This window comes from Nerophis lumbriciformis, linkage group LG21, assembly GCF_033978685.3.
Source record: "Nerophis lumbriciformis linkage group LG21, RoL_Nlum_v2.1, whole genome shotgun sequence".
In the NCBI taxonomy this organism is placed as follows: Eukaryota; Metazoa; Chordata; class Actinopteri; order Syngnathiformes; family Syngnathidae; genus Nerophis; species Nerophis lumbriciformis.
The window spans coordinates 25,369,635-25,441,723 of record NC_084568.2 but is presented as its reverse complement, the minus strand read 5'-3'; the positions used below and the strand labels follow the sequence as shown (position 1 = coordinate 25,441,723).

Here is a 72,089-nt window from a genome sequence, read left to right as displayed (position 1 = left end):
GCATTCACTAGTTAGCATTCACATGCCTGATAACCTGTGGGTAGAAACCGTTTGTCAGTCTCGTAGTCCTGGATTTCAGGCTCCTGTATCGTCTGCCTGATGGTAGGAGGCTGAAGAGACTGTGCTGGGGGTGTGTACTGTCCTTTATGATGTTGTGTGCTCTCCTGGTGGCCCTGGGGAGTACATGTCCTGTAGTGAGGGGAAGGCTGCTCCTGATATGTACTGAGCAGTTTTAATCACTTGCTGGAGTGCCTTCCTGTCCTTAGCAGTGCAGTTTCCATACCAGACCGTGATAGAGCTGGTAAGGACATTCTCAACCGTACTTCTATAGAAGTTGCTGAGAATTTTGGGTGGCATGCCAAATTTTCTCAGCCTTCTTAGGAAGTACAGTCGCTGCTGGGCTTTCTTTATTGTTTGTTGGGAGTTGTGATCCCAGGTGAGGTCCTCGCTGATGTGGGTCCCGAGGAATTTAAAGGTTTTCACCCTGTCCACCTTTGTCCCCCCTATGTACAGAGGTGTGTAGTGGGTACTCCTTCTCCGTGGGTCAATAATCATCTCCTTGGTCTTGTCTGTGTTCAAGGAGAGATTATTATCCTGACACCAGGCCACCAGTTCCGCTACCTCCCTTCTGTATGCTGCCTCAGCTCCCCCGGTGATCAGTCCGACGACCGTAGTATCATCTGCAAACTTGATGATACTGGTGTTGTTCTGGGAGGCCACACAGTCATGTGTGAAGAGGGTGTACAATAGGGGGCTCAGCACGCAGCCTTGGGGGGTCCCTATGCTTAGAACCTTTGTGCCTGATGTCTGGTTGCCGATCAGACTTCTCCATTGAATGCGGTGGCCGAACGGATATACTCATTCATGAACGGATTATTTATATTTATTTATATATATATATATATATATATATATATATAAGAAATACTTGAAAATATATCCCCCCTCCCCCATCTCCCGAATTCGGAGGTCTCCAGGATGGCAATTGATTGATTGATTGATTGATTGATTGATTGATTGATTGATTGATTGATTGAAACTTTTATTAGTAGATTACACAGTACAGTACATATTCCGCACAATTGACCACTAAATAGTAACACCCGAATACGTTTTTCAACTTGTTTAAGTCGGGGTCCACGTAAATCAATTCATGGTAAAAGGGGATAATTGTATTATTTTTCTGGTAGTGTTAATTTTCAAATTGTTCACAAATAATATTGTTTCAAACCTTTGTCTTGTGTTTTTTTTTAAATTATAACCATGACATTAACATAACATTAAAGTTGAAATCTCAAAATATTTCAATGATCTGAGTATGGGTATAGATAGGGTTTCATATTTGTGAGTTTTGTGTGTCAGTGTCGGCAAGTGGTACCAATTCTCAGCAAGATATTACTGTTTATTGCTACTCTTTGCCGCACGAAAATGGGATTTAAAAAAATAATAAATAAAAATCACTGCCACGGGTGACTTTAGTGCTCGCATAATCCGCCGTGCGGCGTTGATGTGGATTTTTAGTGTCAACTTTCTCAAATGAATTTCTGCTGCCAGCGCGCGAGTCGGTCGTGTAAAAAAAACAAAATAAAAATGTTGGAAGCTTGAAATTTCATTTAAGCAACCTTGGGGGACGGCGTGAATGTGAAATTAATCGGCAAAGCCTCCGAGGCTGAGAAGCGCACCGGAGTTGAGCGCTCTCAAGGTTGTAATATCATGTGAAGCGCTGGTGTTTGCCTATAAGCAAGTAAATAGGAAAGTTTTAGAAGCTTTTCATTGTTTCTCAAAAAAGAGATGCACTGATACTTGGTATGGAAGTCGACTGTTTTTTTTTCTGCTGTTGTATTTTTAATATTCCTGGAAAAGCTAGTTGCAGTTTCCCATTGTGGCCGGCTTGCTGCAACGTGGACGTCACACTGTTGTTCTCAGGACTAAATTATTTTCTACCACCTCTTTGTGAATAAATTGCTTAGGGCAGTGTTTTTCAACCACTGTGCCGCGATACAGTCTGGTGTGCCGTGGGAGATGATCTAATTTCACCTATTTGAATTAAAAATATTTTTTGCAAACCAGTAATTATAGTCTGAAAATGATGTGTTGCTGTTGAGTGTCGGTGCTGTCTAGAGCTCGGCAGAGACACCGTGTAATACTCTTCCATATCAGAAGGTGGCAGCCGGTAGCTAATTGCTTTGTAAATGTCGGAAACAGCGGGAGGCAGCGTGCAGGTAAAAAAGGTTAATGCTTAAACCAAAAATAAACAAAAGGTGAGTGCCCCTAACAAAAGGCATTGAAGCTTAGGGAAGGCTATGCAGAACGAAACTAAAACTGAACTGACTACACAGTAAACATAAACAGAATGCTGGACGACAGTAAAGACTTACTGTGGAGCAAAAACGGCGTCCACAATGTACAAACCCCGTTTCCATGAGTTGGGAAATTGTGTTAGATGTAAATATAAACGGAATACAATGATTTGCAAATCATTTACAACCCATATTCAGTTGAATATGCTACAAAGACAACATATTTGATGTTCAAACTGATAAACATTTTTTTTTGGAAAATAATCTTTAACTTTAGAATTTGATGCCAGCAACACGTGACAAACAAGTTGGGAAAGGTGGCAATAAATACTGATAAAGTTGAAGAATGCTCATCAAACACTTATTTGGAACATTCCACAGGTGAACAAACAAATTGGGAACAGGTGGGTGCCATGATTGGGTATAAAAGTAGATTCAATGAAACGCTCAGTCATTCACAAACAAGGATGGGGCGAGGGTCACCACTTTGTCAACAAATGCATGAGCAAATTGTTGAACAGTTTAAGAAAAACCTTTCTCAACCAGCTATTGCAAGGAATTTAGGGATTTCACCATTTACGGTCCGTAATATCATCAAAGGGTTCAGAGAATCTGGAGAAATCACTGCACGTAAGCAGCTAAGCCCGTGACCTTCGATCCCTCAGGCTGTACTGCATCAACAAGCGACATCAGTGTGTAAAGGATATCACCACATGGGCTCAGGAACACTTCAAAAACCCACTGTCAGTAACTACAATTGGTCGCTACATCTGTAAGTGCAAGTTAAAACTCTCCTATGCAAGGCGAAAACCGTTTATCAACAACACCCAGAAACGCTGCCGGCTTCGCTGGGCCTGAGCTCATCTAAGATGGACTGATAGAAAGTGGAAAATTGTTCTGTGGTCTGACGAGTCCACATTTCAAATTGTTTTTGGAAACTGTGGATGTCCAAAGAGGAAAAGAACCATCCGGATTGTTATAGGCGCAAAGTTGAAAAGCCAGCATCTGTGATGGTATGGAGGTGTATTAGTGCCCAAGACATGGGTAACTTACACATCTGTGAAGGTGCCATTAATGCTGAAAGGTACATACAGGTTTTGGAGCAACATATGTTGCCATCCAAGCAACGTTACCATAGACGCCCCTGCTTATTTCAGCAAGACAATGCCAAGCCACGTGGCTTCATAGTAAAAGAGTGTGGGTACTAGACTGGCCTGCCTGTAGTCCAGACCTGTCTCCCATTGAAAATGTGTGGCGCATTATGAAGCCTAACATACCACAACGGAGACCCCCGGACTTAAGCTGTACATCAAGGAAGAATGGGAAAGAATTCCACCTGAGAAGCTTAAAAAATGTGTCTCCTCAGTTCCCAAACGTTTACTGAGTGTTGTTAAAAGGAAAGGCCATGTAACACAGTGGTGAACATGCCCTTTCCCAACTACTTTGGCACGTGTTGCAGCCATGAAATTCTACGTTAATTATTATTTACAAAAAACAAATAAAGTTTATGAGTTTGAACATCAAATATCTTGTCTTTGTAGTGCATCCAATTGAATATGGGTTGAAAAGGATTTGCAAATCATTGTATTCCGTTTAAATTGACATCTAACACAATTTCCCAACTCATATGGAAATGGGGTTTGTACATCCGAACATGACATGACAAGCAACAATGTCCCCACAAAGAAGGATAAAAACAACTGAAATATTATTGATTGCGAAAACCAAGTAGATGCGGGAAATATTGCTCAAAGGAAGACATGAAACGGCTCCAGGAAAATACCAAAAAAAAGAGAAAAAGCCACCAAAATAGGAGCGCAAGACAAGAACTAAAACACGACACACAGGAAAACAGCACAAAACTCAGAATAAGTCACGGCGTGATGTGACAGGTGGTGACAGTACACCTACTTTGAGACAAAAGCTATAGTGATGCATGATTGGTTATGCTTTAAAGTCATATCCAACAACTGCGACAACAACTTTTTACTGTCAACTAAGTTTTGTTTTTTAATGATTTCTGCTGGTGGTGTGCCTTCGGATTTTTTCAACGCAAAAAATTAGGTGACTCCCACTATACTGAAGCTTCCTCCGGAGAAGCGGGGAAGAGAAATGACCAAAGAGGACCAATGGGTCAGCGCTGACATTTCTAATTACAGCGCAGAAAGAAGCTTGGTAATGCACCGTGGTTCAGACTGGCTGCTATAATTACAACCAGCCTGGCATGGACGGGTCCCGTCTATAGGTGTTAAACCTCTTGAGGCTCTCGTTAGAGGGCACGGGCTAATGAGTGCACCACACACACACTCGCAGTGTCCAGACAGCGCCGGGCTTTTACTGTGCTCTGGCAGCCTTAATTTCCCACTTGTGCCTCAAGTGACACGGAGAGATGCAAACATTCCGAGCGAGGTGTGACGTTAAACATTATGAATGGGACCTGGGAAAGGGCCAATTAGGAGTGTGTGATTCTAATTAGGCCATACATTTTACTGCGTCCTCCGGGGGACCGGAAACTCCAGGAAATTTCCTTAAAAAAAAAAGAAAAGAAAGACATAAAACGGTGGGAATAGGTATGAGGAGGAATGTTTACGGGGATGTTTTCCAAGAAGGCGCCGCTGTAGTGGCTGCTGGTGGCAGGAGCTCTGTGCTCTTGTGTCATCCTTTTGTGTTCCTGATGTGGGGTTTTTTTGCCTTTTGGTTCGGGACCCTTTGGGACTGTGTGATTTCTGCGGTGCTTTTTTGTGAAATTCTGAATCTGCCTTCCGGGAGCTTTTTGGCCACCGAGACCAGCTGATGGGTCTCTGCCACACCAGAGTCCGTATGGAGCGACTGGAAGAGATGCGGATTAAAGAGACAGGGCTGCGGAGCTGGCGCTTCACAGTGTCTTGGCTGAATGAGCAGGTATCAGACACCTTGGTCTCTTTAGATGCATCCTCGCTCATCCACTCATCCATGCGGACTGGACACTGGCCGAGAGTTGGTGGGCGGCCGAGGGTGGAGTTGCTTTGTTGGGTCTGCTCCTGTCCTCTGGCCATGCCCCCCCCCCCCCCCACCCCAGCAGACGATGGTGTGGAACACCGCAGAGGCCACCACAGTTGTTTTACGTTTGTGGGTGTGTGTAGAAGTGGCTGGTTGCATCAGCTCTGCTCTTTTAATGTCTTTAATGTCCTTTGTGTTCTTTGATGTTTCTCTCTTACACACATGATTATGTGTGCTATGGCTATGAGATTTTTTCCCTTTGGCCTCAGTCTGGACCCCCTCTCCAGGGGCCCAGGCTTAGACTGATTTTTTTTTTTTTCTCACCCCCACCCCTCCCCAGCGTTTACCTGTTTATCACCTTTTTTGTAAGGGGCGCCGGAAGTTGGCAGATCCGTCAGCGATCCTGTTCTGTCTCCCTGTAATGTTTGTCTGCTCTTGAATGGGATTGTGCTGAAAATCTTCATTTCCCCTCGGGGATTATTAAAGTATTTGGGATTCTGATTCTGATGCAGGGCGGGAAACACAAACCTTGTGGATAGAGTGTCCGCCCTGGGATCGGTAGGTCATGAGTTCAAATCCCAGCCGAGTCATACCAAATACCAAAAAATGGGACCCAGTATGTCTCTGCTTGGCACTCAGCCTCAAGGGTTGGAATTGGGAGTTAAATCACCAAAATGATTCCCCGAGCACGGCCACTCTTGCTGCTCACTGCTCTCCTCACCTCCAAGGGGGTAAACAAGGGGATGGGTCAAATGCAGAGGTTAATTTCACCACACCTAGTGTGTGTGTGACAATTATTGGTACTTTAACTTTAACTTTAAGTATACCGTATTTCCTCGAATTGCCGCCGGGTATATAGTATGCGCCTGCCTAGAATTACCGCCGGGTCAAACTCATTTTGCAAAATAATTAGCGCATGCTTAGCATTACCGCCGGGTCAGAATTACCGCCTGGTCAAATTCGTTTCGCAAAATATTATTTTTATTAGCGCATGTCTAGAATTACCGCCGGGTCAAACTCGTTTCGCAAAATAATTAGCATATGCCTAGAATTTCCGCCGGGTCAAACTCGTCACGTCACGAGTGACACTTCACTTGTCATCATTTTCAAAATGGAGGAGGCTGATTTCAATTATTTAAAATCGCATAAAGGGAAGAAGATAAAGAGCTATTCAGTAGGATTTAAGGTCCAAGCTATTCAATATGCTAAAAAGAACAGTAAGCAGCTATGTTTTATTAATATACCATAGTTGCGTGTGTCAAATATGAGTCATTAAATGACTCCCGCCTCCTGGTGGTAGAGGGCGTAGTGATCCTTCTTGCGACTACTCGGCTGCAGAAGAAGTGACAACAAGCAGCAAGAGTGAGCAGCGATCGTTTATTTTGTCCTCTCGCTTGCACTTTTAACATGGAGGATTACATATCTAAAATAAAACAGTTTTCTAAACTGGACTTTCAATCAAAGCAGGAGGTAATAATTAAAGGAAGATCTCCATCGAGACAGAGAGACTTTTAAAACTGAAGAAAGATAAGGAAGACTCCTATAAACAAGTTATCGATGCTTTTGGTCAGAAGGAGCTGTGCATGGACTTCATTTATAAGTAAAGGTAAGACCATATTAACGTTTTTTTTAATTAAATGTGCTTTTCATGATGGTATCCTTACATCACACTCAAATTTATAAGCGCGGGCCTAAATTTACCGCATGCCTTTGGTAAGCGCCGGAGTGAGAAAAGGTTTTAAATTAATTACCGCCCCGGCGCTAATTCAAGGAAATACGGTCTGTTGTTGTTGTTTTACGTTTGTGGCTGTGTGTCGAAGTGGCTGGTTGCATCATCTCTGCTCTTTTAAAGTCTTTAATGTCCTTTGTGTTCTTTGATGTTTCCCTCTTACACACATGATTATGTGTGCTATGGCTATGAGTTTTTTTCCCCTTCGCCTCAGTCAGAAACCCCTCTCCAGGGGCCCAGGCTTAGATTTATTTATTGTTTTCTCACCTCCCCTTTATTTACCTGTTTGTCACCATTTTTGTAAGGGGTGCCGGAAGTTGGCAGACCCGTCCGCGATCCTGTTCTGTCTCCCTGTAATGTTTGTCTGCTCTTGAATGGGATTGTGCTGAAAATCTTAATTTCCCCTCGGGGATTATTAAAGTATTTCTGATTCTGATTCTGATTCTGATGCGGGGCGGGAAACACAGAGGGGAAAAGACAACGTTGAGAGGAGGGGGGCGTTGAGACGAGGGTGAGGGTAACCTGATCTCTGTCATGATGATAAGCTAAATTTATTTTGGAGGGTCCCAGAAACGTCTCGGTGTTACCAAGCAGATTATCAGCGAGTTGGAAATAAAATGACACACGGTGTTGTGTTCATGAATGAATGACTCCATTAGTTAGCAGTGGGAGGGCGAGGGGTTCAGAAATCCTGCTTTCATGTCAAATTGGGTTGATTTGACATAATACACACACACACACACACTGGTTTGGAAGTAGTTGGCCTCTGAAGGTTGGGAGGCGTGCGTGTTTGGGTGGGGCACATGAGTAAACACTTAAGGGTTGAGCCACAAGCCCTGTCTGACTTGTGCTTATTTAGGCCTATTGGAACAGATAGCGACACACTAAAAAGTGCACATGCAGCCCTTTTAGGACACCCGTCTGACCCGCTATCAGACCAGCTAAATACCAAATTTTTCGGACTACAAAGCGCACATAAAATCCTTTCATTTTCTCTAAAATTGACCAGTGCACCTACTACGTATTAATTCTGTTTGTGCTTACTTACCTCAAACCTTTTTTTTTTGGTGCATGCATGGGGTAAAGATGTGTGTGACCAGTCGATGGCAGTCACACACACGTGATACGAGATAGATACGAGTTTTCGGTGGAAATACCGGCGGTACCGTATTTACCCAGGTAAATGGGAAAGTTCCAAGAAGGGTCCTGCGGTAGAACAGGGCCAAGTGTATTTATTGATCAAGCAGAAGTAAAAAATTAAGTGCATCAAAAATGTGTTCTGCCAAAAATTGGTCAACCTGATTGTCGCAACGAAGATACAGTAGGGCCAAAATTAGCCGCTGTTGTTGACAGCGGTGTGCACCTTGAACACGGAAACAGAAGTGCTGAACGGAAGTTAAATAAAAAATTAGAGATAATAATATCGGCAGGTCGATGTTATTGGCCGATAAATGCTTTAAAATGTAATATCGGAAAGTATCGGTTTCAAAAAGTAAAATTAATGACTTTTTAAAGTGTACATATCCGGTAAAACACGGATATAAACCCAGTCAGCAGCCCCTCCCCTCTCCTCTCTCCCACACACAACACAGGAGTTGACGACTGCAGCGTGAGAGGTTTACTGGCGACGCTTGATGACCTCATCAAACCGCCGCGAGCGGAGCATAACAACAACAGGAGTGTGTTGTTGCCGGTGCTGTAGCCGTGGCTAACAAGCAAACTCGCTCGGTGACTGACTAATAGGGACGATACTCGAAACCGGTTTTCCCGGTTGTTCGATAAGCAAAGAACCGAGTCCTCGGACTCAAATCCCTTTTTGAGAACCGGTACCCGTTATCTGCACCACTATAGCAAAGAAAAAGAGTTGGTTCTTTATTTGAATCCCTGGGAACGAATCCCGTCCCGACCAGAAATGCCCTTTGAGACATCACAAGAAATGACGTCACGTAGCTCAGTCATTAGGCGCAGATAGGGAAAGCAGGAAAAAAATGGACCGGAAAAAGCGCTCCAAGGTGTAATAAAGTTCAAAACAAAAGGTATAATCCAATGAATAACTTTACTGAGAGATTTGAGCAGGGTACAAACACATGACGAACACTTTTACGACCAACCGGAAACATAGCAACCAGGCTAGCAACGCACCTCCTTTACGGCAGCTGTCGCAATGTTCTTAAAGCAACCGCAGCACAAACATATATACACAACATATATGACATGATCTCCCTTTTTTAACTTTTGTTTTTCTTTCCTTGTAAACAAAACAAAATCACACTGTATATGTCTTGTCTGTCTAATTATAAATAATGCAGACGAGGCGTGTTGGCTGAGTTCTTGACGTTTACTTTCACAGCGTGCTCATAACCTCATTCTTAGCTGCCGGGTGGCGACATACAACAACACTTTTCGGGGCTACCGCGCAGGCTCGTCACTCCCGTTGCATGCTGGGTAGTGTAGTTGTTAAATTCCCTAGCTCATAACATCACATCTTTCCCCCTATAAAGAAATAATGTTAACTCAAAGTGTATTTCTTTTTTTCGCTTTAACTTTTCATTTTTTAGCATTGTAACCACATTTGCAGACAACTTTTCTCTTCATAGAATTTTCTTTCAATAAAGAAATAAAGTGCAAAAATGTCAAAGCATGATAAAAAAAACAGTTATGTGAAATAGCAGCAGAAGTGCACTTTTTGGAGAGCTGTATTATTTTAAGTTGTGTGCCCAAGGGACTGATTTTATTTAACACTATATTATTATTTATACACCTATAGTGATCACAGAGACAGGTTGTTTTTGTGTTACTGTATATATTTGTTTTTCTGAAAAATCCCACTTAATATACTTGGGGTAACAACAGTCAATATTTATTTATTTTATTTTATTTTTTTAGGGGGGTAACAGTCAATATTTATTTATTTATTAGATTAATTTTTTTTTCTTATATAATAAAAGTGAGCTTTTGTTAAACCAAATATTGTGTGTTTTTTTCCATATACAACAACTTATCTGGACTCGATAAGAGAATCGATAAGGAATCGGTTCAATAAGAGGATTCGATAAGAGGATTCGATAAGAGGATTCGATAATAGGATTCGATAATAGGCTCGAACTCGATAATTTCTTATCAAACATCATCCCTACTGACTAACGACACTATGTCTATGGTTTGGGATTATTTTCAAGTGTGTCTGACGGATAAAAAACTGGCAATTTGCAATGACTGCAAAAAGTTGGTTATGCGAGGAGGATTGATTGATTGATTGAAACTTGTATTAGTAGATTGTACAGTACAGTGCATCCATCCATCCATTTTCTACTGCTTCTCCCTGTCGGGGTCGCGGGGGGTGCTGGAGCCTATATTCCGTACAATTGACCACTAAATGGTAACACCCGAATACGTTTTTCAACTTGTTTAAGTCGGGGTCCACGTTAATCAATTCATGGTACCAAGGAACCAAGACGTCTTCCTTTAATACAAGCAATTTGATCTCCCACCTCTTCAAGAATCATAAGGAGATACGCGATGAATACAAGCAGAAGATGGATGAAAAGCAAAACACCGAAAAAAAGTACCGTTTTTTTCATAGTTTGGCTCAAGTGCGACTTATATATGTTTTTTTCCTTTTTTATCATGCATTTTCGGCAGGTGCGACTTATACTCCAGTGCGATTTATAATCCGAAAAATACGGTAGTACCACACAGTTGTCGCTTAAAGACTCCGCCGAGAAAAAACAAAAATACAACAAAAAACACCCCAGGGCGAAAGCTCACGTTGTGGTCAGGGACAACGCACGTAGTATGGCAAAAGCTTACGGTGGAGTTTGGTGTTTGCAGTGAACGAAGGTGCCCTGTTTCAATGCAGCATTTCAGAAGCTCTGGCTGACTGGTAGGCCACTTCAAGCACTCACCACTAGCTTGCAGCACATTTGTGTTACTCATACAAATACGTTAGAGCAGGGCAGATTGAGCCCAGTTTATAATTTCCTGTTATGCAGTATACCAGGCAGTCTTGCACTAAAGGAGGACTGTTATTGTTTACTTTATTACTCTAGTATACTCTGAACTGAAGCTGTGTGCCTTCATTGTTTTTGTAGCTGTTGTTTTGAGGCATGTTTAAAAAAAAAAAAGGATAATGCACTTTCTTAGACTTAGACTTAGACTTAGACTTAGACTTTGTGAAAGTCAAAGTATAGTATTTTCCATAGTTGTAGTGGGTATCAGGATTATCTCAGGGAGATCATATCCCAAATTCCAAGCTGCTGTTTTGAGGCATGTTAAAAAAAAAAAAATACACTTTGTGACTTCAATAATAAATATGGCAGTGCCATGTTGGCACTTTTTTTCCATCATTTGAGTTGAAGTTGTTCTCTTATTTTGGAAAACCTTGTTACATTGTTTAATGCATCCAGCAGGGCATAACAAAAAAATCAAGCATAATAATGTTCATTTTCATAATAATGTCCACGACCGTATATATCGGTATCGGTTGATATCGGAATCAGTAATTAAGAGTTGGACAATATCGGAATATCGGATATCGGCAAAAAAGCCATTATCGGACATCTCTAGAAAAATACATTTAAATGAGCATGTATATTAGCACAACATGATGTACTGTAACATTAAGAGCAGGGAAGTCTTTTATCAACGGCAGATTTTTTAAAGTCTTAAACAAGTCAACTATGTGTGCAGTGCAAGGTGAAATGCACTTATGTCATCTTCTTGTAAAGACCACACAGATCCATCACTCTGTTTTTATCTATTACAATTACACTCTGCCGGAAATATTATTTATACATGGAATTAATGTGTAGACCGCACACCTTTTATATGATATATCATATCATATATATTATATAAATCAGTACAATCAATTAGCGATGTTATGTTAGTGTGCATTTTGTAACAATAGGAATCATTGCGTTTATGTTGCACACATATTTGAGTGACGGACCAAAAGCCATGTTGAGTGTTGTACTACCGATGTGTGTGTGTGTGTAATGTGTATTATTTAAATAAAAAGATTCAGTGAGCAAGTGCATTGCTTAATCGTCCAGTTTGTAATCAAGAGACAGAACGACTGGAACACATAGACAGTTGTGATAGCCAATCAGATCACAAGTTGTTGTCAGTAAGGCCTTCTAGCTGGCCTAAAGTTGAATGTGACTGTGGAGAGGCGGGGCCGGCAGTCCGACATCGAGGCAGGGCACACCGGGGCCCGCTCCAAGATGGCGGCGAGGAGGCGTGGCCGGCGGACCCCCGTCGAAATGGACTGCAGGTGCGTGGATCGCACAGCTCGGCAAAATTCGGTAATCTCCTCTAGCTGTATAAAAGGGCAGCAGCAGAAAAGGGCACGGAGGAAAAAGTGGGAGAAGCAGCAGCACATGCAGCGCGAAAGAGGAAGAGAGCCAGAGGCAGACGACGACGCGGCAAACTGAAAAGCGAGCCGAAGAGCGAGCACAGAAGAGGAGCTGAAAAGCGACCTACACTGAGGTTCATTTGAAAAATAAACAAAGTCACAAACCTGCTCGACAATATCCTTCCTTGGTGGTCCTGAGAACCCGCACGACAACCAGATACTGTTACAGTGACATTTACGCGTCCTGTGATTGGATACTCATCGGAACCATTAGCAGATGAATTTAGTAATAATGATAATAATAATAATATATTTTATTTGTAAAAAGCACTTTACATTGAGTAAACAAACTCAAAGTGCTACAGTGTATTAAAAAAAATTAAATAAAAAAGATAATAAAAATAAAAACTAGAACAGCCTAATAGCTAGAACTAGTATGCATATATCTAAAAAAAGGCTTTTTTAAAAAGTTTTTTTTAGCCTTTTTTAAAAGCATCCACAGTCTGTGGTGCCCTCAGGTGGTCAGGGAGAGCGTTCCACAGACTGGGAGCGGCGGAGCAGAAAGCCCGGTCTCCCATTGTTCGTAGTTTTGTCCTCGGAGGTTGGAGGAGGTTAGCCTGTCCGGAGCGGAGGTGCCGTGTGGAGGATTTGGGGGTGAGTAGTTATTTGAGGTAGAGGGGGGCGTTTCCATGGAGGCACTGGTGGGTTAGTAGGGAGATGTTGTATTCAATCCTGAGTGGAACAGGAAGCCAGTGAAGGGATTTGAGAATTGGTGTGATATGGTCATATTTCCGCACTCTCATCAGGATCCTAGCAGCACTATTTGAGAACACATACAGTTGATAGACAGTTGCGATAGTTGCGATACAGTTTGATGTTTCCCTCTTACACACGTTTATGTGTGCTATGGCTATGAGTTTTTTTTTCTTCTTTTGGCCTCAGTCTTGACCCCCTCTCCAGGGGCCCAGGCCCCCCGCACCACAACCTTCCCAGCGTTTACCTGTTCCTCACCTTTTTTAATAAGGGGCGCCGGAAGTTGGCAGACCCATCAGCGATCCTGTTCTGTCTCCCTGTGATGTTTGTCTGCTCTTCAATGGGATTGTGCTGAACATTTTTATTTCCCCGTGGGGATTATTAATGAGATTTCTGATTCTGATTCTGATTCTGACAGCCAATCAGATCACAAGTTGTTGACAGTAGCCTATCTAAGGAGCCTGATGTTAAGGAGACTGTGATTGGAAACTCACTTGTCATTCCAAAGTGAGTATCCAATCACAAGTTCCAATTTAGCAGGAAGCAGGAAGTGTGGAGAACAAAACATTGGGTGGCAGATATATATTTGCAAGGCCTTTTTCAAGAAGGATATTTAAAGAGAAGCTACATCTTGTGAGACGGTATCGGCCAATACCCGAAGCTAGCTCAGCTGTTCTGGAGATGAAATGGGTAACGGCATCGAATAGGTCCTACTAATTGTGAGTTCAAATACTGTATTTTTTCACTTTTAATAGGTTTTTTGCAATTTTAATTTTGATAGTACCACATATGATATGTTTTAATAGCTGATGCATTTTAATAGATTTTTTAAATGCGCCAGAAAATAACCCGTTTTGTACACTGTTGGTGGTGATTCAATGCAAAGTAGGGCGTAAACGTCTTCCTGTATAGTATTTCTCCAACAATGGTCATGTGGTGACATCGATTATGGTATTTTGAGAGGTAGTCTTTGAAGTCGGACATCACTGAAGGCCTAGGTGGGAAACGCACGGCCCGCCACTGATAACAGTATCATTAGTCCAGAATTGTCACGGTCCTCATGGACCGACCTAATTAGGAACCAGTACACTGCAAAAAGTCAGTGTTCAAAAACAAGAAAACAAAATACAAAAATTGGGGTATTTTATTTGAATTAAGCAAAATTATCTGCCAATAGAACAAGAAAATTTGGCTTGTGAAGACTTTCCAAAACAAGTAAAATGAGCTAACATCAATGAACCCAAAAATACCTTAAAATAAGTATATTCTCACTAATAACAAGTGCAATTTTCTTGGAAGAAAAACAAATGAGACCTTTTTACTCAATATGTTGAAAACTATTCTTAAATTAAGTAAATGCTCATGCTATGCGCTCGGCATCATGATTTTTTTTTTCATGCTTGAAGTAAGAAATTATTACTCTAAAAAAGTAGTTTTATACTTGTGAGTGTTTATGACAAAGCTTTGCAACAGTTGATATTCAAGTTTCAAGCATGTTTTACTCAATATAGGTCATAAAATCTCAGCAACAAGCTGTAATATCTTACTGAGATAATTTAGGACCAAAACCCTTAAAACAAGTAAAACACTCTAACATAAAATCTGCTTGGTGAGAAGAATTATCTTATCAGACAGAAAATAAGCAAATATCACCCTTATTTGAGATATTTAATCTTACTTAGTTTCAGTTTTTGCAGTGAACCTAAAAATACGGTTACTCGGTATACATCCCTAACTGTAATACATATAAGACATAAATACAACTTAATTTAACACATACTTTAGGGCAAAAACATGTAGAGTATGCTTTAAAATGTTTTTAAATTAATAAAAAAGTGTATATAGAAATACAAATGTAAGAATTAAAGCTGCAAGCAGCGATGGACGGCACGTAAAATCCAAACCGGAGCAGTAATTAAAACTCTTTGGTCAACTTTTAATCAGAAGGGTTCAATCTCTCTCCTGTGCTAGTTTGAAGCCGACACGACAAACGTGCTCAGGGGAGATAATGTTTGAAAAAAGGTGACCGGTTTTTACCAAACTTTTGTTTTGAAGGGGGAATTGCAAACTTCCTGTTGATTTTTGCTGGGGGTTGTCAATATATGAAATGTAGGTCTAAGTGATACCTACATAGATGTTTTTGTTTCATGTCTCTAAGACATTCCTACTGGAAGTTACAGGCAGTTTTGTCTGAGTTTCTTTCTAGGAGCAGTTGTGTCTGTGTTTTCTTCCTCGGGGGCGCTAGAGCGCAATTTTGAGTTTTGGGGTTGGTTTTTTTATTAGATCGCAATTTTTGCCAGTCCTGATATGTGTGTCCAGTTTGGTGAGTTTTGAAGCATGTTAAGGGGGTCACATTACAGCTCAAATAGGCAAAAGTGAATGTTTTTACTAAACTTTTGTTTTGAAGGGGGAATTGCCAACTTTATGTTGATTTTTGCTGAAGGATGTCAATGTATGAAATCTAGGTCTAAGTCAGACCTACATGTTTCATGTCTCTACGACATTCCTACCGGAAGTTACAAGCAGTTTTGTCTGTGTTTTTTCCTAGGGGGCGCTAGAGCGCAATTTTGAATTTTGGGGTTTGGTTTTTTTATTAGATGGCAATTTTCGCCAGTCCTGATGTGTGTGTCAAAATATGGTGAGTTTTGAAGCATGTTAAGGGGGTCAAATTACAGCTCAAAGAGGCGGCGGAATAATACAAATAAAACCTTACAATTACAATAGGGTTCTCTGTCCCAAAGGGACATTGCAGTCCCTAATTAGTGAAGCTGCAATATTTAAAGTGCGATGTAGCGAGGGACGACTGCAGTTCCTAAAGAACAGGGAGCAAAAATACATGTTCTTGCTTCTGTCAAGCCTGAGTAGAAATGGGAAGAGAGAACATCGAGTTACCATGGCGACAAAAGACGCAGCCACTTTACCGCTACCACAAGAAGCACAACTTGTGTTGTTTTTTTCTTCCCGCAGAGGTTGAATACATAACAAATGTGTGAATGCATTACTGGAGGGCCTAGATGGTATTGAGTGCAACAGCAATCACATGTGTGAAATTTACTACAGTTCCACGTGTCAGTGTACGTGCATTCAGGCATGGAGACATTCGGAGGCGATGAGGTGTTGTGTGCGTGTGCGTGTTTGCACAATTACAGGAACACACAAGTTAGTGGGAACCAAAACAATATAAAAAAAAGAGAGGGAGTGTCTGTGTCATTGTACTTGTTATCATAACTCAATAAAACATGCATTATCTGACAAGTGTCGGGGCAAAGTTCAATTTACTTACTCGAGTGCGGACTTTGGAGGTTATATTGTACTGCTCTTACAAACACAAGCATCCCAAAGTCTTTCTTTTTCTCTTTATCTGGACGATACTGCGGGTATAGGTTCCAAATACAGACCCTATCTAGCACTAGTCAGAGCACATGAATGCATTCGTGCATGGCTACATATCACCTGCAATATAATAATATTAGTATCTGGATGGTATGTGGCGGACGGTACATTTTTTTGTAGTCCCCTTTATTTTGAAAAATATCAAAACATATCCAAACACATTTGGGTACCTGAACCCGATACCAAAATATTTGGTATCAACAACACTACTACAAACTAATGTCAATAAAATACAAAACCCAAAACCAGTGAAGTTGGCACATTGTGTAATTCGTAAATAAAAACAGAATACAATGAATTGCAAATCCTTTCCCACTTATATTCAATTGAATAGACTGCAAAGACAATATATTTAATGTTCGAACTGAGAAACTTATTTTTTTTTTTTGCAAATAATTATTAACTTGGAATTTAATGGCAGCACCACATTGCAAACAAGTTGTCCCAGGGGCATTTTTACCACTGTGATACATAGCCTTTCCTTTTAACAACACTCAGTAAATGTTTGGGAACTGAGGAGACCATTTTTTGAAGCTTTTCAGGTGGAATTCTTTCCCATTCTTACTTGATGTACAGCTTAAGTTGTTCAACAGTCCGGGGGTCTCCGTTGTGGTATTTTACGCTTCATGATGCGCCACACATTTTCAATAAGAGACAGGTCTGGACTACAGGCAGGCCAAGCTAGTACCAGCACTCTTTTACTATGATGCCACGCTGTTGTAACACGTGGCTTGGCATTGTCTTGCTGAAATAAGCAGGGGCGTCCATGAAAAAGACCTTGCTTGGATGGCAACATATGTTGCTCCAAAACCTGTGTGTACCTTTCAGCATTAATGGTGCCTTCACAAATGTGTAAGTTACCCATGCCTTGGTCACTAATACACCCCCATACCATCACAGATGCTGGCTTTTCAACTTTGCGCCTATGACAGTCCTGATGCTTCTTTTCCTCTTTGGTCCGGACGACACGACGTCCACAGTTTCCAAAAACAATTTAAAATGTGGACTCGTCAGACGACAGAACACTTTTCCACTTTGCATCAGTCCATCTTAGATGAGCTTGGGCCTAACGAAGCCGGCTGCGTTTCTGGGTGTTGTTGATGAATGGCTTTCGCTTTGCATAGTAGAGTTTTAACTTTCACTTACAGATGTAGCAACAAACTGTTGTTACTGACAGTGGTTTTCCGAAGTGTTCCTGAGCCTATGTGGTGATATCCTTTACACACTGATGTCGCTTTTTAATGCAGTAGCACCTGAGGGATCGATGGTCACAGCCTTGTCGCTTAAGTGTAGTGATTTATCCAGATTCTCTGAACCTTTTGATGATATTACGGATCGTAGATGGTGAAATTCTTAAATTCCTCATTGCTTGTTGAGAAATGTTGTTCTTAAACTGTTCGACAATTTGCTCACGCATTTGTTGACAAAGTGGTGACCCTCGCCCCATCCTTGTTTGTGAATGACTGAGCATTTCATGGAAGCAGCTTATATACCTAATCGTGGCACCTACCTGTTCCCAATTAGCCTGTTCACCTGTGGGATGTTCCAAACAAGTGTTTGATGAGCATTCCTCAACGTTCTCAGTCTTGTTTGCCACTTGTGCCACCTTTTTTAAAACATGCTGCAGGCATCAAATTCCAAATGAGCTAATATTTGCAAAAAATAACAACGTTTACCAGTTTGAACGTTAAGTATCTTGTCTTTGCCATCTATTCAATTGAATATAGGTTGAAAAGGATTTGCAAATCATTTTATTCTGTTTTTATTTACGATTTACACAAAGTGCCAACTTCACTGGTTTCGGGGGTTTGTGCGTACAAGAAAATTGTTGGTGTATTTCAGGAATTTATTCCAAAAATGTGTCGCACCACTACATTAAAAAACAGTTCCTCACAAAAACAATTAAATCTACAGATTCAAGAAAGAATCGTTTTTGCCGCCCAACTAAATTATACTGTACAGGTAATATAAAAAACACATGAAAATCTTTATTGGGCAGCATGACCTGGTGGACTTTGATATATTACATAAAGTAAGAGGTAGGTCAGAATATTTATTAAAGGGGCACTGTTATGCAAAGACAACTTTTCTAACCTGATGATACCTCTAAGGTGTATTTGGGATCTGCATGAATCTCTAAAATTTAAAATCAGACCGTGGAGTCTTTGCAGAGATATTTATAAAATAATCTTGCTTTCTTTCATTCTTCCGCCAAACGAACCATTTGGAATTTGCTTTGTTCTGTGACAATTTCTCTTATCAGTGGATATCTCCATATATAGTAAAGTTTTACCCAGAGAGCTTAGCGCGAGTCTGCCATTGTAGTCTGCGCTGTAGTCCATAAGCTACTTCTTTTTCACTACCTTGCTGTGGGGCACACTTGCTCGTACATGCACATATATGCACATATAACCGTAGAGGCATTGCAGAGATATTTATAAAATAATCTTTCTTTCTTTCATTCTTCCGCCAAACGAACCATTTGGAATTTGCTCTGTTCTGTGACAATTTCTGCTATATCTTATCAGTGGATATCTCCATATATGGTAAAGTTTTACCCAGAGAGCTTAGCGCGAGTCTGCCATTGTAGTCTGCGCTGTAGTCAATAAGCTACTTCTTTTTCACTATCTTGTTGTGGGGCACACTTGCTCGTACATGCACATGCATCCTCGCACTGTTGCCATTTCTAATCAAAATTAGCATATAGTTGTAACTTATATGTGTCAGTAGACTCGCGATGAAAGCGCTAGAAACTACAAAGAAGATGGCGTGAGAGAACGCAGTCGAAGTGGAGCCACGTAAATAAGATTGCAAACAAAACTGCGCATCCTGAAGCAGTTTGAAAATGGTCTGTAAAACATACGCCAAGAACCACCAATACATATTATAAAGGAAGTGTTTATTGTATGTAGCAAAACATTTTTTTTAAATCCTAAATTGGCCCCTTTAAAATACATTGCAATTCAACACACTAGAATCATAATGACAACATCTCAAAAAGACCTGATCTATGTTCTGCAGATGCAGCCTTTGGGTGCACCGTGCAGTGGCACTGGGGTTAGGGTTAGTTAGTTAGTTAGTTAGTTGGTTAGTTGTGTATTTATTTATTTAGTTAGTTAGTTAGTTAGTTAGGAGCACTGATGCCAAGCAGGGACTCGGCTGAAGCAGTCTTTATCATATATGATATTTCACTGGTATCACAATTATGTACTGTAGCGAATAATCACAGATTTCACATGCACTACATAAACTAATAATGCACAAATTGGCTTGAAACCACTGTTTTTTTTAGAAAACGCATGTAAACCATAATTAGATTGTGTTCAACTCTTTAAACCTAGATTATATGATTGGAAAACATTTTTTCTTGTGCCTAACTAGTCGTTAATCGAGCTGTCATCCGAGCAAACATATCACGCTCTTAACAACATTAGATTCACAAGTGAATAGAAGAAAGCTTGGGGAAGGGAGACTGTTTATACCTACAAGCAGACAAATGAAAGATATACTCATATCTATCTATCCATCCATCCATCCATTTTCTACCGCTTGTCTCTTTCGGGGTCGTCATAATAGATTAATATTTGTAGAACATATGATTAACAGAAAATATTTATGTTCTCATAATGTTCTTTAAGAACATTCTGACAACCTAATACATAATAACAATAACAATGGGTGACGGCGTGGCGTGGTTGGGAGAGTGGCCATGCCAGCAACCTGAGGGATCCTGGTTCGATCCCCACCGAGTCATGTCCGTTGTGTCCTTGAGCAAGACACTTCACCCTTGCTCCTGATGGGTGGTGGTTAGGGCCTTGCATGGCAGCTCCCGCCATCAGTGTGTGAATGTGTGTGTGAATGGGTGAATGTGGAAATAGTGTCAAAGCGCTTTGAGTACCTTGAAGGTAGAAAAGCGCTATACAAGTATAACTAGGGATGATACTCGAAACCGATTTTCCCGGTTGTTCGATAAGAAAAGAACCGAGTCCTCGGACTCGAATCCCTTTTTGAGAACCGATACCCGTTATCGAGACCACTATAGTAAAGAAAAAGAGTTGGTTCATTATTCGAATCCCTGGGAACGAATCCCGTCCCGACCAGAAATGCTCCATGGGACATAACAAGAAATTACGTCACGTAGCTCAGATAGCGAAAGCAGGAAAAACAATGGACCGGAAAAAGCGCTCCAAGGTGTAATAAAGTTCAAAACAAAAGGTATAATCCAATGAATAACTTTACTGAAAGATTTGAGCAGGGTACAAACAAACAAATGACGAACACTTTTACGACCAACCGGAAACATAGCAACCAGGCTAGCAACGCACCTCCTTTACGGCAGCTGTCGCAACGTTCTTAAGGCAACCGCATCTCCCTTTTTTAACCTTTGTTTTTCTTTCCTTGTAAACAAAACAAAATCACACTGTATATGTGTTGTCTGTCTAATTATAAATAATGCAGACAAGGCGTGTTGGCTGAGTTCTTGACGTTTACTTTCACAGCGTGCTCATAACCTCATTCTTAGCTGCCGGGTGGCTACATGCAACAACACTTCGGGGCTACCGCGCATGCTCGTCACTACCGTTGCATGCTGGGTAGTGTAGTTGTTAAATTCTCTAGCTCATAACATCACATATTTCCCCCTATAAAGAAATAATGTTAACTCAATAAAGTGTTTTTCTTTTTTTAGCTTTAACTTTTCATTTTTTAGCATTGTAACCACATTTCAAACAACTTTTCTCTTCATAGAATTTTCTTTCAATAAAGAAATAAAGTGCAAAAATGTCAAAGCATCATAACAAACAGTTATGTCAAATAGCAGCAGAAGTGCACTTTTTGGAGAGCTGTATTTATTTAACACTATATTATTATTTATACACCTATAGTGATCACAGAGACAGGTTGTTTTTGTGTTACTGTACATATTTGTTATTCTGAAAAATCCCACTTAATATACTTTGGGTAACAACAGTCAATATTTATTTATTTTATTTTATTTTTTTAGGGGGGTAACAGTCAATATATATTTATTTATTAGATACAAAATGTTTCTTATATAATAAAAGTGAGATTTTGTTAAACCAAATATTGTGTGTTTTTTCCATATACAACAACCTATCTGGACTCGATAAGAGAATCGATAAGGAATCGATTCGATAAGAGGATTCGATAATAGGCTCGAACTCAATAATTTCTTATCAAACATCATCCCTAAGTACAACCCATTTACCATTTAACAACATAATACATCACATGACAACTGAGCACATCTTTTGAGTACAAACGTATTAAACTACTTTGTTTTAACATCTGAAACCTTTTTTTGTACTCACAATGAACTTAAAAATGGAGGGAAAATACCGTATTTTACGGACTATAAAGCACACCGATCTAAAAGCCAAACCCACAAAATTTTAGAAGAAAACATTTTTTTTCCATATATTAGCTGCACCTGACTACGCACCACAAATTCAGCGAAATTAGTTTATTTACAGTGAAAGATTTTGTAAATGTTTATTTACATAATTTACTTAATTGTTTCCAGACTGTGCCTGTCAGACGGCAGTATAACGGCTGATTAAACAAAACCGAGGTCATCATCATAGACCCACTAGCTGCAGACGCTATAGCTCCCCAATCAGCTAAACAGACTCAATAACTCCACGGTGACATCTTGGTGAATTCACTGAGGAATTTGTGAAACTGAAACAATACAAAAGGAATGCCTTTGTAAGTTAATAACTCTAACACAGGCACTCATAAACATGTTAGCATATTAGCTAATGCTAACGACGTTTGCTTGATTACTTAACGGTACGTAAAAATATGCATGCAATACTCCTATAAACACTACATATGAGACAGTTCAGTAAGTATAAATATTTTCAAGTTTCTTGTAAAACTTACAAACATTGCTTGGAGTGATGAATGAAGAATCTGTACAAGTATAAACGCTATGGACGACTAGAAGATGGAACGGCAATTGTACTACCGGTTAAAAGCGCTAAAGAGCATTGCAGCACTTCCAGTGAGCGAACTTCTCCAAAATAGGGGCCATAGTACACACAATAACACAGCATTTCAGTGTCTTTTGTTGTTGTTGTTGTTTTTTAACTATTTGCCTTATGTCCGTCAGCGAAGAAAAATGAGCTGCATCTTTTATAAGCCGCAAGGTTTAAAGCGTAGGAAAAAAAGTAGTGGCTTATAGTCCGAAATTTACCTTATTAGTTGTGAGTTTTGCTAGTCAGTGAACAATAACGGCGGTATATAACATAAATGTTGTTTGCCTCTCAATTAAATAATTTCAGTTAGTGAGAAAAACGTACCGCCTGTAAACCTCAAATGCGATTCCAATTCTACAGTAGACGGATTTCGACAAAAATTGGAATGAACTACAGTGTTATATCATAACAACATTTATTGTCACTGCCCCGAGGTCACAGTATATTTACCTACTGCCTATCTGGCTATAAAACATGTTTGTGGTTTAAAGACAAGTTTATTTTAATGCATAGTACAATGGGGAAACATGTGGTTTAAAACTAAAACCATCAGACGATGATTAAATCCCAAATATGATGTTACATGTTTCGTCTTTGAAGTCTGTGAGCTTAAACAATAATTATCCCTTGGTGTTGCTTTAAGCTGCTCAACAGACACTTTATTAGGTATACCTGCACATACCAATGAGATCCAATACAGGGAATGTTTCAATCTAACAATACCCAATTTTGAATAACATTGTTATAAAAGGTATTAATTAAGGGCACGTCCAAACTTGGTACTTGGGTCCAGACCATATATGTAAAAAAAAGTGTCTAGGTGTCAACTTTAATGTGGTTCGGTTAGCTTTCCCATTTGTGTTATTTTTAAATGGAACAAATTATGCTTATTTAAAGGGCACCAATGAGTAGTCCAATCTAGTTTTAACACACATTTGTGGTCTAGATAAAATGTATTGGATATGCTATGATGTAAATTTTGCGCCACAGTCACATTGTTTACCCCCTTTTCTGAATATGGCTGCAAAATGGTTTGTTTGGGGGGACTGTCCCTTTACGGTTAGATGATAATAATACTTTATTCACGTCTTATTTATGTGGTAAGCCAAACACAGCTTGATTTAACACCTAACACGAACTTCCTGTATGTGCATTAACGTTCCACAGACAACCTCTTTTACACAAAATAAACAGGACTAGGCTCGCCTTGCATATTTTATAGACCACATTGGTCTGACTACGGTCCGTTTTAAAAAACACAAACCCTACCCCTAACCCTAACCCTAACCTAACCCTAACCCCAAAAACTGCCATTTTGTCGAGGTGAATTTCTTGTTTTATCCACAATTTCTTCACTCTCTGCATCACTCATTATTTACTTTATCTTCTCATTCCATGCAAAGAATCAACCGGAGACAACAAGACGGCGCAACCAAAAGTGATAGTTGCTACTGTCACCTGATTGGCTGTTAGTGTGTCACCCCCACTAATCAGTGATCACTTCCTGTGTTGCTCAGGTATTACAGAGCAAGTACTTTTGTTCATGCAACCAACCTTGCTTTGCAACTTTCTTTCGGTAAAAAAAAAAAAAAAAAGATTGAAAATTTTATCGAACACATTTTTTATTGATAAATTGCGCATTTATCACAATATACATTGCTATTGTTTTATCACCCAGATAAATGTATGTCTATCTGTGTTGGCCCTGTGATGAGGTCGAGACTTGTTGAGGGTGTACCCCGCCTTCCGACCGAGTGCAGCTGGGATAGGGCCCAGCCCCAACGCGACCCCGAGAGGGACAAGCGGGAGAAAATGGAGGGATGGATGTGACTTACAGCTTTCTCTTGTTGACAACACAATCTAGTGATACTGTTGAAATGGCGGTGTCTTTCAGCAGCAGTTTTACGGTTAATTCAACTTTGTGCTGGCATATGTTGACAAAACAGCCCAGTGTAAAATGTCAAAGACAAGAGCATGAGGTGGGAGAGCATGAGACGGGAGAGCATGAAATTGGTGGTTCCAGGCTACAGCCAATAGTCTCAGCACAAGAAAGGAGGGACATGTTGTTTTTTGCAATGAACAAAAAAAGTATTGAGGAAAAAAGTAGTTGTTTGATGAATAACTCCTCATGTGTGGGAGCAAAGGCATGCATGATCAAAAGTTGGAATAGGAGTACAATACTGACACTTTACGCGGAAATTATCCTTGATGTAAAACCAAAACGCTAACGAAGCCCAACATCAATTTACATTGTTAAAAGTTCAACTGTTGTCAGTTAACCTCATGAGAATCAGCATTCTCCAAACTAATACAAAAATGTACATTGCAAAGGACACTGGTTCTCTGGAAGTTAAACGTTGAAAGACACTAATCCAGACCTGGGCAAATTAAGTCCCGGGGCCACACGCGGCCCGTTGAGCTTTTCAATCTGGCCCGCCGGACATTCCTAAATAAATGTTTTAGATCTTTAAGATGGAAAGTGTAGCTGCCATTATGATGTGCAGTGATGCTTTCTAATGACCGTAAGTCTTCAACTTTACTAAGTTTTTCAATGCTTGGAATCTGCATGATATATTAGTTACTATGGTCATCTAATTAGTTATTATGGTCATTGTCGAGTTACTGAATTACATACGTGAGTCCAGCTGTACTTTATAACGTGGATGCTTTTATTAGCTCAATCACAACAGGTGTCTCCCTCTCTAACTCACTCCCACACTGTCCCCCGCTCCGTCGCACCTCGTGACGTCATAGCCTGTCGACTCTGTAGTTCTCCCATAATACAATCACACCACATCTCCCCTTTCTAGAATCAATGGGTAGACTGCCATTGATTCAACAGACCTTGAGGATTATTCTGCCTCGTGGTTGGAAGGTCTGCTCCTATATATACAATCAAACACACACACATATTTTACCCTTAGAACAATCCACTTCAACATCAATACTCAAACATCCATCCTATACTAATCCTGTACTGTCCTCAACCTAAGCCCTGCAACTGACTTGAACATTAACAGTACAATAAAACATATCCAAAACGCTCCAATTACACCTTTCTGTCTTTTCCCACATACAGTAACATTCTTTTTTTTTCCATTAGAGTCTCTGTAATGTCTCTAGGAAACAAAATTATAGGTCCAACCTAGTTGGTCTCACCACAGCCCTCCCAGACCTGGTTCTAGGAGTAGGAGTAGATGGAGGTTCTGGAACACTCTGCTGCGATGGTTCTGCTGAAGGTTGCTCCGGAACGCCCCCCCAGGAACGGCTCTGCTGCACCATGGCCACTGTGCTCCGGCGAGGATCCCATAGGGATGAGATGACGACGGTTCCGTCTGATGGTCCCATGGGGTCCTTCCACCAGATACGATCGTGGAGTGGTGTGACGTCCGATGATAGCTCCGGCTTTCTTTTGGTCCTTGATCCACACGTCCTGTCCCGGATTCAGTCTGTCAAGGTTCATTGCACGATGCCGCAGGTTGTAGCGTTGTGCATCTTTTGTCCTCTTCTCCCCTTCTTTCCGCATAACAGCTTCACTATCAGGAAGAGCAGGATTTAGCAAAGTAGGAAGGATAGGCACTGTTGTGCGGAGCCTCCTCCCCATGAGAAGCTGCGCTGGACTATACCCATTGTCCAGAGGGGTAGCCCTGTAAGCGAGCAAAGCAAGATAGGGGTCATCTGCTTTCTTTAGGAGACCTTTCACCGTCTGTACTGCACATTCGGCTTCGGCGTTACCTTGAGGATATCTTGGGCTACTGGTAACGTTCCGCAATCCGTAAGAATGTGCGAACTCGGCGAAGCCTGCTCCAGAGAACGAAACGAGAAGATCCGGGATTCCGTGACGTGCATATATCGATTTTAGGTGGTGGATTACATCATTTGACCTTGTGGAGGTCAGCAAAGCAATCTCCACGTACCCTGACATGTAGTCCACTACCAGCAGGTAGGTCTTGGTACCGAGCATGAATAAATCCGCTCCTAACTTCTCCCATGGTCGGCCTGGGTATGGTGACGGCATCAGCGGCTCCCTGTGGTTCTGTCTCTCCTTACAGCATGTTCGGCAGTTGAGAACCAATTCATTCAGCTGCTGGCTCAGCCCGGGCCACCATACTGACTGTCGTGCCCGCTGTCTACACTTCACCACGCCTTGGTGTCCTTCATGCAATTTGGCGAGAACATCATTTCTCATTGTAGAAGGGATGACGAGCCTGTGTCCCTTCAGCAAGACACCATCTTGAACTGTAAGGAACGCCTGCTCTGCCCTGTACAGCCTGAGTGCTGGTTCTTTGGAACCGTGTGCTGGCCAGCCTTCAGCACACAGCTGCATCACCTGTGCACACACACTGTCTCTCTGCAGCTGCTCTCTCAGCTCCTCCAGGTAGTCAGCGCTTGCAGTTAGGTTCTCCAGTACCATGTCCACATAGATGTTGGTTTCTTCAAACAGCTCTTTGTCCGCTGCTGTCTCCTCTCTCTTAACAGGAGCTCGTGACAGCGTATCAGCTGTCCACAGGAACTTCCCTGGCACATGAGAGATAGAATAAGAATAGCGCATCAGACGCATTCTGAAGCGTTGGATCCGTGGAGGTAGAGCATCCAGTGCTTGAGACCCCAGAAGACTCAGGAGAGGCTTGTGGTCCGTCTCCATCTGGAAATATTTCCCGATGAGGAAGTTGCGGAACCTCTCACAGGCCCAGGTCAGCCCCAAAGCTTCCTTCTCTACTTGCGCGTATCTCTGCTTGGTTGGCGTGAGAGACCGCGACATGTAGGCCACTGGCCTCCACTCTTCGTCCCACTTTTGTAGCAGTACGCCTCCCAACCCGTACGATGACGCGTCTGCTGAGACTTTGCACTCTCTGTTGGGATCATACATGGCTAGCACTGGTGTAGATGTCAGTGCATCCTTTAGATCCTGGAAGGCCCTTGCCTGGTCGACGCCCCACACCCAGCAGTTCTTTTTCGACAGGAGATCTCGCAGAGGCTTGTCTCTCTCGGCCAGCTGCGGCACAAACTTCCCAAGTTGATTTATCATTCCAAGAAAACTTCTCAACTCAGTCACAGTTGTTGGCTCCTGCATCTTCCTCACAGCTTCTGTTTTGCTTGGGTCTGGGCTGATGCCACTGGTGGAGAGCACGTGGCCTAGAAAGGTCACCTCTGACTTTGACAGATCGCACTTATCGACATTCAGAGTGATGCCTGCCTTTTGGATCTTTTCTAGCGTGGCATGCAGGCGAGCATCATGCTCCTTTTGTGTTCGGCCCCACACCAGCACGTCGTCCATGTGGCAAACAACGCCCTCAAGCCCTTCTGTGACCTCCGTCACCATCCGGTTCTGAAAATGTTCGGGGGCGGATGCTATGCCAAACGGTAGCCGTCTGAAGTAATAGCGCCCGAAGGGTGTAATGAAAGTTGTCAGTTTCGATGAATCAGCAGTTAGAGGAATTTGCCAAAACCCCATGTTTGCATCCAGCTTACTAAAAATTTTGGCTCCAGCTAGCATTCCCAGTGTTTCCTCCACTGATGGCAGGATGAACTTTTCCCTACACACTGACTCGTTGAGTTTGGTGAGATCGACACATATACGTACAGCACCTGTCTTTTTGGGCACCACCACTATGCCAGCGCACCAGTCTGTTGGCTCCTCAATTCTACTTATCACCCCGAGTTGTTCCATGCCGGACAGTTCCTGCTTGACTTTGTCCATTAAAGGCAATGGAATCCTCCTTGGTGTCTTAAGTGAGAATGGTTCCGCCCCTGGACTCAGCTTGATGGCATATGGCTGCCGCACTTCTCCGAGCCCGGTGCATAATTTTGGGTAGTGCTCCTTTAATGTCTCCATAGTAACGCTGTCTAGGCGTGCTACAAGCCCCAGCCTACAGCTCACAGATCTTCCCAGCAGGGCAGATGCACATGACGAGCGATGTACACATCCTCCCTCTCTGTCTTTTCCCCTCTCCTCAGCAGCAAACTGGCGACGCCCACCACGTCGAGGGGATTTCTTCCTGGTCCCAGGAGTGGCTTTGTTGCCATTCTGAGACTAGGTGGATCATTTCTGCATGTGTTTAGGAACACTGAGTGAGGCAAGACTGTCACATCGGCACCTGTGTCTATTTTGAATATCACACTGCTCTCATGGATGCCAATTTTGACCATCCAAGGATCCCCATCCTCCGTGACACTGCCGAGGAAGATTTCCTCCTCATCCTCTTCAACTTCATGCACTGATTTGGACTTGCACACACGCTTGTAATGTCCCCTCCTCCCACATGCATGGCATCTCACTTCATTAGCAGGACAGTCACTTTTTGGATGGGATGGAGAGCTGCCACAATTTTGACACGATGACTGTGCGCCCTTGTCCTTGCTGTACTGAGTACTGTGTGGCTTGTACTTTGGGCTATCAGCATATTGAGGTTTGTTTATAGCAGACTTGAAGTTGCTCTTGAACACTCTATCAACAGACTTTGCATCACTTGCCTCTGATCTGGTGGTGTCCCCTCGGAGAGTAGACTGCTGCCTTTTCACCTCCTCGCTCTGTCGTGCCATTCTTATGGCTTTATCCAAGGTTAGATCCGCGTCCAACTGCATGCGTTCAGACAGCCCCTTGTCTTGCAATCCGACGACAAGTCTGTCTCTGATCAGTTCATTGTGTAGCATCCCGTAGCTACAATGCTCCGCCAGCGCATATAGTGCAGTGACAAACGAATCCACACTCTCCCCTTCTTTCTGCTTGCGCATGTTCAACTTAGCACGCTCGTAGATAACATTTTTCTTCACCACAAAGAAGCCTTGTAATCCCTCGCGCACTCCCTGGTATGTACGTCTTTGAGCGGCCGTCAGATTTAACCCACGGAGAATATCATCCGCCTCGTCCCCCATGCAATAAATCAATGTGTTCACTTGATTGTCCTCGGAGCTTGCATTTAGGTTACTTGCCAGGCGAAATCTTTCGAATATCCGGATCCATTTGTCCCACTCTTGTGGATTTGAAAAGTCAAAGGACTCCGGTGGCTGGATGTTGAACGTAGCGCACGGTCCCACGGCAACCACCGGCGCGTTGGGTGGCCGTGCAGGCGCTGCAGCGGCTCCGTCCCCCTCGCTCATGTTGTCCTTACTTCTTTATCCACTGACGCGTACAAACTATATTTCCACTTGGCTCACACTCCACATTAACTACAGGACTTCTGACACCATGTCGAGTTACTGAATTACATACGTGAGTCCAGCTGTACTTTATAACGTGGATGCTTTTATTAGCTCAATCACAACAGGTGTCTCCCTCTCTAACTCACTCCCACACTGTCCCCCGCTCCGTCGCACCTCGTGACGTCATAGCCTGTCGACTCTGTAGTTCTCCCATAATACAATCACACCACAGTCATCTAATTAGTTACTTTGGTCACTATGAGATATCTCAGATTGTAGGTGGGTTGTTTTTTTTACCCTTTGCGTTCATATTTCACTATGTTTGTTGCATTTTGGTTGTGTTTCGGTTGATTGTAAAATATGTTGTCAATATTCAGTGTTTTATCCTTCATAGTTAATATTGTAAATCCCACATTCTTTATTTTCATGTACATTCTGGGTGTCTCATTCAGTAAGAAAAATGTTAAATTCCATTCCGTTTTTTAAGGCGGTCTGTCATAACGTTTTTAGCTTTCAATCATTATTTTGAGGTTTGTATTAGTGTTCCTAAAAAAGATATACCGGCCCCCAGACACACTTTTTTATCTAAATCTGGCCCGCCTAGTCAAATAATTGCTCAGGTCTGCACTAATCTGAACATTATTGTTTTACACCTGTTACTCTGAATGTTTGAAAGACACTCAACTGAACGTTTTTTTTTTTTTTTTTTTTGCGTGTTCCTTGAAACACTTCAGTTCCTTACCTACTCAGTGGCCTAGTGGTTAGAGTGTCCGCCCTGAGATTGGTAGATTGTGAGTTCAAACCCCGGCTGAGTCATACCAAAGACTATAAAAATGGGACCCATTACCTCCCTGCTTGACACTCAGCATCAAGGGTTGGAATTGGGGGTTAAATCACCAAAAATGATTCCCGGGAGCGGCACCGCTGCTGCCCACTGCTCCCCTCACCTCCCAGGGGTTGAACAAGGGGATGGGTCAAATGCAGAGGACAAATTTCGCCACACCTAGTGTGTGTGTGACAAATCATTGGTACTTTAACTTCAGTTCAGCTTTAGGTTTATTTCAAACATGCACACGATACAATGTAACGCATCACATATTTCCAGTTGTTTCATTACAGCACGCCTGAAAAGTAGGGATGTCCGATAATATCGGCCTGCCGATATTATCGGCCGATAAATGCGTTAAAATGTAATATGGGAAATTATCGGTATCGTTTTTTTTAATTATCGGTATCGTTTTGTTTTTTTTATTTATTTATTTATTTATTTTTATTAAATCAACATAAAAAACACAAGATACACTTACAATTAGTGCACCAACCCCCAACCTCCTCCACTTACACTCATTCACACAAAAGGGTTGTTTCTTTCTGTTATTAATATTCTGGTTCCTACATTATATGTCAATATATATCAATACAGTCTGCAAGGGACACAGTCCGTAAGCACACATGATTGTGCGTGCTGCTGGTCCACTAATAGTACTAACCTTTAACAGTTAATTTGACTAATTTTCATTAATTACTAGTTTCTATGTAACTGTTTTTATGTTGTTTTACTTTTTTTTTTATTCAAGAAAATGTTTTTAATGTATTTATCTTATTTTATTATTATTTTTAAAAAGTACCTTATCTTCACCATACCTGGTAGTCCAAATTAGGCATAATAATGTGTTAATTCCATGACTGCATATATCGGTTGATATCGGTATTGGTTGATATCGGTATCGGTAATTAAAGAGTTGGACAATATCGGAATATCGGATATCGGCAAAAAGCCATTATCGGACATCCCTACTGAAAAGGAGTAGGAAGAAGCGGAGCTTATTTAATCCTACCCCTTTTCATATCCATCCATCCATCCATTTTCTACCGCTTGTCCCTTATGGGGTCGCGGGGGGTGCTGGAGCCTATCCCAGCTGCACATGGGCGGAAGGCGGGCTACACCCTGGAAGCAATTGTATCCCATTTCTTTGTTCTCTGTTCGTAACCGAACAGTGAATAAATAAATAATAAATATACTATAGTAAGTAAACAAATATTAAATACATAAATAATCATTATCTCAAAAAATAAAAGATTCGCACTGCAAAAACTGAAATCTAAGTAAGATTAAGTATCTCAAATAAGGGTGATATTTGCTTATTTTCTGTCTGATAAGATAATTCTTCTCACTACGCAGATTTTATGTTAGAGTCTTCTACTTGTTTTAAGGGTTTTGGTCCTAAATGATCTCAGTAAGATATTCCAGCTTGTTGCTGAGATTTTATGACCCATATTGAGTAAAACATACTTGAAACTAGAATATCAACTGTTGCAAAGTGTCACGATCGGGGGGTGCAGCTCGCAATGCAATGCTGACGGCTCCGGACGACAGCGTGAAGGTAGGATATGATTTAATCTTTGCAAATCATCCAAACTACCAACATACAGGCAAAACAACAAAAAGGGAAGCATGCCTAACACACGCGAAGCTAAGATAATCACTTAGCGCAGGAATCAAAACTAGGAGCCAAGAAATACCAACGTAACCTGTTGCGTACGCAAACAATGAAGCCACCACGAGTGACCGGAAAAGGCAGGCTTAAATAGAGTCTCTGATGAGCAACAGGTGAGCGAAGAAGGCAGGTGAAAATCATATGTAACCATGGTGACTAAACAAACTCAGGAGGTGCACAAACAGGAACTAAAGGAGTCCAAAAACAAACAGAACATAACTAAACCAAACATGATCCGGACCACGGATCATGACACAAAGCTGTGTCATTAACACTCACAAGTATAAAACTACTTTTTCAAAGTAATTATTTCTTACTTCAAGCATGAAAAAAAAAATCATGATGCTGAGCGCATATCATTACGTCAAGATAATGGCACTAGCATTTACTTAATTTAAGAATATTTTTCAACCAAGAAAAGTGCACTTGTTATTAGTGAGAATATACTTATTTTAAGGTATTTTTGGGTTCATTGAGGTTAGCTAATTTTACTTGTTTTGGAAAGTCTTGACAAGCCGAATTTTCTTGTTCTATTGGCAGATATTTTTGCTTAGTTCAAATAAAATACCCCTAATTTTTGTATTTTTTTTTTTCTTGTTTTTGGAACACTGACTTTTTGCAGTGCAAGATGTTCGTCATGATTGTTCTCTTTGTACTTTGTGAACACTTGTAGTTTTAACAGTTTCTTAAACTGGACCAAATTGAGTGCTTTGTTTGATTTATTTGGTTAATCCATTCCATAATTTAATTCCACATACAGATATGCTAAAGGTTTTAAGTGTTGTACGCGCATTCAAATGTTTTAAGGTTATAATTCTCCTCTTTTGTTGAGAAGAATTGTTGTACATTCTTGGATAGCAGGTTATAGTTTGCTTTGTACATCATTTTAGCTGTTTGCAAATGCACCAAACCCTTGAATTTCAATATATTTGATTCAATAAATAAAGGTTTTGTATGTTCTCTGTATCCAACATTATGTATTATTCTAATTGATCTTTTTTGTAACATCGTTAGGGAATGAAGCGCACATTTGTAGTTGTTTCCCCATATTCGTGCACGTAAAAAGACCTGTGTTTATCCCTAACATTCCTGCCACTTAATTTTACACAATATGTCATTTTTTTGGGATAATACCACGATAATACCAAACCATGGTCGTAATAGAAAACAACCATATGATTTTTATTTCAATCCTGGAATCTTTACCAGCTGACGATTTAGCAAGAACCATACTAGCAAAGCAAACAGACTTAAGCTTTGTTTTAACCCAATAAAAAGGCACCACCGTTGAAACATTGCAAATATATATTTTTAATCAGCAGTGGGTGTTCTGTTTTGTGTACATAAAACACACATGCATTGTCACTGTATTCAGCCCCTTCTGCCTTACTGCACTTCAAATAAAGTGACATCATGCATGCGGGTAATCCAGTTGCGGTCACTGATACTACACTTTACTGTGCAGAAACACTACACTTGTTTACCTGCACTTTGTACTATTGTCTGGCTCATGACTAAGCATCCTGGCCCGTATGTGACGGCACGCTGCGGTCAGCGTTATTCCGGGCACTGAAATGTGAAACCTTTGTGCCGCGGCTCGTGACACGGGTGTGGTATCACTGCCTGAATTGATGCCTCGATGCCTGCTAATTGCAGCCTGCATGTTTTTGTTGGCTTTTAATAGAGGTTTCAGGAGACTTTATGTAAGCCAGTCTAGTCGGAGATTGAGGAAGCAACACTCTTCTCTCCTGAACTAGACATGTTTTGTGATAATGATAAGCTTTCTTTCAAAATGTGGTAATTCCAGGGAGAGACCAACGTCACTAGGTCTCTGGGAGATACAGCATACTGCATAATTGCACTGAAAGAAACCAGTGTGGCCTATCTCTCACATCTCAGGTCAGAGGCGAGAGCTTGTGTTTCCTCGTCATCCACCACCATCATCTTGTGCGCCATCAATCACCCGATCTCTGTTTGACCTGTTGCTGTGTATTCGTAAAACAGCGGCTCTGTGTCTGTCATGACAGCAAGTCTTGCTTTTGCTTGTTTTTGGTGCCAAACACAATTTGTTTGTTTCCAAAGGGAAACAGTGGGCCCCACTCAGCAATAAGTTCCTAACTTTTCCTCTTATCTTTCTTCCTAAGTGATTTCCTAAGAGGAGTCCATTCAAATTCATGACGTGTTCTTAAACGCCCAAATTGCTCCCACCTGCTGTTCTTAAGTTGCTGAATGCCAAATGGTTAGCACGTGTGTTTCTATCATAAATTTGCATATAAACACACCCTTATTTCCCCAATATGCATATGTGAACACCCTTAATTGTAAATTGCATAGGTAAATGCTCTTAATTCCCTATCTAAGGGCACAATTCCAGTGGAAAACCCGAACATTAGACACATGGAGAAAACAAACAGATTACAGAAGAGAAATTCGCATTATCCCGCGGGGGAAATACAAACCCCGTTTCCATATGAGTTGGGAAATTGTGTTAGATGTAAATATAAACGAAATACAATGATTTGCAAATCATTTTCAAGGCATATTCAGTTGAATATGCTACAAAGACAACATATTTGATGTTCAAACTGATAAACGTTTTTTTTTTGCAAATAATCATTAATTTTAGAATTTGATGCCAGCAACACGTGACAAAGAAGTTGGGAAAGGTGGCAATAAATACTGATAAAGTTGAGAAATGTGCATCAAACACTTATTTGGAATATCCCACAGGTGAACAGGCAAATTGGGAACAGGTGGGTGCCATGATTGGGTATAAAAGTAGATTCCATGAAATGCTCAGTCATTCACAAACAAGGATGGGGCGAGGGTCACCACTTTGTCAACAAATGCGTGAGCAAATTGTTGAACAGTTTAAGAAAAACCTTTCTCAACCAGCTATTGCAAGGAATTTAGGGATTTCACCATCTATGGTCCGTAATATCATCAAAGGGTTCAGAGAATCTGGAGAAATCACTGCACGTAAGCAGCTAAGCCCTTGACCTTCGATCCCTCAGGCTGTACTGCATCAACAAGCGACATCAGTGTGTAAAGGATATCACCACATGGGCTCAGGAACACTTCAGAAATCCGCTGTCAGTAACTACAGTTGGTCGCTACATCTGTAAGTGCAAGTTAAAACTCTCCTCTGCAAGGTTTATCAACAACACCCAGAAACACCGTCGGCTTCGCTGGGCCTGAGCTCATCTAAGATGGACTGATACAAAGTGGAAAAGTGTTCTGTGGTCTGACAAGTCCACATTTCAAATTTTTTTTGGAAACTGTGGACGTCGTGTCCTCCGGACCAAAGAGGAAAAGAACCATCCGGATTGTTATAGGCGCAAAGTTGAAAAGCCAGCATCTGTGATGGTATGGGGGGTGTATTAGTGCCCAAGACATGGGTAACTTACACATCTGTGAAGGCGCCATTAATAAATGATAAATGGGTTGTACTTGTATAGCGCTTTTTCTACCTTCAAGGTACTCAAAGCGCTTTGACACTACTTCCACATTTACCCATTCACACACACATTCACACACTGATGGAGGGAGCTGCCATGCAAGGCGCTAACCAGCACCCATCAGGAGCAAGGGTGAAGTGTCTTGCTCAGGACACAACGGACATGACGAGGTTGGTACTAGGTGGGGATTGAACCAGGGACCCTCGGGTTGCGCACGGCCACTCTTCCACTGCGCCACGCCATCCCATAATGCTGAAAGGTACATACAGGTTTTGGAGCAACATATGTTGCCATCCAAGCGACGCCCCTGCTTATTTCAGCAGAACAATGCCAAGCCACGTGTTACATCAACATGGCTTCATAGTAAAAGAGTGCGGGTACTAGACTGGCCTGCCTGTAGTCCAGACCTGTCTCCCATTGAAAATGTGTGGCGCATTTTGAAGCCTAAAATACCACAACGGAGACCCCCAGACTGTTGAACAACTTAAGCTGTACATCAAGCAAGAATGGGAAAGAATTCCACCTGAGAAGCTTAAAAAATGTGTCTCCTCACTTCCCAAACGTTTGCTGAGTGCTGTTAAAAGGAAAGGCCATGTAACACAATGGTGAACATGCCCTTTCCCAACTACTTTGGCACGTGTTGCAGCCATGAAATTCTAAGTTAATTATTATTTGCAAAAAAAAAAAAATCAAGTTTATGAGTTTGAACATCAAATATCTTGTCTTTGTAGTGCATTCAATTGAATATGGGTTGAAAAGGATTTGCAAATCATTGTATTCCCTTTATATTTACATCTAACACAATTTCCCAACTCATATGGAAACGGGGTTTGTACATAATGTCAAAGCGGAAGTTTAAGAAAGTGGTCATGAAATACTCATTTTGCTATATATCTGTCTGTCTGTCTTGTCTATATCTATCTGTCCATCTATCTATGATATTCATTTAACATTAGACAATAGAAGTAAGGGAACTTGTCACACTTAAGAACAAATAGGCCACCCTAAGAGTGCTCTGGAGCAGTCATAGATTTTGTTCTTACCTACGAACAAATCCCAGCTAAGAAAACATTGGTGAATACAAAAATCTCCTTAAAAACTTCGTAAGTGGGCCTAAGAACAAAATGTGTTCTTAAGAACGGTTGCTGAATGGGGCCCAATGAGACCAGTGTGTGTTTGTCAGCGTGGGTTAGGGGTGTGCGTGTACCAGCGTGAAAAAGGCAGGCAGCAGGCTTTCAGGCTGTAGCTGAACAAAGTCTATAACCGACCATTTGTTCTGATTGAGGCTGGCCGAAGTAAGATTTCACAAGCAAATAAAAGATTTCGAAGAAAACAGGGTGTTTTTCAAAGAAGCTTTGTGATCAACAACTATACTTCCTTTGTAAACTACTTTTACATACGCCTTAATGATGAAACACACACATGCCACCCATTGTCACTCCTGATTCAGTTACTTTGCACCCACCAGTGAACTTCCAAAACCACATGCATCTGCACAAATAACCCTGTTGCATGACTACAATATGTATTTTCAACAACACAACTCAGCACGTACACACAAGTTCGACAACAACTGCCAAGAACTTCTCCCCTTGTTTAAAGGTTTGCAACCTCAAGTTACAAATCAGGTTTTGTTGTTGGTTGAGCCTGTTTTATGAGCTCGGCAACAACCAAGATTACAAGCGTGACAAAGTAACAGGTGTGTAGAGCACATTAGGCCATGTCTACACTAAGTTTAACCCCTTTAAGGCCTACTGAAACCCACTACTACCGACCACGCAGTCTGATAGTTTATATATCAATGATGACATCTTAACATTGCAACACATGCCAATACGGCCGGGTTAGCTTACTAAAGTGCAATTTTAAATTTTGCACGAAATATCCTGCTGAAAACGTATCGGTATGATGATGTCAGCGCGTGACGTCACGGATTGTAGAGGACATTTTGGGACAGCATGGTGGCCAGCTATTAAGTCGTCTGTTTTCATCGCAAAATTCCACAGTATTCTGGACATCTGTGTTGGTGAATCTTTTGCAATTTGTTCAATGAACAATGGAGACAGCAAAGAAGAAAGCTGTAGGTGGGAAGCGGTGTATTGCGGCAGGTGTTGTGCTGGATAACGCACCCCCGCCGTAGAATGCACCCCTTGACTGTTCTGCCGGATAACACAGCCGGTGTTTCATTGTTTACATTCCCGGAAGATGACAGTCAAGCTTTACCATTGGCCTGTGGAGAACCGGGACAACAGAGACTCTTACCAGGAGGACTTTGAGTTGGATGCGCAGACGCAGTACCGTGAGTACGCATGCAGCTGTGGCTTCCAAACATTTGATCGCTTGCCCGTACATGCGTGCCGCTATGTGCATGTCACGTACGTAACTTTGGGGACTTTGGGGAAATATATGTGCTGTATGAACTTTGGGGAGGTGAACGGTACTTTGGGCTGTGGGATTGAGTGTGTTGTGCAGGTGTTTGAGTTGTATTGGCGGGTTATATGGACGGGAGGGGGGAGGTGTTTGTTATGCGGGATTAATTTGTGGCATATTAAATATAAGCCTGGTTGTGTTGTGGCTTCTTGTGTTTATTTACTGTTTTAGTCATTCCCAGCTGAATATCAGGTCCCACCTGCCTCTCACAGCATCTTCCCTATCTGAATCGCTCCCACTGCCCTCTAGTCCTTCACTCTCACTTTCCTCATCCACAAATCTTTCATCCTCGCTCAAATTAATGGGGAAATCGTCGCTTTCTCGGTCCGAATCGCTCTCGCTGCTGGTGGCCATGATTGTAAACAATGTGCAGATGTGAGAAGCTCCACAACCTGTGACGTCACGCACATATCGTCTCCTACTTCCGGTACAGGCGAGGCTTTTTTATCAGCGACCAAAAGTTGCGAACTTTATCGTCGATGTTCTCTACTAAATCCTTTCAGCAAAAATATGGCAATATCGCGAAATGATCAAGTATGACACATAGAATGGACCTGCTATCCCCGTTTAAATAAGAAAATCGCATTTCAGTAGGCCTTTAAACGAATAATTATCTAGCCTAAGCCCCGTTTCAGCCACACTAAACCATCGTTTAAGGTACCCCTCCTCGGACAAATTTTTACACGGGTAAGTCAGCGGTGTATTTCTTGAATCTCCGGCACTTAGCTTTGTATGGACTCATTGATTGTTTACAAAGTGATTTCGGAGAGGAAGTGACGCCAGAAAGTCTGCGCCCCTTCACAGGAAGTGACATCAGAAAGAACGCACCCCAGCCAGCTTCATAACCAGTGTTGGGTTAGTTACTGAAAACCAGTAACTAGTTACAGTTACTAGTTACTTTATTAGAAAAGTAACTCAGTTACTAACTCAGTTACTTACACCAAAAAGTAATGCGTTACTGTGAAAAGTAACTATTTAGTTACTTCTTTTTTTCTTCTTTTTTTTTTAAAGCTCCCATTAATGCCCTTTTTGCCTTCATTTCAGTACTGTTATTGCACTGGAGAATAATACAATCTGTTGATCAACTTGACATACATTTTTATTTTCCTTTTAACATAATTAATGAAAAACAGTGCAACATAAAAAGGCATTCCTCCTTTCTTTAAACTTGGACCAATGACCATGAATAAAAAACAAGTTAAAGTGCAACATAAGAAGGCACATCATCTTCCTTGAAACATAAAGCCTGACATCTGGAGTGATGCTGCTGTCTTCCACACTTGGAGCCATGGATTGTAGAATACTTGTTTTCAGTGGCAGGATCATTGACACAGATGGTGAAGTTTCAGTGCTCAGTAGAGATGGAACACTTTTGAGGGGTTTAAGCACCTGGAGGACCTCACCTGCCACTCTCACATCATCATCAGACAGGGTGACATTTGTCTTCAGGGTGTTGTGGGTCAATGCAGAGTATATAGCTGCCTGCTGCTCCAACATATCATAAGTGGAGTTCCACCTCGTTGGGACATCATGTATGAGCAGGCAGCTTTAGCATTTCTTGCTTTGTCTTAAGCACATGAGCAGCTGTTGTGCTTGGGTGGAAGTAAGAAACCTTCCTGATCCTCCCAAAGAGGCGCTCCATCCTATTGACTGAGATTCCCTTCTGTGATGCCAAATTCACTACATGTGCAAAGCACCTATCTGTGGTCCCAGTCCTGCCTCATTCTCTGTAATTATTTGATTTTTGGCATTATCACGTGTGACTGGGATATCTTTATCTTCCATTCCTCCACTGCTTGTGTCAGTACCTGCGCAAGGTGACTCTCGTAGAGGGGGCGTGTCTTCTCATCTCCCAGTCTGCTGTGATGAAGTGAGCGCTTATAGTTCCGCTGGACGTCCACCCGTCTGTCATGAGCGCAACAGCTGATGCTCGGGATAGTTCATCCACAACTTTTTTCTTCTCCTGCTCATAAAGATCTGGCACAATCTTATTGCTGAAGTGGGTGCGCGACGGGATGTCGTAACGTGGTTCAAGCACGTTCAGCATGTCTTTAAAACCCTCGTTTTGCACAACCGAGTCTGCACTTATAAACACACCGATTCAATGGCGGGGGCGTTCAAGCTCCTCCGTTACTCCGCTCGCCATGACCACGCTGTGTGTGGACTGAATGTGCCAACAACTTTTTTTTTTGTTTCATATATCAAACCGCGTGTGTGCGTCATCCCCTCCCCACACCCACACCCACACACACATAGACCGCGCCTCTTTTCTTCTCTCCGGCTTGTGACAGAGGAAGATTCAGAAGAACGACACCGCAGCGCTTCTGTTTCTAGCCGATACTACATCAAAAGTAACGTAAAATAACGCAGTAACGCATCATGTAGTAACGGTAACTAAATTACTGAATAAAAAAAAATAACGCATTAGATTACTAGTTACCGCCGAAACTAACTGCGTTACAGTAACGCGTTACTTTGTAACGCGTTAGTCCCAACACTGTTCATAACAAAGATGGAGGCGGATCATGCAGACATGCCAGTGTTTCTCCTTCTTGTACATGTACAGACGCTTTTGGAAATCACAAATCACTACCTTAAGAGAAGGCAACGGGCGATTGCAGCTATTTCGGATACTACACATCTCAGACGGCAAGAGAACTTTCGACCAGTCAGCTGTGATTCTACTTCTCGGAAAACTTGGTCCCTTCCTCCCGTGGATGTAATCGTGATAGGCAGTGTGTGACTACAAATATTGCCTTATGGATGTGACTGTGAAATGGCCAGGCAGTGTGCATGATGCCCGCATCTTCGCTAACTCCGCCATTAGTGCGCAGCTGAAAAATGGAACCATCCCCTTGTGTCCCAAACTGTTTGTCTACTTTCTCATGTCGATTAAAGATTTGATAAATTTATGATGGCTCAGGTGTGATTCACTACAATAGGGCCCCACAGCACACTGGATTCTAGTTAATTGAATTACCACAACACTGGTGTGGAGGTTTCCCTCCTCGGGGTTCCTCGGACCACCAAGCACTGACATGAAAGTTCAGTTTCCGGGTTACAACACTGTTTTATTTTGCAATAAAGTCTTTCTGTTGTGCTTTTCAGCAAGTGTTTGTTCGTGGCTGTCTCTCTCTCGCTCTCGCTCCAGCTCCACCACCTCTCTCCTCCCCGGCTGCTGCCTTTTAACAGAGCAACAGGTAATTAGATAACCAGGCCCAGGCGAGGCATCTACGCACCTGTCGCTAATCTCGAAGCCAACGCTGCAGGTCCGCAGGCCACGCCCCTTTCCACAACTGGATATTGTTCAAAGGAGATACATTTTAATTTAAAAACTTGCACACAAAACACAGCAAACAAATGTAAAATGCACAGCAAACTATTTACAATATAGCTCTTTTAAATAACAACTTCACAGTGAATTAAAGTCACCTACTGGAGAGCTTGGAGCAGATGGACGCTTTTTTTTTGTTTCGCGCATGCGTAGTCTTAACATTAGAAAAAGCATTCTTTTAAAGTACCAATGATTGTCACACACTAGGTGTGGCGAAATTATTCACTGCATTTGACCCATCTCCCTAAATCACCTCCTTGAGACAGTCGTAATTTTCATGAACAATCGGTCCGTTTATGTCGACGTGTGTTGTAGTGTTGTTAAGTTCATAAGTATTGCTAAGGATACTTAACATAACATATGTACATAAATGCACATATACTTGTGACTTTGACCAGAGGTATAAGGAGAATGAGGAAAATAAGGATTATTGAACCAATGGCAGGGTGTTGACATGTTTTTGCATATTTATTTAGATAATTGTATAATATATACAAATATGCACAACTGAAGGGATACCATGTCAACAAACTGTCAAAGATTCAGAAAATAATTTACCATTAATACAGGTATGAATCTTTGGGCACTGAACGATTCGATCCGATGCCGGTTCTTCGGGTGACGATTGATTCAGATCGATTCTCAATTCAACACAATTCTCAGTTCAAACCGATTTTCACTATTATTTGGTATGATAATCATATGATTGAATGTGTATTTCAATTATATTTTTCGAATTTTTAGAACGCACATTTGTTACCAAAAGTCAGAAGTGTGCTGCTATGGAAACAGAAGTAAATGCGCTGAGGAAATTGCTAATGATGACTAAAATACTGTAAATATTGTACATATCACATATTGTTATGAAGATGTCTGTTACTACACACACACACACACACACACACACATATATATATATATATATATATATATATATATATATATATATACAGAGTATATATACTTGCAGTGTGTATATAAAACGTTGATGGAGGGTTTTGAAGTTGTTTTAGAGGGCTTTGAAGGCTACAATATAGGGGCGGTATAGCTCGGTTGGTAGAGCGGCCGTGACAGCAACTTCAGGGTTGCAAGTTCGATCCCCGCTTCCGCCATCCTAGTCATTGCCGTTGTGTCCTTGGGCAAGACACTTTACCCACCTGCTCACAGTGCCACCCACACTGGTTTAAAAATGTAACTTAGATATTGGGTTTCACAATGTAAAGCGCTTTGAGTCACTTGAGAAAAGCGCTATATAAATATAATTCATTTAATTTCAATAGTGACTCCCATTAGCCGTTTTTATCATTTTTAAACTCCCCCCAAGAAAAGACGTGTTTTTGTCCCTAATAAGGATTGTGAACGTTAGGCAAAATCCCAAAATAAAGTACAGCTCCCCTTTAAATTGATTTTTAAAAATTGTAAATTGATTTAGAATCAGAATGAATAAGAATTGAAATTTGGATATGAATCACATTTTTTGTGCACCCCTAATTATCACCCCTTCTACTTTTGACTCTGGATGAAATATAAAGTAAATGTGCAAACAATAGCTAATTTTGGTTACGACTTGGGTTATGTCGACAACCACATACTGTCAGTCAACCAGTTCGAGTGGCATCGACATCCACTAGACTACAATGTATACCAGGTGTTCTAAACTGTTTCATACTCTATGAATGTTTTATCACTAGTCATCCATTAGTTTTCTACAGCATATATCTTGTTTTAGGGTAATGGGGTAAGATGGAGCCTGAACCATTTCACATCTTAGGTAGTGCACACTTGACCAGCAATTTAGTCAATCTCATGAGTCAAATTAGCCTATATAAAGAAAACCAGAGTACCTGGAAAAACCCCCGCAAGCACAGGGAGAATATGCAAATTCAACACAGAGAGGTCTGAGCCAAGATTCAGGCAGAGGACAAGGTGTGAACCACATTCTCAATGGCTGCTCAACCTCAAATATTATTCATCAAAGCAATTAGGTTCTAATAATTGTACTAAAATGAATCAAAAAGATAGATTTTTACAAGGTTACAACTATTACTATTAAAGTTAGACTCATTCACCTTTTTTACTGATTTGTTGCCTAACAGAGAATACGTCATCCATCTCATTCTCCACAGGCAGCAGCTTCCACAAGCACAGAGACACAGAACATGTCACTTATGCAATATACTTTATATCCGACTGTAACTTGTCCAGTAATGTTCAGTGAGGGATGGTTCTAAGGAATTGTGGGAAGCTCAAGGCCAGGTCCTCGATAATCTATGTATGGGCGCTGATCGCTTCGGAAAGAAAGAACAAAAAGGCAGAGTGAACATCCAGCCCAAGGAAAACAGATGCCTGAAGGAGATAGCAATCCTTAGAGGAGATCTGCGGAGGCTTAAGAAGGCCTGTCGTGAAGCAACAGCAGACGAGAAACCAGCTCTCACAGAATTGCGAAATGGCCTGAGAGAGCGCATTAAGATCTTGCGATGAGCTGAGTGTCACCGCAGAAACAGGAAGCGGCGGTTGAAGGAAAGGGTGGCCTTCACAAATAACCCATTCAGCTACCTGTCGAAACTCCTGGGTGACAAAAGATCAGGAAAGTTGAAAGCAACAAAGGAAGAGGTGGAGGATGGAGGAGCACCTTCGGCAGGTCGACAGCGATCCCAGGAGGGAAGACACTTCGGAGGAGATGGAGAGGCTCATTAAACCAGCTGAACCAACTATTCAATTCAAAGCAGAGGAACCAAGCTGGTAGGAAGTCAACAGCTTCCTCAAGAAGGCAAGAGGAAAATCAGCCCCAGGGCCGAACGGCATCTCGTACAATGTTTACAAGCATTGCGAAAGGCTCAGGAAATGACTCTGGAAGCTACTGACGGTGGCGTGGAGGAAGAACTTCCTTGCTGATGAATGGCTGGTGGCTGAGTGGTGCTTCATCCCTAAGGAAGAAAACTCTTAAGGGATTAAGCAATTCCGTACCATCTCCCTCTTCAATGTGGAAGTTAAGCTCTTCCTGGGGATTCTGGCGAAGAGGTTGACCACCTTCACGTTGGACAACGGTTACATGGATACTTCAGTTCAAAAAGGTGGCATTCTGATTTTGATTCCAGGGGTATCTGGCTGTCTCGAACACACCAGCGTAATCTCCAAGATCATCGAGGATGCAAAGACGAACCATGGAGACTGAGCAGTCCTGTAGCTTGATCTAACAAATGCGTATGGTACTATACCCCACAAGTTACTGGAGCTAACTTTGAAGACCTACCACATACCAGAGCTATTCCAGAAACTCTAGCGTCAGTACTTTGACAGATTCAACATGCGATTCAACTGTGGAGAATTTACCACCAACTGGCAGAGACTAGAAGTGGGCATTGTCACTGGCTGCACAATTTCAGTGATTCTATTTTCTGCAGCAATGAACCATCTTGTCAAGTCGGCAGAGAAGTTACGTCAAGGCACAGTCCTTGCAAGCGGAATCCAGATGCTGCCCATTTGAGCGTTCATGGACGACCAGCAAGACCAGTGCCAGAAGGAAGATATATTTTGAAGGACCTGATTGAGCTCACCAATTGAGCAAGGATGGAGTTCAAACCGGCAAAGTCCAGAAGCCTAGTTCTGAAGAAAGGGCGTGTTCAGGACCGGTTTCGCTTCAAGATCAGGGAGAACATCATCCCAACTGTCCAAGAGAAACCTGTGAAGTGCTTGGGGAAGTGGTACAGGGCAGACCTCAATGACCGACTGAGTGTGAAAAAAATGCTTAGCCAAGCAGAAGCTTGGATGACATCCATAGAAAAGAGCGGCCTCCCGGGCAATTATCAGGCCTGGGGTTACCAACATGGGGTTCTCCCTCATCTGCTCTGGCCACTCCTGGTTTATGAGGTGCCTGTATCCACTGTTGAGAGTCTGGAGAGGAAGTTGAACACCTACTTGAGGAGATGGCTGGGTGTCCCAAGAAGCTTCTGTTCCATTGGACTGTACAGCACAGGTAGCAAGCTACAGCTGCCAATAACATCAGTGGTGGAGGAGTACAAGGCGACAAAAACACGCCAGGCCATGATGTTACGAGACAGGAAAGACGTCAGACAAAGAAAGTGGTCAGCCAGCAAAGCATTGAGGGATGCGGAGGATCGACTGCATCACGCGGACATTGTGGGATCAGTAGCCCAGGGAAGACTTGGTCTGGGTTGCTCATCCAGAACAATTTGGAACAAAGCTGACCCAAAGGAGCGGCGAGGCTTTGTGCAGAGGGAGGTCCGAAAGGCTGAGGAGGAAAGCCAGCATGTCAAGGCAGTAGCCATGAACAAACAAGGCAGCTGGACTAGATTGGAGAGTGTAAAAGACAGATCTCTAACCTGGCAGGACATCTGGAGCATGGAAGGCCACCGGATCAAGTTCCTGCTGTGTTCTACATATGATGTCATGCCAACCCCATCAAACCTCCATACTTGTGGAATGGTAGGGAGCCCCAGCTGCACGCTCTGCGAAAAGATAGCTAACCTGGAGCATGTCCTCTCCTCTTGTCGCTCAAGTTTAGCAGATGGCAAGTTCCGGTGGCGTCATGACCAGATCCTTGCTCAGCTGGCAGGGGGTGTTGAGCAGGCCAGGAAGAGGACAAGGCAGCTCTCTAATAGGCCTCGCTTCATCCACTTCATCAGGGCAGGTGAAAGCGCAGCAGCAGAAGGGAGGAATAAAGGGGTCCTGGCCACGGCAAGCAACTGGGAGATGCAGGCCGACCCGAAGAAGCAGCTCAAATTCCCAGAGGAGATAGCCCACACTACCCTGAGACCTGATATTGTTCTGTGGTCTAAAGGAACAAAACAGGTGGTGCTTATCGAGCTGACAGTACCCTGGGAAGAGAGGATGGACGAGGTGTATGAACGCAAGCTCAAGAAATACCAAACCCTCATCTTCGGCAGCCAGCAAAATGGATGGAAGGCCTGGAACCTACCGGTGGAGGTGGGCTGTAGAGGCTTTGCGGGGCAGTCGCTCTGGAGAGCCCTCGGACTGCTAGGGATCGAGGGGCTGGCTAGGATGCGGCTAGTAGCCAACACCACTAAAAGGGCTGAGTAAGCATCATGCTGGATGTGGATACAAAGAGAGGTGCGGTAGCAGAGCCGACCTACTGAAGACTAGGGACATAGAGTCGGGTGGCATTCAGCAGGGGTAGAGCCAGGACGCTGGATCTGCCGTCGAGACCCTCTAAAGCGTCATGGGCTTAATTCGACGAAATGTTAATGATGGGGGGTGCCCATTTGAGAACCTACTGACGCCAACCAACTCATGTCCAGTTGAGGTATGCGGTCAAGCTTAGTCTTGGCTCAGGGAGGAGGACGTCCCTGCCATGCATAGTCCCGCCGGTGCCTTGATGGAAGGAGAGATGAAGAGAGCGAGGCCACAGGCTCACAGATGGTGCAGGGGCGAGTACCTGTAAAGGTGAGCCAGTTGCGATACCCTTATCGTATTTTGCATATATATTCTGTATATCTGGGTTGTACGGTATACTGGTATTAGTATAGTACCGCATTACTAATGAATAATTTTCTGTACTACACCGCCTCTGAAACGTACCGCTAGTATGTGGCCTAGTGGTTAGAGTGTCCGCCCTGAGATCGGTAGGTTGTGAGTTCAAACCCCGGCCGAGTCATACCAAAGACTATAAAAATGGGACCCATTACCTCCCTGCTTGGCACTCAGCATCAAGGGTTGGAATTGGGGGTTAAATCACCAAAATGATTCCCGGGCGCGGCCACCGCTGCTGCCCACTGCTCCCCTCACCTCCCAGGGGGTGATCAAGGGTGATGGGTCAAATGCAGAGAATAATCTCGCCACACCTAGTGTGTGTGTGACAATCATTGGTACTTTAACTTTTTTTAACTTCACTATTTTATTTAAAGACGAACTTGCAAAAAGAAACATGTTTAATGTACCCTAAGATTTTTTGTTCAAATAAAGCCACTAATGCCATTTTTTTGTGTTCCACTTTATTTAGAAAAGTACCGAAAAGTATTGGTATCGGGACAACACTACTGCATATATAATATGTAAATATTACATTTATGTTATATTTTAAATTGCTACTATGGTACATTTTTTGTCAACTTTATATCTGCCTTATCCTTTCCATCCTTTGTAACTGAGCTACAGTGTGGAACAATTTCCCTTGTGGATCAATAAAGTTTGTCTAAGTCTAAGTCTAAGTCTTCTGTCAATGAAAGCCCTTTCACGGGTTAAATAGGCAATAAATGACAGCAAAACCAAAAATATGCGGTCAATGAATACAATTGATCTGAATATGATGGTGTGGTAAATATTCAACTTTACGAGGACTATTTGACAGGTGGTGGTTCTTTCTTACATGGAACGACTGCAGGACTGAAACATTTACAGCCCAGAAGTTAGAAAAGGGAGGACAATCCAAAGCAAAGACAAAGCTCTTTTGGGTCATGCATAAAATGTAATTTATTACCTATGTGTGTACAGAAGGAGCAGCGTGTTTGTGTGGGATTCTATGAGTGTTTCATCGCGGTCCAGATGTTTCCAGATTACTACTTCCCTCAAGTCCATTCCTCCATCCATCATCCTTGACCTCATGCCCTGCCCCACTGACTTAGTGCTACTGATGTAATCCCACCTTTTAACTCGTCCTTTGTCTTTATTATGTTTTATTTGTCCATTGTCCGTGCATCAATCTTGCTATTTGTTATTTTCGGACTGGTCACATATGCAGGGCTTTAGTGAATTCATAGCCCGCAAAGTAGAATGAGTATCCTCTCAATATACTCACGTGTTAATAGGCTGTTGATGCCAAACTGAATCAAGGGCAGCCTGGAGGATGCAAGTTAATGAGGGCGTTGGATTCATTCTCATCAACTGTTCTCTCTCTCTCTGTGTATGCGAGTGTTTTTTTGTGTGTGTGTGTGTGCGTGCGTGTGTGTGTGTTATTCTATCTGGTCCGGTGTGTAAGTGTGTTACCCTAGTTCTGTATAATTCAGCTTTTAATTGAAGTCATTGTAAGACTATTTAACCAACAATGAAACTTTTGGGCCACTAATTTGTGAACGTCGGATGTAATTCAAGTTTCTGTAAGTTAGTTAGGTGAAACATTGCAGCTGAATTGGCAACCATTTAATGACTAGAAATGTGATTTGAATGCAGTCAAAGTAAAAAAAAAAAATAGAAGCTTGTAAACAATACAGGCCGTGAAGAGATTAAAATTGATGTCGCCATGGCAACAGTTTTATTAAAACGAGACACATGAGCTTGTTTGTTCCAACCTGACTAGTGTATGAAATGGGACGATGTGAACCTTAGAATTGTTGTCATATCAGGAGACAATTGCTTATTAGATTTTTGTATCCTACATTTTACAGTTGAAACTGCTTTTTGCACTTTGTGTTCGTAATGTGTTTCAAAAAGCCTGCCAAACACATAATCGTAAAAATAGAGAAGAAATAATGTAAATCCAACAAATAATTTCCAGACACTCAAAAATATGAATACATAACCCTTTTTTATACTAAATAATTTTGTATTAAGAATTAGTGTTGGGACTGTTCACATTTGAAACTATACGATACAAAATCCTGGTACTTTGGAATCGATACTGGTACTCAACGGTACCAATTTTTGGTACTTTAGTGTCAGTGACGTGCGGTGAGGTTCATGGCTGGTGAGGCACTGACTTCATCACAGTCAGATTTACAAACATATGAACCCTAAAGAGTATCTTATTCACCATTTGATTGGCAGCAGTTAACGGGTTATGTTTAAAAGCTCATACCAGCATTCTTCTCTGCTTGGCACTCAGCATCAATGGTTGGAATTGGGGGTTAAATCACCAAAAATGATTCCCGGGCGCGGCGCCGCTGCTGCCCACTGCTCCCCTCACCTCCCAGAGGGTGAACAAGGGGATGGGTCAAATGCAGACGACACTTAGTGTGTGTGTGACAATCATTAGTACTTTAACTTAACTTTAACTTTACACATACAAACTGTAGCACACAAATAAGCACATTTAATAAAAGAAACGTTATTATGGTCTTACCTTTACTTATAAATTAAGTCCATGCGCCGCAACTAAAGCCCTCACTTAAACTTTCCACGTGCAAGATTGAATCTATTTAAAAAAGTGTAACCGAGGGTTTATAAATGTCGCCTATACTGTATGAAACTACAAAATAACAAACACGGAGGCTCCAGTTTACACGAGGACCACTTTATTTACCTTCTTTCAAAAACCTCCGCTCCACTCCGTGTCATCACTTCCGCTCTTAGCGCCTTCAAAATAAGAGCTCAAGGCATATACTGTATAACAGCGCATAACAGGAACATCACAAAGAGGAAAGCCCATGAAAATAGGTTATAAAAGTTATTTAGTAAGAAGCCAAAAAGTGCAAAAACAATAATGTTCGTGTTGGAGGAGTTGTGAATTAGATACACCTGCAGTCTGCAGGTGTACCTAATGTTGTGGCCCTGCAGTCATTCACAACTCCTCCAACACGAACATTATTGTTTTTGCACTTTTTGGCTTCTTATGAAATAACTTTTTTAAATAGATTCAATCTTGCACGTGGAAAGTTTAAGTGTGGGCTTTAGTTGATATAACAATTCTACGGCGGGGGTGCAGGAGGCGGGATTACTGGAGCCTCAGCCAGTGCGTCTTTTGCAGCCGTTTTATGATCACTCAGCCCAAGAAATACGTTACACAAATACAGTTGTTGACAAAATACACTGTACATTATATACCTCAGCTAACTAAACTATGGAAATGTATAATATAATTCATATAGCAATACAGTCTCACTGCACAGCAGGCCAGCAGTTAGCCGAGTCCGGAATCCATGTTGAGGCACTGAGTGACGTGCCTCAACTGGCTGCTGTTCACCGCACCGTCTCTTCTCAGTATTTGAACGACAAATGTGAAAATTCAGCGATTTTGAATACAAATAATCTAAAACTGGTGAAGTTAAATGGAAAATAACTTTATAGTATAATCACTGGATACATATAACAATTTAATTATTATTTTTTTTTTTTTTACTTTTTTTTTCTTTCCATGATGGCAGGTGAGGCGGGGCCTCACCTGCCTCTAGTGACTGCACGTCACTGTTTAGTGTGTGTTAATAAATATCAAATGTTTTTCATCATACAAAACATTTTGTTTACATTATTATAACTGATATCCTGTTGTTATAGCTTGTTTTACTACAACAGTCTCAATAGTTTCAATTAGAGTTGCAAAATGGCATTCGTGTATAGTTTATGGAGTGTTGGCTAGTCAGTTCAGTCTTTGCGGTCTAGTCTTTTGTTGCCCCTTAAAAAGTGTTAATACTGTAAGTAATAGTAGTTGTCATTAACACATTTGGAGGTGCTGAAATCGCTAATCAGTAGCATGTCAATACCAATGCTAATATATTAGCATCACGCTAGCGTATTTTTGGAAAAGTGAAGCTAGGCTAGGGCCGATAACAAATTTTGCTTGACATTACATTGACGATAAATGATATTATTGCCATTATTTTATTGAGACCAAATTAAACATTGATGAAATGATAATACATAATAATAATGCATGTAAATCCTTTCAAATGCAGTTAACTTGTATTTCTCTTATCTTTTAACATTGCAATTGTGAGTGTAAACTTCTAAATATCCAAGTTCAATAAAACAAACAAATATTACCAATAAAATATACTTTGTCTGTTCGCAAAACGTTGCACTTGAATTAAATTTAATAACTAAAAGCAATAAAATATGTTAAGAAGGGGTCAGGGCAGGCTCAAATATACACAACTAAGACAATAAATAAAATTGCCTAAATAAAGTATTGACAAACAACGTTGCACTTCAATATATGTTTTAAAAAGAAGTGCAGAGTAACAATATAAACTCTACAGTATAAGCAGATATATTAACAGGTCATATACAAAAACAAAACTTAAGTCTGGCAGATTCCAAGTGAGAAACACCAACATAACATGACAACATGACAAATGTCTATCAAATCTTTGCAGCACTTTAAAAATGCTAGTTTAATAAGAGTATTAAATGTCAGCATGTATTTAACCACACTTTCTCCAGCTTATTAGTGATTAGTGATCACCAGAGCCCAAAAAAAGACTACAGGCTGTATAGCGTGTTCTATTCGGGTGCCATTACTCTGTTACCGGTAGTAACAGTTAAAGACGCTACCTTAGTAGAAGCATTTCAGTGCTATCTTAAAACTCATTTGTATACTCTAGCCTTTAAATAGACCTCTTTTTAGACCAGTTGATCTGCCGTCTGTCTTTTCTGCTCTGCCTACACTCTCCTCAATGTCAATCAATCAATGTTTATTTATATAGCCCTAAATCACAAGTGTCTCAAAGGGTTGCACAAGCCACAGCGACATCCTCGGTTCAGATCCCACATCAGGGCAAGGAAAAACTCAACCCAGTGGGATGACAATGAGAAACCTAGGTGAAGACCGCAGATGTGGGTGACCCCCCCCCCATAATACAAATGAGTATTAAGATGGGACTTAAATGCTTCTACTGAGGTAGCATCTCTAACTGTTACTGGGAGGGCATTCCAGAGTACTAGAGCCCGAATAGAAAACGCTCTGGAGCCCGAATAGAAAACGCTCTATAGCCCGCAGACTGTGTGGAGAGGTTATCGGGTAGCCACGAATCAGCTTCCACGGAGGAGGCGCTGTCTGTTCAAAGTTGGGACAGGGGTGGACCACTTCTCTGTGCATCAGTTGGCGACGTCTCTGCACTGCTGACTTGTCTGAATATAAGAGGATCCCCAGCTGGCCCCACTATGGACTGGACTCTCACATTATGAAGTCGGGACCCGGGGCGGACCACTCCCTATGCATCAGTCGGTGTCTACATGGAAGACGATCCCCTGCTGGCCCCACTATGGACTGGACTCTCACGTTATTAACCGTATCCACTCAGCATTCATTGCACCGGTCACCCAGGAGAGTTCCCCACATCTGCGGTCCCTTCCAGGGTTTTCGTTGTTTTTTCTTGCCCTGATGTGGGATCTGAGCCGAGGATGTCACTGTGGCTTGTGCAGCCCTTTGAGACATTTGTGATTAAGGGTTATACAAGTAAACTTTGATTGATTGATTTCTATGAGCGCACACTATTTTGCACTCTTTAGTTTACACTGACCTGGCTTGCTCACCAAACGTGCAGGTTTGTGGTATTTGTGGGTTTTACGTGAATTGGTCGATACCCAAAAAGTACCGGATTTGGTACCCATCCATAAGTAAAATACATATAACTTATAAATGAAATGGATAAATGAATATTTACCATCATTTTTTTTGTTTTTATATAGCATCAGTCTTACATTACATTAATTAAAGACTCTTGTTGACAAAGAAGGCGATGAGCCAAGAGAGAGGAAGAGAGGGGCAAGCCATACTTTGCAACGCGTTATTTTCTTAATTCAATAGTGTTTCTCACCTTCCCTATAAAAGTGCTGGCATTTGCAACTAGGGTTGTCCAGATACCAATATTTTGGTACTGGTACCGGTACCAAAATGTATTTCGATACTTTGATACTTTTCTAAATAAAGGGCACCACAAAATAATTATTGGCTTTATTTTGACAAAAAAATCTTACAGTACATTAAACATATGTTTCTTATTGCAATTGAAGAACAATTTTGTCCTTAAATAAAATAGTGAAGTTTGTACTAGACAACTTGTCTTTTAGTAGTAAGTAAGCAAACAAAGGCTCCTAATTTGTATGCTGAAGTATGCAGTAACATATTGTGTCATTTCTCATTTCATTATTTTGTCAACATTATGAGGGACAAGGTGTAAAAAATAATTATCCACTTGTTCATTTACTGTTAATATCTGGTTATTTTCCATTTCAACATGTCTACACTTCTGTTAAAATGTAATAATCACTTATTCTTCTGGTGTTTGCATACTTTACATTAGTTTTGGATGATACCACAAATGTAGGTATCGATCCGATACCAAGTAGTTACAGGATCATACATTGGTTATATTCAAAGTCCTCATGTGTCCAGGGACGTATTTTCTGAGTTTGTAAACATAATATGAATTATTATAAAAGGAAAAAGGATTTTGTGACGATGAAAAATATCGATGTAATCATAGTAGTATCAACTAGGTACGCTATTGTACATGGTATCATTACAGTGGATGTCAGGTGTAGATCCACCCAAGGCATTTCTTTACATTCAGGCGCGCTAGCTTTTGTAGCTGTTGTATCCTCCTACGGTGTGTAGTGAAGCATGTTTAGCTATTCCTCGTCCTGCAGGGATGATACTTGTAAGAAACGCACTTTATTTGTCGCCATGGAGGCGAGGATTAGTGATTTAGAAGTAGCTAAAACACTGCAGACTACGGATGGATCTTCGCTGCTAGCTAGCTAGCCATGTCTTAAAACACCTCTTCCTGAGGGCGTTTCAGTGTTTAATTTCACCTTTATCTTTAGTTTTTAGTCCAAAATGCGTCTGTTCTCCCTTTTCTGTCTACACACGGTGTCTGCTTGTAAGTACTCTGTGATTGTGCGCTGCCGAACACGCTCATATGCTCGTAAAACCAGCAATGTATAGTACCGTTTTTGATTCATTAGTACAGCGATACCATACTAGTACCGGTATACCATTAAACCCTAATTGCAACTTTATCCACAGTGTTTGGCCGTACGATAACAGATGGTAAACGAAAACCAAGCAACATTTTTGTGAACATTTTTCATTGAAATAAGTGAGAAGTACAAGAACCGTGGATAACTGTACTTGCACACTAATATACTAGATCCACTATGGCCTGGACTCTCACACTATTATGCAAGGTCCACTCGGCGTCCATTGCATCGGTCGCCCAGGGGTGGGGGGTCCCCACATCTGCGGTCCCCTCCAAGGTTTCTCATTGTAATCCCATTGGGTTGAGTTTTTCCTTGCCCTGATGTGGGATCTGAGCCGGGGATGTCGTTGTGGTTTGTGCAGCCCTTTGAAACACTCGTGATTTAGGGCTATATAAATAAACTTTGATTGATTGGTTGATGGATACTTGTTAAAGTCTGTCGGTCTGGAACCCCAAGATGCAGAGACTGCAGGCGAAGCACAGGTAAACATATTTTATCTTGAAGACACAAAGGAATAATGCAGAAGGGAGGTGCACAGAAAACACAGGCGCACAAAACAAAATGATCTAGCCCAGTCCAGACGACACAGCTGGCATATATAGCATCCTGATTGGCAGCCAGGAACAGGTGTGCCTGTGATTACCAATCAGGGACAGGTGAGGAGGCCACATCCCAGACTGGAGCAATAGTGGCAAAAGAAGGCAAACGGGAAACAAAAAACTAAGTAAGAGCACTGGGCAGGAAATAAAACAAAATACAGGAACATAAGAAAATGAAGTCCAAACCTGTCATGACAGGACTGACTGAACTGAAGCCTCGCTTGATGAGGTCCGACAGGGGCCTGGTTGACATCATCTGGGATGAGCAGGTCAGGCCACGTGGACGGCGTCAGTCTTAAGGATTTTTCACTTTGATAAAGGAGGTGAGAAAAAAACCTAAAAGTAAAATAAACAATACAGTGTTAGTATTTAGGAGGGTAACTTCTTGTTACACTTGTATGACAGTTACAGGGGCCAGAACCTACATTTATATCTTTTAGATCAGGGGTCGGGAACCTTTTTGGCTGAAAGAGCCATGAAAGCCAAATATTTTAAAATGTATTTCCGTGAGAGCCATATAATATTTTTTAACACTGAATACAACTAAATGCATGCATTTTTAAGTAATACCAACATTTTTAGAGTACAATAAGTCTCTTATTCTTTTTAATAACATTGTTATTCTGAAGCTAACCAATAATAAATAAAATACTTCTTACCAATAATGCGACTTCTTGAACAGGTGCGGTAGAAAATGGATGAATGGATTAAAATCCATGAGAATGTTTTATATTTTTAACATTATTTTTAACACTGTGATTACCAGCGGAAGTATTCATTACTTATGTTAAGCAATGTCAGCAAAGATTTATCTGAGAGCCAGATGCAGTCATCAAAAGAGCCACATCTGGCTCTAGACCCATAGGTTCCCTACCCCTGTTTTAGATGCATGTTGGTGCTTAAAATGTTGTACTATTGTTCTACATCAGTGGTTCTTAACCTTGTTGGAGGTACCGAACCCCACCAGTTTCATATGCGCATTCACCGAACCCTTCTTAATATAAATATATAAATATATATTTTTTTTTTTCAAATTCAAGACAAAGTTATATGTTTTTGGTAACACTTTAGTATGGGGAACATATTCTAAGTAACAAAGACTTAATTTAGAGTTCTTTGGACACGAGGGGAACATATTCTAAGTAATAAAGACTTTATTTAGAGTTATTTGGTTAGGGTTAGGGTTAGGGTTAGAGGGTTAGGGTTATAATAAGTCCATGCCGAATAAGGCATTAGTATGTACTTAATGACTAGTTAAGAGCCAATATGTTACTAATTTGCATGTTAATAAGCAACTAATTAATGGTGAATATGTTCTCCATACTAAAGTGTTACCATGCTTTTTTTACTGGTGCATAAACTGAACAGTGCATGAACATCACCTTGTTCATACAACAAAACCAACACAGTGCATAAACTCACAACAAACTACACACCTGCAAATCAGTCAGCTGTTGCCGTACCCGTAGTACGCCGATAGGGAGAGGTTTGTATTTACACGATGAGTCGGGTGTGTTTTGACCTCCGCCGAACCCCTGAGGCCGACTCACCGAACCCCTAGGGTTCGATCGAACCCAGGTTAAGAACCACTGTTCTACATGATGTTGAAGTGTCACATAGGGAAACTGGTCTGTTTTTACCTTACCCCTAGTCAGGGCCGTAACTAGGATTTGACAAATACCAAAGGTCAAAAAATGGTGGTCTACGAGAAGCTTTGAAAGACTGAACTCATGGGTATCCCAGCACCATAATAATAATAAAAAAGTGGACTGTTACAAAATCATGCTGTCAGATATGTTAGATGATATACGGTAACGTAATACAAAACACAAAACCAGTGAAGTTGGCATGTTGTGTAATTTGTAAATAAAAACAGAATACAAGGATTTGCAAATCCTTTTCAACTTATACTCAATTGAATAGACTGCAAAGACAAGATATTTAATGTTCGAACTGAGAAACGTTTTTTTTTTTTTTTTGCAAATAGTCATTAACAATGGCAGCAACACATTGCAAAACAGTTGGCACATGGGGCATTTTTACCACTGTTACATGGCTTTTCCTTACAACAACAGTCAGTAAACGTTTGGGAACTGAGGAGACCAATTTTTTAAGCTTTTCAGGTGGAATTCTTTCCCATTCTTGCTTGATGTACAGCTTAAGTTGTTCAACAGTCCGACGTCTCTGTTGTGGTATTTTAGGCTTCATAATGCGCCACACATTTTCAATGGGAGACAGGTCTGGACTACATGCAGGCTAGTCTACAAACCCCGTTTCCATATCAGTTGGGAAATTGTGTTAGATGTAAATATAAACGGAATACAATGATTTGCAAATCCTTTTCAACCCATATTCAATTGAATGCACTACAAAGACAAGATATTTGGTGTTCAAACTCATACACTTTTTTTTTCTTTTTTGCAAATAATAATTAACTTAGAATTTCATGGCTGCAACACGTGGCAAAGTAGTTGGGAAAGGGCATGTTTACCACTGTGTTACATGGCCTTTCCTTTTAACAACACTCAGTAAACGTTTGGGAACTGAGGAGACACATTTTTTTAAGCTTCTCAGGTGGAATTCTTTCCCATTCTTGCTTGATGTATAGCTTAAGTTGTTCAACAGTCCGGGGGTCTCCGTTGTGGTATTTTAGGCTTTATAATGCGCCACACATTTTCAATAGGAGACAGGTCTAGACTACAGGCAGGCCAGTCTAGTACCCACACTCTTTTACTATGAAGACACGTTGATGTAACACGTGGCTTTGCATTGTCTTGCTGAAATAAGCAGGGGCGTCCATGACAACATTGCTTGGATGGCAACTTATGTTGCTCCAAAACCTGTATGTACCTTTCAGCATTACTTGTGTCTTCACAGATGTGTAAGTTACCCATGCCTTGGGCACTAATACACCCCCATACCATCACAGATGCTGGCTTTTGAACTTTGCGCCTATAACAATCCGGATGGTTCTTTTCCTCTTTGTTCCGGAGGACACGACGTCCACAGTTTCCAAAAACAATTTGAAATGTGGACGCGTCAGACCACAGAACACTTTTCCACTTTGCATCAGTCCATATTAGATGAGCTTGGGCCCAGCGAAGCCGGCGGCGTTTCTGGGTGTTGTTGATAAATGGCTTTGGCTTTGCATAGGATAGTTTTAACTTGCACTTACAGATGTAGTGACAAACTGTAGTTACATACAGTGGTTTCCTGAAGTTTTCCTGAGCCCATGTGGTGACATCCTTTACACGCTGATGTCGGTTTTTGATGCAGTACCGCCTGAGGGATCGAAGGTCACAAGCATTCAATGTTGGTTTCCGGACTTGCAGTGATTTCTCCAGATTCTCTGAACCTTTTGATGATATTACGGACCGTAGATGGTGAAATCCCCAAATTCCTTGCAGTAGCTCGTTGAGAAATGTTGTTCTTAAACTGTTCAACAATTTGATCACGCATTTCTTCACAAAGTGGTGACTCTCGCCCTATCCTTGTTTGTGAATGACTGAGCATTTCATGGATGCTGCTTTTATACCCAATCATGGCACCCACCTGTTCCCAATTAGCCTGTTCACCTGTGGGATGTTCCAAATAAGTGTTTGATGAGCATTCCTCAACTTTCTCAGTCTTTATTGCCACTTGTGCCAGCTTTTTTGAAACATGTTGCAGGCGTCAAATTCCAAATGAGCTAATATTTCCAAAAAATAACGACGTTTTCCAGTTCAATTTTGAAAACCGTACCAAAATTTACACCCCGAATGTGGAAAATGTGTGTTCATATTCCAATCAGTATTGGAGAACGATGTCGCCAGGAATACATTTGGAGTGCGATTTTATATGAAACGCATTGTCATTTCAATAACTGTCACCAGGCACAAGAACGAGATTTCCACAAAATCTGTCTATATGCAGCGCTGAGCCATGGCAGGGTGTAGGGCTGTAACCAACTCTGGACCCCTGACCAATCGCAACGGAATTAAGCTTTTCAGCCAAAAAGAGAAGATTGCAGATTCACCCTGGGCACAACTTGAGGTTGAGGCAGTGTTTTATTTAAAAAAAATTATATATATATATATATATATATATATATATATATATACGATGAGGTGGCGACTTGTCCAGGGTGTACCCCGCCTTCCGCCCGATTGTAGCTGAGATAGGCTCCAGCGCCCCCCGCGACCCCAAAGGGAATAAGCGGTAGAAAATGGATGGATGGATATATATATATATATATATATATATATACACATATATATATATATATATATATATATATATATATATATATATATATATGTATTCTTCCCTTATTAAAAGCCTCTGAAATAATCAGGGTTGAGCCCTTTTAGGAGTTCAAAACGTTACTTCACAGACCCTGGCACAGATGATTAAAATTTCCATGGTTTCCTCTGAGAAAAATGTGAGCAAAAATACTGTAAACATTCTTAGAGTAATTCATATTCCTTTAAACACAAATATATGGCTGCTGTCAACAAACAGGCTATGAACAGTAAATCTTGGGCCATGATTGCAAGCTTTGACAAAACAACACATTTATCTTGTTTACATAAGCTAAGTACTTATTTTCTTTTTGAGGGAAAAAAGGGCAGCAATATTTAGGTTGAGAACTTGAATAAAGATCTGTCTGTTGGCGTTTGTTTTGCGTGTGAATCAGATAGCTTTGCCTGACTGCGAAGTCCTGAAATAAGAAGCATCGCATTTTAAATAAATGCAAACTTGTTGTCTAATTCATTGGGTGGCCGACATGCAGCACCGTCCAAACACTCCAAACACAGAAATGATTCAAAACCAAAAATACACAAACATAATACATATAAGAAAATGTTGCAATAATATAGCAGGATCATAAACACGTGTTAAAGAAAAATTCGGCATATGCACATGCAAACAACTTAAAAAAAGAAATTCTGCAGGTAAGCAAGCGACCAGGAAGTTAGCCAGGCTACCAGAGGCGTCAAACTGAGAGATATCTCGCTTTAAAGACATGCTGCCGAGAGGCTCAGAAGAAAGTCGGCAGCATTTAGAGGTACATTTTTCTCTATCACTTGTGAAACTCTTCACTGTAAAAAGTGTTTACTCTGTACTTAAAAATATTAGGTTTCAACATGGCTAATTTCCATTTTGTTTCATGAAGTTGCAGAATTTCTCTAGTGAATGCTGTTTTGGGGGGTTGTTACGGCATTTGATCTTGCAGATTCTTTGAGATTGCAACAGTTTTCTAATTCATGTGGGCCTCGTGGTTATAGCATGATTGCCACAAAGTCAGGAGATCTGGGTTCAAATCTCTGTTTGGGCATCTCTGTGCAGAGTTTGCATGTACTCCTACGGTCTCCAGCTTTCTCCCACATTCCCCAAAATACAAACCCCGTTTCCATATGAGTTGGGAAATTGTGTTAGATGTAAATATAAACGGAATACAATGATTTGCAAATCATTTTCAACCCATATTCAGTTGAATATGCTACAAAGACAACATATTCGATGTTCAAACTGATAAACTTTTTTTTTTGTTGCAAATAATCATTAACTTTAGAATTTGATGCCAGCAACACGTGACAAAGAAGTTGGGAAAGGTGGCAATAAATACTGATAAATATTTCAAATTGTTTTTGGAAATATTTGACATCGTGTCATCCGGACCAAAGGGGAAGCGAACCATCCAGACTGTTATCGACACAAAGTTCAAAAGCCAGCATCTGTGACGGTATGGGGGTGCATTAGTGCCCAAGGCATGGGTAACTTACACTTCTGTAAAGGCACCATTAATGCTGAAAGGTGCATACAGGTTTTGGAACAACATATGCTGCCATCTAAGCGCCATCTTTTCATGGACGCCCCTGCTTATTTCAGCAAGACAATGCCAAGCCAAATTCAGCACGTGTTACAACAGCGTGGCTTCGTAAAAAAAGAGTGCGGGTACTTTCCTGGCCCGCCTGCAGTCCAGACCTGTCTCCCATCGAAAATGTGTGGCGCATTATGAAGCGTAAAATACGACAGCGGAGACCCCGGACTGTTGAACGACTGAAGCTCTACATAAAACAAGAATGGGAAAGAATTCCACTTTCAAAGCTTCAACAATTAGTTTCCTCAGTTCCCAATCGTTTATTGAGTGTTGTTAAAAGAAAAGGTGATGTAACACAGTGGTGAACAGCAACTACTTTGCCACGTGTTGCAGCCATGAAATTCTAAGTTAATTATTATTTGCAAAAAAAAAAAAAAGTTTATGTGTTTGAACATCAAATATCTTGTTTTTGTAGTGCATTCAATTGAATATGGGTTGAGAAGGATTTGCAAATCATTGTTTTCCGTTTATATTTACATCTAACACAATTTCCCAACTCATATTAAAACGGGGTTTGTAGGTCTGTTAGGGTTATTGGAGACTCCATATTGTCCATATGCATGAATCCAAGTGTGTTTTTGTATGTGTGCCATGCGATTGGCTGGCGACCATTCTAGGGAGTACCTCGCCTCTTGCCCTAAGTCAGCTGGGATACCTACAACCTGAATTAGGATAAGCGGTATAGAAAAATGGAGGCACTTTTAGTTTCAGATCGTTTTTGTATTTGGAGCGTTTTGACGTTGCTAATAGTAGATATGTGTGTATTTGCCACTTGCTGGTCACTCAGAGCTTTTTACACCTAATCGCGGCATTGGGAGTAGCAACTGGACCGCTATTGTTAATCTACGTTATTGTTGTTTTCTTCGCCACTATACACCAATATTCATTTATCCGAACTATCAACATTTTTAGATTAGACAACTACACTCGACAAAACTCCCCTGCAAAAAAATGAAGGTGAGTATTATAAGATACACGTTTATCTGTGAGTCTGGGTCATAGCTTTTAAATAGATCGAATGCAGCTGAGATAGGCTCTGCACCCCCTGCGACCACAAAAGGGACAAGCGGTAGAAAATTTAGGGATGAATGGATTTGCAAACAATTTTTTTGTATCCGACACTGCGACGCGAGCGCAATGATGTCGCGTTATCGATGGGAAAATGCATTTTTAGACAATATGATATGCCTGAGCGGCTAGGAGACACCGAGAGTAACAAGCGGTGGAAAATGGATTAGAAAGGACAGATTTAAAAAAATAATAATTGGAAAAAAAACAAATAAAAAACGTCTTCTTTTTTTTTAAAGTTGGGACTTCCCGCGGGCCGGATGTTGGACGGTGGCGGGCAACAGCCGGCCTGCAGGCTGTAGTTTGGGGACCCCTGCACTAGACAGTAAATCTTCCCTTTACTTGTAAATGAAGTCCATTCGCCTTTCCTTCTGGACGAAGATCTCTATGACTTTGTTGTGGAAGTCCTCCTTTTTCTCTTTTTCTTAGAGTTTTAATTGTCTCTCTTTCTCAATTGAGATAATTGCCACGAAATGCGAGCTCCTGTTTCCCCAAAAAGCAAGTGGTGTTTATCAGGTCTTTTAATATCTCACGATGTTCCTTTACATTGGCATTGTGGATTCTGATATCTAGTGTCATTTAGAGCCAGATCAATATTCCAAACGTTTTTAAAGAAATCTGACCTTGAATGTGGGCAGACGAGCTTTCATGTTTTTTGAAGCTTTTTGGCAGATTTTTGAGATCCTTCCCATCCCATCCAATTTCTACCGCTTGTCCCTCTCAGGGTTGCGACGGGTGCTAGAGCCTATCTCAGCTGCATTCGGGTGGAAGGCAGAGTACACCATGGACAAGTCGCCATCTCAGTATATCCCATTTGGGTCCAAACACGGTCACTCGTTGAGAATAAAAGCAGGGAAAGCAATAAAAAAAATACAATTGTAGCACAGCCACAAAGCCATTCTTTTCCAGTATACCAATCCTTTTGAAATGAACGCGTTATTTTCTGTCCTCGGACCACGCACCTTTGAATCAAATCTGGCAGCTCTGGCGTTAGTCTCCCAGTATTAATGACTTCTTGATTTGATTGAAAGTCCAGTCTTGAAAAATTCCATATTTTAGAAATCAAAACCTCCATTTTTAGGTTGAAAAAGCATAACAGTTTCCGGGAAGCGTAGCAGTTGTTGTCTGGTGTTTTCTTCCTCTTCTTCTCAAGGGTTAACCGCTGTTGGCAGTTCATGAACTTTTGATATATCACCCCCAACTTTGAGGCAGAGGGACTTGCTGCCTTTTCCCCGTGGCAACAAGCACGCGCCCCGTCGCACGCACACACTCAATACACTTTGTGTGTAGACGTGGAGGCACCACCTGTGTCTGCCTCACTTCTCGTCTGCCGCGTTATTTTCATCAGGAAACACGGAATTTCCGTGATTTTGACCAGGAAAATTATCAAAATGTACAGGAACCACACCAAAATCACATAGAAAGCATAGACCAAAAGACAAATATCAAGACTTATTTTATTTTATTACTTAGTTTTTGACCATCTCATGGTTAAGCAAGGTGAGGCCTTGCCTCACCTTGCCAGGTCCCTGCATGTGTGTATATTGTATATGCTGATGTAGTTGTGTTATAGTTGCAAAACATTTTTTTTAAAAAGCAGATACCGATAAAAAAGAATGATGTCGATATACTAGGGGTTTATCGATACGTTCAAATTTTTTGTTGCAGACATAATTTTTGACCCCATGAGCTTCCGTAGCCCTCGCCTTCCCCTTTACTTCCTTAGCGCCTCATAAGGCTTCATCTGACCATCACAGCAGGCACAACCACCAATAATGATTAACATTAAAAATAATATGAAACGGTATTTAAAATAGAAACACAACGTATCTCAAAATGTATTGTACTTTTGTGCACTTCACTGAGTTGACCTTCCATAACAACATGGGCAAAGGATTAGCAACTTTAGCATTAGCCGATACAGGAACTAAACAGTCACCACAACATAACGCTCAACAAGGCACCCATCTTGGAAACAAATGTAGCTTAATTAATACTTACGTGTTCCATTTTGTAGTAAGTTATGAGTTACTACAATACTGAACTCCTCAATCACTTTGTTCTTATTAGGACCCTTACCTAGCCGTCCAAAAATATGCCTGACCAATTTACCAACAAAACATACAGTAATAAAAACAATGGACATATATATATATATACAACCACAATAATAATCATTTAGCTTAATCACCATTTTTATCTTTGTGAAGGCTGGATTTCTCATGTAGCTCTTTCATCAAGGAGTCCTTAGAACAGCGTTTCTCAAAGTGTGGGGCGCGCCCCACTGGTGGGGAATAGAGACATGACAGGTGGGGCGCGAGGAACGGGAGGAAATTTCACTTTAAACATTTTTTTTATTATTATATTTTTAGATTATTTTTTTTACTATGCTTTCATTTTCTATACACACTGTAAATCACTTTGTGATTCTGTCTGTGAAATCCGCTATATAAATAAATGGAAATTACCGGTACTTATTTTTACTGTAGGCTTTATATTTCTCGGTAGGAGCGAAAGTTTGACAGACATAGCAACAGTAACTAATGGGGGCGGGGCTAAGCGGAACAAACTTTCGCGCGTATGGGTAGCAGGCTAATGTGTGGACCACAATTACACAAATATATACATTTGTGACTCGCACCTCAAAGGTCGTCGAGCCAGAGCCAGCGCCTGCAGAGAAACAAAAATCTGACGGGCACACACTGTGTCATTCACCGAAGCACTCGCGTCAAGGCAGCTCAGCCCCGAACTCAATGAGGTTTTAACAGATGTTGTGAGCGCGGTAAATGTGATCAAAACACGACCACTGAAAGTGCGACTGTTCTCTGCACTGTGTGAGGAAATGGGAGCTGATCATACAGCCGTGCTGTTTCACAGTGAAGCAAGTTGGCTCTCCCGGGGAAAAGTGCTGTCACTTGCCCTGTCTTGCCAAATGCATAGCTCCTCCTTTTTCTTTTTTTTTTGCAAAGATTGCAAAGTGGCACTTTTATTGTATTTATTATTGAACTTGATGCAAGTTATTTGATTTATTATTGAACTTGGTGCAAGTTATAACACTTTTTTTGATTTATTATTGAACTTGATGCAAGTTATAACACTTTTGTTTTATTTATTATTGAACTTGATGCAAGTTATAACACTTTTTTTGATTTATTATTGAACTTGATGCAAGTTATTTGATTTGTTATTTAACTTGATGCAAGTTATAACACTTTTATTTGATTTATTATTGAACTTGATGCAAGTTAACACTTTTTGATTTATTATTGAACGTGATGCAAGTTATAACACTTTTTAATGATTTATTATTGAACTTGATGCAAGTTATAACACTTGTTTTGATTTATTATTGAACTTGATGCAAGTTATAACACTTATTTGATTTATTATTGAACTTGATTCAAGTTATAACACTTTTTTTTATTTATTATTAAACGTGATGCAAGTTATAACACTTTTTTTGATTTATTATTGAACTTGATGCAAGTTATAACACTTATTTGATTTATTATTGAACTTGATTCAAGTTATAACACTTTTTTTGATTTATTATTGAACGTGATGCAAGTTATAACACTTTTTTGATTTATTATTGAACTTGATGCAAGTTATAACACTTTTGTTTTATTTATTATTGAACTTGATGGAAGTTATTTTATTTATTATTGAACTTGATGCAAGTTGTACTACAGCTGCACAGTTATTTTATTTATCATTGAACTTGATGTTATTTTATGTTATTGAGTTTGAATGTATACAACTTGATGTTCAATAAATTTGAAAATGTTAAAGCTTGGCATTAGCGCTCTGTTGGGGCGATGGGGGCAGGTGGGGCTTGAAAACTCCCCCTTGTCCAAAGTGGGGGATGACAAAAAAAGTTTGAGAACCACTGCCTTAGAAGCTTATAATAAATGTTTTGTGTAGAGTCATATTTATTTACTGGCAACAAATTGGTAGAGGCAGCACATTCACAGCTGGTGGCTTTGGAAAAGAAAATAATTACATCTGCTTTTCGCCTCGCACCGTTATCACCTGCGTGCGATAAGATGCGGCAGTATTTCAATTGTGACAACAATTACACTCCACCTCTGTACGTTTTGATGCACGGCTTGCTGTTCCTCACAGAAAGAAATGAGGAATAGAAGCCAGAGAATGAAACTATTTATTTTATGCCATACTATAGTGGGATTATTGACAAAGTTGTCTTTTGCAATGAGGGCACCCTAGTTAACATACAAACAGATGGCCTGCGCTTTACTGTACGTGCATTACTAGTCTTTGCATTTCTATTTTTTGCATCATGTAATGCCTCCACGGCATTCGACCTAGTGTGGCACCGCATAGCAGCAGCGCGTTGCTTTAATGACACGACGAGATGAGCGGTGGCTTGATCTTTATTATGAAATATTTTGACCTGAATGCATAGTACAGTACAGGTTATTTCTGTATACTGACAGAGATTGATCACTATGACAACAATGTCTGGCCTACACAATGGCCGCCGCAATGCCCCACATCTTGTTGTCATTATGGAGCCATTCGGGAATGTCTGGCATGTCAAGGCCAAAGGTCAGATCACATCGGTGGGAAAAAGTTACAAAATCAATTTACCATCACGGGCCTGTTTTTATGATCCGCTGCCCGGATCATGTTCTGTTTGGTTTTTGGACTCCCTCAGTTCCTGTTTTTGTGCATCCCTGGGTTTGTTTTCTGTTTCCATGGGTGCTTATTGTCTTCACCTGTCTCGGATTGGTCTTCGGGACGCTCACCTGTTTCCCGAGCACTAATCAAAGCACTATTTAATCCTGCCTTTGCCGGTCAGTCTGTCTGGCTCCATATTTGCTACAAGCAACAGTTAACAACGGTTTGATTCCTGTTTTGGTATATTAGCTTCCACGCTAAGCTCCTTTTGTTTGCTAGCTCCCACGCTAGCCCCCTTAGGTTTTGCCTTCCGTGCTATGCGCACGCTTTTGTTTGTTCCCGCCTGATTTATTACTAAAATAAATCCTTTCCTACCTGCACACTGTGTCCGAAGTCCGTCTGCATCTTGGGAGAACGACCCCAGCATCACTATGCGCCCAGATCGTTGCACCTGTATGAACATTTGAGCTGATTTAACATGCTTTTGTAATTTGTAATCAAATATCAAGATGTGATTGAAGTGTTTAGTTTTAGTTTTCACTTAAAAAGTTTTGCACAAATTAGACCAAAAAATATTGGCATTGTTACACCTGTAAATGCAGTGTTGGGACTAAAGCGTTACTTTGTAACGCGTTACTGTAACGCCGTTAGTTTCGGCGGTAACTAGTAATCTAACGCGTTATTTTTTTATATTTAGTAACTCAGTTACCGTTACTACATGATGCGTTACTGCGTTATTTTACGTTACTTTTTATGTAGTATAAGTGTGTTTTATCGGAGCGCTGCTCTGTCATCGTTCTGATTCTTCTTGTGTCACAAGCCGGAGAAGAGAGAGAGAGACATGCGCTCTGTGTGGGTGTGTCTGAGTGTGAGTGTGGGGAGCGAGGGGGAGGGGGGCGTGTCTGATCATGGCGGAGCCAGAAGTCGAGTTTGCTAACATGGAGATATTTTCACTACTTTTCTTTTGTCGAGCACAAAGAAAATAACATTTTAGTTAAATGTAAATTGTGCTTTGGATCAAAGATGCCATCTACTGCCCAAAACAGCAATTCAAATCTGCTGAAACAAGCTACATAGCAACATGCTTCGACGAAGCTAGTAAAGAGAGACAGAGACTCTGATGCCATTTCACCTCCACCACCACCACCATTCACCGCTGAAGGTACACACACTCTGTCAATCAATGTTCCCTCTAATTGTTCATGTGTGAGCAAATGCAAAAAGTCCCTGAGCATTGAGTGGAGTCCATGTGAGCAACTTTAGACGTGCACACTGTGGCTACACCAGCAGCACACCTGTCCCAAACCTCACTAAATAACAACTTACATCTCCATCCATCCATCCATTTGCTACCGCTTGTCCCTTTCGGGGTCGCTGGAGCCTATCTCAGCTGCATTCGGGCGGAAGGCAGGGTACACCCTGGACAAGTCCCCACCTCATCACAGGGCCAACACAGATAGACAGACAACATTCTCTTATTATTATAATCAAATGACAGCAGTCATTTCCATTTCTAATATAAGTGTTTAGGCCCACTTACAATGACAATAACAAAAAATATTGTTTTTCATGAACTGTGTACTTGTATTGTTTGTCTGGGTGGAGGTCCTGCTTTGGAAAAAATTTGTACCCCTTTCAGACATTGCATTTAGTTCCCATTAAAACATTCACATGTTGCACAATGAGATGTAAGCAGGGGATTATGTGTACATTCCTGCAACTTCCTGTTTGTAAAAAATATATTTTTATTAGTATTTATTTAATATACTAACAGCATTTAATGATTAATATTTATAAATTAAGATTTCTAATAAATGACACTAGAATAAGCACACATTTGATTGGTAAATCATAGTGTAACGACCTGGAATGACACTTTATGTGTGATGTTGGAGTCGTCCGACTTTTTGTGTGGCTGTAAACGCATCACTGGCTAAGTGCCATATGTGCAAGTGTTGGCGCACGTGAGAGAGCGAGCGGCTGCTGTTGATATAACAAAGTTGCTTTTGGTCTGGTTTGTACTGCAGAAAATGACCAGTTTTGCTAGATATCATTTGTTTTACTAATGTTTTGGTGATGTGTTTATGGCCGACAGTAAAGAGTTTTGCTCAGTAAAGTGATGGATGGAATTCATGTCCTCAAAGCGTCTCGACAGACGTTACAATATTTGAACAATGATGACGAAAACGGTTTTCTCTGTCGTGTCCGTGTCGTGTCGAAAATTGTTATGCGCTTATTTTTTTATTTGATTTTGTGCATGGCATAGATTTGCCGTGCGCAGAGGATGCTTGAGCAGTGCGCAATTGCACATGCGCGCTCCTGAGAGGGAACGTTGCTGTCAATTCTCTTATATACTCTTTCATTCTAGACTTCTAGAGTGTTTGATTATCACATCACTCTAAATGTATAGACTATAAAGTTCACAAACATAAAGAGGGATCCTAGTGGGCCAGGCCAATCTTTCCTTATCTCTAAACTAAAACTGGGGAAATGTGTAGAGTGTTCTGGGCTTCAGACATGATTTTGTATCAGAATTACTTGAGGAAGAAAATGCCTGGTTAGACTTTGTGTATGTAGTGTGTGCCTTTCTTGCTTTACAGCTATGCTGTTATTATGCTGTTTGTTACTTATGTATGTTATGTTGCAGCTATTTAAAATAGTTTTGTCAATTTGTTCTGGTGAGAAACAAATTGGCCTTTGTAACATATCTTTGTCTTTGTGTGTTGTATGTAGACCACATGGCTTAGCAGAGTTGAGTGATGCAAATGCATGTCAAGTTGATCAACAGATTGTATTATTCTCCAGTGCAATAACAGTACTGAAATGAAGGCTAAAAGGGCATTAATTGGAGCTTTAAAAAAAAAAGAAAAAAGAAGTAACTAAATAGTTACTTTTCACAGTAACGCATTACTTTTTGGTGTAAGTAACTGAGTTAGTAACTGAGTTACTTTTGAAATGAAGTAACTAGTAACTGTAACTAGTTACTGCTTTTCAGTAACTAACCCAACACTGTGTAAATGTCAGTTCAGTACAGCATACTTGCCAACCTTGAGACCTCCGATTTCGGGAGGTGGGGGGAGGGGGGCGTGATCGGGGGGGAGGGGAGGGCAGGGGCGTGGTTAAGAGGGGAGGAGTATATTTACAGCTAGAATTCGCCAAGTCAAGTATTTCATATATGTAAGAAATACTTGACTTTCAGTGAATTCTATTCAAGTATTTCTCTTATTTATATATATATATATATATATATATATATATATATATATATATATATATATATATATATATATATATATATATATATATATATATATATAAAGTTAAAAAAGTTAAAGTTAAAGTACCAATGATTGTCACACACACACACTAGGTGTGGCGAAATTATTCTCTGCATTTGACCCATCACCCTTGATCACCCCCTGGGAGGTGAGGGGAGCAGTGAGCAGCAGCAGTGGCCGCGCCCGGGAATCATTTTTGGTGATTTAACCCCCAATTCCAACCCTTGATGCTGAGTGCCAAGCAGGGAGGTAGTGGGTCCCATTTTTATAGTCTTTGGTATGACTCGGCCGGGGTTTGAACTCACAACCTACCGATCTCAGGGCGGACACTCTAACCACTAGGCCACTGAGTAGGCATATATATATATATATATATATATATATATATATATATATATGTCTTAATAAGGTTATCCAAAAAATAGTGCTCGATACCGTAGTAGAGCGCAATATATGTATGTGTGGGAAAAAAAATCACAAGACTACTTCATCTCTACAGGCCTGTTTCATGAGGGGGTTCCCTCAATCATCAGGAGAAATCTCCTGATGATTGAGGGAACCCCCTCATGAAACAGGCCTGTAGAGATGAAGTAGTCTTGTGATTTTTTTTCCCACACATACATATATATATATATATATATATATATATATATATATATATATATATATATATATATATATATATATATATATACATATGTATATATATATATATATATATATATATATATATAAATAAGAGAAATACTTGAATTTCAGTGTTCATTTATTTACACATTTACACACACACATAACACTCATCTACTCATTGTTGAGTTAAGGGTTGAATTGTCCATCCTTGTTCTTTTCTCTGTCACTATTTGTCTAACCATGCTGAACACCCTCTCTAATGATGCATTGCTGTGTGGCACGCACAAAAGTGCTTTCATCAAATGCACTAGAGTCTGGAATCTTCCATCTCTCCCTAGCATGGCCCAAAACCGGTCAATCTTTGCTTCCTGAGGAAGATCTTCACTGCCAAGCACTTGGTAGTCCACTACTTCTTCCCGGAGGCTATTCAGGTCCAATCGCAGCTGCGGCTTGGAACTTACAAGTGTATTTCTTCATCTTACTCGTCGCCGGCGTCGCCATGGCTGTATCTTCGTCGTTCTTCTGCTTCGTCTCCTTGTTGTGTGCATAGTTGTGCACTGCACTCTCTAAAAGCCGTAGATGTTATTGTCACATATGCATGTACAGTAGATGGCATTATTGTCCTGTTTAAGAGTGTCACAACATTGCTGTTTACAGCAGACGAACTGCTTTACGGTAGACGAAAACGTGACTGCTTTTGTTGTGTGGTGTTACCGCGCTGAGAGGACGTTAATGAAACTGCCTAACAATAACCCACATAAGAAACCAAGAACTCGCCCTCGATCATTCTACAGTTATAACGTGATTGGGTAGGCACACTGTTTATATTGTGGGAAAGCGGACATGAAAACAGGCTGTCGACACGTCACTCAGGTCCGCATGGAGCTGGAGGGGGCGTGGCCTCCAGCTCCGCCTGAATTTTGGGAGAATTTTTTTTCCGGGAGGTTTTCGGGAGAGGCGCTGAATTTCGAGAGTCTCCCGGAAAATCCGGGAGGGTTGGCAAGTATGCAGTACAGTGACGTGTGGTCGAGGGAGACAGGTGAGGCGGACCCTAATGCGTGTAAAAAAACGTCAATGTTACGTGCGGTGGAGAAGAAGACGGCACTGATGTAGGGACATCCTTTAGCCTGAGGTGTATTTATTAATATAATAAAATGACTTGTGTGATAAATCCAAACGTGTAAGGTTTGACTATGTGGTGCGTCTAGCTGGAGTGTTTTACCGTACAATGTTGAAGGTGCGTGTTGTGAGAGGTGCAGAAGTCCAGAAGGGGCAAAGCAGTCTCGGAGGTCCGTGGGCAAGCAAGAGGTCAGGGGCAGGAGCAAGGCGTGAGAGTCTGTGTCCAGGCGAGAGGTCGAGATCCAGGGAGGCAGCAAGAAGACCAGAGGGAATCCGAGGAGACGAGACACACAGCTCAAATCCAGGGAACAAAGAGGAACTGCAGGGTGACGACACAGGACAGGATACAATGAGCACAAAGGAGGGGAAACAGAGAGCAAGGAAGCACATAGATGAGGAGAGCTAGAGACGTGTATGGCTTACTGTATGGAGACAAGTAGCTATGTTCTGGCACTGGAACGCAGCACACGCTGGCTTATGAAGGACGTGGAACTCTCATTGGCGGCAGGTGTGTTGATTGTGCGGCCGCAGCATGAGAGGAATGCCCGTGGGCGTGTCCAGAGGTGCGTTCAGAGGAGTGCACTGTGTGGCGGCGGGAGTTTGAGCCGTAACAGTTAAACAATTAACTGCGGGCCGTTAACGGTCCCAGGGCCGCACTTTGGACACCACTGCCCTATACATTGTGTTTTATGTCATTATTTTTAGGCGTCTGAAATGTGTATTAATTCTGTTAAAAATACTTACATTTTTGTACAACTAAGTTCCTAATTTTCCTAATTCAGCTCTATTTAAATCACACCTAAAAAGAATGCTGAGACAAGCCCTAAACTTACACTATGGTGACACCCATGTTGCACAGTGAGCGTACATTTTGCACACCAAAAAATAAGCCAATTACAGTATTTAA

General features: G+C 41.2%; 1 long non-coding RNA gene across 1 annotated transcript; it reads right to left on the bottom strand.

The window, feature by feature from the left end:
• Positions 1–54,353: 54,353 nt before the first annotated feature.
• LOC133621347 (uncharacterized) lies at positions 54,354–63,611 on the bottom strand. The gene is made up of 3 exons (XR_009817647.2): positions 63,516–63,611; positions 54,770–54,919; positions 54,354–54,661 (listed from the first exon to the last, which is right to left on the bottom strand). It is a non-coding gene; the product is annotated as an uncharacterized lncRNA (long non-coding RNA).
• Positions 63,612–72,089: the final 8,478 nt, after the last annotated feature.